General features: G+C 37.5%; 4 protein-coding genes across 4 annotated transcripts; 2 read left to right on the top strand and 2 right to left on the bottom strand.

The window, feature by feature from the left end:
* Positions 1–8,924: 8,924 nt before the first annotated feature.
* LOC106418477 lies at positions 8,925–10,632 on the top strand. Its single transcript, XM_013859200.3, has 4 exons — positions 8,925–9,089; positions 9,304–9,432; positions 9,532–9,792; positions 9,865–10,632. Exons 2-4 carry the CDS (start codon positions 9,310–9,312, stop codon positions 10,507–10,509), a joined length of 1,029 nt encoding a protein of 342 aa, XP_013714654.1. The 5' UTR covers positions 8,925–9,089; positions 9,304–9,309; the 3' UTR covers positions 10,510–10,632.
* On the bottom strand, positions 10,624–13,717 carry LOC111209923 (replication protein A 70 kDa DNA-binding subunit C-like). The gene is made up of 2 exons (XM_048768347.1): positions 13,075–13,717; positions 10,624–13,002 (listed from the first exon to the last, which is right to left on the bottom strand). The coding sequence occupies exons 1-2, from the start codon at positions 13,365–13,367 to the stop codon at positions 10,785–10,787; spliced, it is 2,511 nt and encodes an 836-aa protein (XP_048624304.1). The 5' UTR covers positions 13,368–13,717; the 3' UTR covers positions 10,624–10,784.
* A 28,888-nt stretch (positions 13,718–42,605) lies between these two features.
* On the top strand, positions 42,606–43,788 carry LOC106416922 (terpenoid synthase 28-like). The gene is made up of 2 exons (XM_048769843.1): positions 42,606–43,230; positions 43,314–43,788. Exons 1-2 carry the CDS (start codon positions 42,772–42,774, stop codon positions 43,584–43,586), a joined length of 732 nt encoding a protein of 243 aa, XP_048625800.1. The 5' UTR covers positions 42,606–42,771; the 3' UTR covers positions 43,587–43,788.
* A 17,333-nt stretch (positions 43,789–61,121) lies between these two features.
* Positions 61,122–68,001, bottom strand: LOC106418294 (urea-proton symporter DUR3). Its single transcript, XM_013858963.3, has 10 exons — positions 67,476–68,001; positions 66,451–66,558; positions 66,251–66,346; positions 66,041–66,123; positions 65,490–65,710; positions 64,965–65,227; positions 64,388–64,626; positions 63,698–64,128; positions 62,063–62,293; positions 61,122–61,556 (listed from the first exon to the last, which is right to left on the bottom strand). The coding sequence occupies exons 1-10, from the start codon at positions 67,644–67,646 to the stop codon at positions 61,285–61,287; spliced, it is 2,115 nt and encodes a 704-aa protein (XP_013714417.1). The 5' UTR covers positions 67,647–68,001; the 3' UTR covers positions 61,122–61,284.
* Between the last annotated feature and the right edge of the window lie 4,088 nt (positions 68,002–72,089).

The raw sequence follows: 72,089 nt of genomic DNA, 5'->3' as shown, positions 1-72,089 counted from the left end.
CGATACCCTGTGGCTGCAGAAGATTCAAGACTACTTTATCGACGGACGCCTGCCCACCGAGAAATGGGCAGCCCGCAAAGTCCAAACACAGGCCGCACGCTACGTAACAGTAGACGGCAAAATTTACAAATGGAGATTCTACGGACCACTCATAACGTGCCTGGAAGGGGAAAAAACGAAAAAAGTGATGGAAGAAGTACATTCGGGGTCCTGTGGCATTCATTCCGGCGGAAGATACTGGCAGTGAAAATCAAACGCCATGGATACTACTGGCCAACGATGATCGGAGTTTGCGAGAAGTTCGCACGAAAATGCGAAAAATGCCAGAGGCATGCTCCAACCATCCGACAACCAGCCGAAGTCCTCTCCTCCATCACATCGCCCTATCCTTTTGTGCGCTGGGCCATGAACATCGTCGGTCCCCTTCATAATTCAAAGCAAAAGCGTTTCCTTTTAGTCCTCACCGATTTATTTTCAAAATGGGTAGAGGCCGATTAGTACCCAAGTATAAAAGATGTCCAAGTCGAAAGTTTCGTATGGAAAAACATCATCTGCAGGCATGGAGTTCCTTACGAAATCGTAACCGATAACGGATCTCAATTTATCACCACCCGATTCGAGGCGTTCTGCGAAAAATGGAAGATACGGCTTAACAAATCGACGCCCAGATATCCGCAGTGTAACGGACAAGCTGAAACGATTAATAAAACCATTCTCGACGGACTGAAGAAACGCTTAGAGGCCAAAAAAGGCAGGTGGGCCGACGAACTCGAGGGAGTCCTCTGGTCCCACTGTACCACCCCGAGGCGAGCAACAGGAGAAACCCCTTTCGCTCTGGTGTACGTAACGGAATGCATGATTCCCGCAAAAGTAGAGTTCCCCGGTGTTCGGAGAAGATTGCTTCCCAAACGAGAGGAGCTCAACAACGCAATGCTCCTCGACGACCTCGAACTCATTGACGAGCGCCGGGATCGAGCACTCATCCGGATCCAAAATTACAAACACGCAGCCGCGAAGTACTACAATTCCAACGTACGGAACCGTAGATTTAATCAGGGAGATCTAGTCCTTCGAAAAGTCTTCCAAAACACCGCTAAACGAAACGCGGGAAAACTCGGAGCAAACTGGGAAGGACCCTATAAAATCGAAAAAATCGTCTGACCAGGCTCCTACGAAATTGCCAACATGCAAGGCATTAAAATTCCAAGGACCTAGAACGCGATGCATCTCAAAAAATATTATCACTGACCAACTCGCAATCACCGAACTACGAGACGGCTTGATCTCCATAAGGAGTACGTAGGCAGTTTGTCAAAAGGCAAATTCAGCTGTCCCCCCCCCTCATCAAAAAAAAGGGGGAGGGGAGTGGATACCTATACTCGTACACTCTCAAACTCGAAAATTTCTGACCACGCCTTCGATGTTTCCGACATATTTCGACCAAGCAAAATCACCTTTTATCCGCAAAACATTTTCGAATTTTGAAAATAAATCAGCCGTTAGGAAGATGCAGCCATTGGCATCGCGAGACATCGCGAAAGATGCTTCAAGGATTACTTCTTCCGAACGACGAAAACGGACACTCCGTAAATAATGATGAACATTTTAACACATATCTCGCGCAAAAACTCTAAACAACGGCATTCGCCGCCAAGTTCGATGCTGATCACATCGAACTCTCGAACGTCCTAAACAGACATAGCCATCTTACAAAGATGACTCTCGTACATCCGACACAAGGATAATAGCACTATAAAAGAAACCCGAAATTTTGGTCCAGCACTTCCGGTTGGCTTAAAAATTGTCTCCGGAGAGATGCTCGATTCGTATCTAACAAGTCATATAAGCCGAGAACCTTTCGCGGACTTTAAATCGGTACGAATCAGGTTAAAATCGCGACAGATAAAACGATAGCCGGCTAGTCACCGCACAAAATCTTAAACTGAAAGTAAACCTAGGTCTTGCCCTAAACCCAGCGCACTTGTCTCTAACATCTCAAGGCATGATATCCAAAAGATACGATATCCCAAAACCATGCCTCTATGTTTATGTTCGACATCTTTAGATATCCCGCGAAGTCGATGCCTCTCGAAAAAACTCCCGAAACAGATCTCGAACAAAACATTTCACATCAAAAAAGGATATGAGACGACAACTCATCACCATTCTTCCACACCATACGTAAGCTTATGAAAAACGCAACTCGACCATCTTGTCATAAAAGCCACGGAGCGGCGGGGATTCAAAGCCACACACGGCCAGTCCCGAAACACGAAATAAGGCCATTTAAGGCCGAAAGATCAAAACATAAAAAAAAAAAATCTCTCCCGTAAGAGATCTAACCAAAGTCATCCTCAGAGCTCACGCTCCCTCTTCACCCGTCACTTCATCTAAACCTGGAGCCGCGTCACCCCCGAGTACCGGATCCTTCCCCTCAGGGCCTTCTGAACACATCGGAAGGAGGCAAACCGATTTCAGATTAGCTAGGATGAAATCAAAATCTCCATCCACGACTGCCAAATCTCCCTTGCAGCCGGACAGTCGGGCCTCTTCGGCCTCTAAGGTCGGAGGGGTCTCACTTCGGAACAACTGAACCATGGCCATCCCGCCCTCGATCGTCGCCAAAGCTAAATCCCTGTTCCGAATGCACTCAAGAGAGCCCAGAAAGGAAGAGATCTTCGCCAAGCTAGCTTGGAACTCAGAACTAAGAGCGTCCTTGGCCTCCTGGATCCCGCGGCTCACTAATCCTGCATCATTCTCAATCTGACACTGAAGATGACGGACCTTCGAAGATTTGGCCTTCCTGGCCTTCTTCTCCTTGAGCAACGAACTCGCCGTCATCCCGAGGTCCCTCTCGAGCTCCCCTATCGCGATCTCAAGTTTCGACACTTTCACGGAGTGAGAACCCTTGACGGCCGTCAGCATGGCCTCGGTTTCGGACCATCTACCCTGAAATTCCAACAACTCCCCAGCAAGACGACTGGTCTCAGAACCACACTCGCTGATCATCTCATCGATCAACGACACGAACTGCGAAACGAAAAGAAAGTTAGAGATTCTTTGTCTTTTGGAAAAAATACGACGATCAAGAAAGTGAGTGAGCGACAAACCTTTCCGCGAAACCCCGACGCTATGCTCGAGCCTCCTTGCTACGAAGATTTCCTGTCATCGCCCTTGGTAAACTTCCTCTTCCGGCCCTTAGGCTGAGTAACCGGAACAACACTAGGAGCGTGCAGCGCTAGAACGATCTCCTTCCTGGCAGGAGGAGCCGGCATAGAGTCAGCGGCCCTCCCCTTATCTTCGACGAGAATCGGAGTCGTTGACGATCCAGCAGGTAAAGCCGCAGCATCCGGAACATCCGAGCCTGCGAGAGTTCCCGTATCTCGCGGAGTTACGCCCTCAGTCCCATGATCCGGAGCAACGGCCAGTGCAGGAGAGGACGGTAACTCGGCGCCAGCTCGTGCCTTTTCCTTCTCGGCTTGGTGACGAACTAATTTCTCTTGAAAGGAGAGATGATCGGCAACACAAGCCGACGCTTCGATCAAAGAAGTCGGAATCGGCGCCGGAGACGTAGCCTCGCCCATCTCCACATCAGAACTTTGCTTGTCACCATGGGAAGAAGACATGTTAAAAATAAGGGATTTGGAGGTAGAGAGTTTTGAAGGCTTGGAGAAGGAAAGGTGTGAAGCAAATGAATGACAAGAGCTCACTACTTATAGAAATGGGGACTCAGAATTTTATATTTTTTAAATAAAAGTTTTTTCGAGAATTCTCTTCCGCGGAATTAGAAGTAAACTTCGTTCAATACGCCTAGCTTCGCCCGCAAGAGTCTCGACTCTAACGAGCTGGGGGGCTAACTGTTGGGGTCGAAAACGGTTACGATGAAGTTAACGTCCAAATCCCCGAAGAAGAAAAACGTAGGAAACTTCTTCGACAAATACTTTTTCGAAATAGATTCTTCTTTACGAAAACCTTTACGGAAGAACTCGAGAAGGATCGCTACGTAGCGACCAAACACCCATTCCGATCGGTCGCTACGTAGCGACCGAGCTCTTCCGAAACGTCGATACGACATCAGTCCATGCATTCTCGTCTACCCTTCGATGCTATCTCCCGAATACCATAGCAAACCCATCTCACGTTCCCCGCCATTTCTAAGTTATCAATCAAACTTTACCGTAAAAACCGTAGAAAGTTCATTCTTTATCGAAAGAAGCCGTAATAAACGCTTCGAGTCGAAAGACGGCCCAAAGGGACCTAAGACACGACTTGAGGCCCAACTTACGATTTCTTAACCAACAGCCCGTAAACCGCATGTCGGTTTACGCTTGGTCCGCAAGGGAAGATAAATGTCAAGTTTCCACGGATAAATACGAAATTTTGAAGATAATTACGAAGATCGAAAAAAATGGAATATCTCCATTTTTATGCTATGGTGGCTTAAGGGCAGGAGAGGAAAGGCGTAAACCGACCTTGGAGCCAGTATATAAGGGGTCCTAGGCGAGAGGCATGAGGGGGACTTTTCTCAGAGCAAACTTAGCACTTAGAGCAATTAGGCATATTTCCGTTTTTGTTATTCGAGCTGCGACTCAACTAGGTTATTGCCGTCTTAGGGTTTTAGAACTAGGAATCTCACCGACAGCTCTCGTAGCCCAGGCTCTTACCTTGTTGTAACGCTCAAACGCGAATTCGGAATAAGATCTAATTTGCTCTCTTTTCGATTTCTTATTTCTTTTCGTCTTTACTTGCGTGTTCTGATTGCTTGGCATGTGGTTTAACAGATATCCGGGACCTCTGGGAAATTAGGGTTTTCCTAACTTTCCTAATTTAAACGGAAATCGACAGTGCCAATTTCGGTTCCCACAGTTTGGCGCTAGAAGGAGGGGGTGGTACGGATCAATCTAACCCGCAAAAACCACTCAACGATCAGGGACAATCATGTAGCAGAAGTTATGCCTATTTTACTGAAGCGTGGTCTGTCTACCTCGCAAGAGGAAGCTGTCGAGGAGATGAAGGACTGTTGATCGATAAGAAAGCATTAGTGTCGATCGACAGTGATGCCAGAACGTGGGCCAAGCATATTTCAAGACCGTTTGAATCCCAGAAGCCACACCAAGTTACCAAAATACTCATGGACGACCAGAAACCCTATTTATGTATTTCTAAGCCATTGTTGACGGCAACAAGCTTTCTATTATCCTATTCTATTGTTTTCTCTTAGGTTTGGAGAGAAGATCAATTCTCCTTCAGAGATTGATTGGAACTCCATTGGTTTTATCATTGATTTCTTATCTATTACATTATTGAGACTATGATTGTGTTATTGCATGCATGTCTGAGTAATTTATCTTGTTAGGTTTAGGGATTTCATGAGCTTAATGTCAAACTGATAATCAATTAGGATTGCTAGATTATCTATAGATCTCTACACCAGGGTGATTTGTAATACTAGGGTCTGGAATAGTTAGAATAGCACGACAGTGTGACTAATTGTTTGAACCTAGAATCATAGGATAGTTGAGAGGCACGAAAGTGCAATCAATTAACAGAACCCGAACTCTGCTGGATTAGATACCTAGGCGCATATGAGAGTTGGTCTAGAAATCTAGTTGAACTAAATTGATTAGGTCGTTAATGCTTGTCTAAGGAAGCATCGATCGACGCTCAGGCCATAGCATCGATCGACGCTCGCTCCAAGTCAACAAGTGACAGCTGAGACTGGACTTAGACATCTGATTAGCAATTGCATGCGAAAGCTGGACTGCTTACATATTAAAATCGAGTTCTAGAATTGAATATATAAACCATTAGCATCCTTGAATTGTAGTTTTGAATCTTTTGATTGATAAATCCCTAGGTCTAGCTATTTCTCCTAATTGTTTACAACCTCAATCAACCAATCGAACAACTACTTTGTTCACCTTTCTTTCATTGATTTAATGCTTTATAAACTATTTGCATAGCTTAATCTTGATTTCTATAGTCTATTGTGTGCCCTAGCTCTCTGTGGATTCGATCTCTAAGTACTACAATTGAACCTCTTATTTGAGAGAGTAAAATCACTCCTTAGGGTAATTTGAGTGATATTAAATGGATAATGGAATCATAAGGTTATATAGAAGAGGGAGGGGAAGAAGAACAACGATGGGATTATGAGAGGATTCAATGCTTTGGGGAAGTAATTGATTGTCGCAGTAAGAATGTGTGTAACAACTATGGACGGCAGTAACCGGCGATCAAGGGGAGGGAGGAGGAAGGTCGATATGGCAATCTTATAGCTGAGTTTTTTTGGGCTTAATTTTAATTATAGGATCGGTAATATAGAATAAAGAATGTATAATTATTAGTTGGATATGACCAATGAAAATGATGCTCTCTTAGTGATTGGAATTTCCATGCTGATGTGGACACTCTCTCCGTTCACCATGTTCACCTTTTAGTATTGTAATAATGGTCATGTACGTAAAACTTAGGTATAAATCCATCGAACACGTGACCTTCAGATCTTCAGTCTAACGCTCTCCCAACTGAGCTATCCCCGCAAGTTGTTAATTGAATCCTAATTGACTTATATGTATTAGTTAAGTTTATTTGTTTTCTCACGGTTCATAAACTATATCCGTTTTCTCGTGGCTTCATTTAGATGAAGATTATTCTTGCATGGTGATTGTTAATGATTCCTGGTGGAATTTATTCTGGATCCTTGCTCTCATCCCTAATAATGTAACTTCCAACGCTTTCTCGTTCATTATGGCATCAAATACCAATTCGCTTAACTTCCTTGATGATTATGTGTTTGTCCCATAAGTTTTTAGAGTTCTGTTCCATTGTCTTAGTTTCATTTTCTTAATTCTTGTTTTTGGGGCAGTTTTCACCACACCGGCTTATGGTTCTGAAAGGAATGTGCACATTCCTTGTCGGATTTGGTTTGTAAGAATTGCATTCCAACCCGTTTAATATAATCTACTGATGAAAAAAAACTATACCTAACCCAAAATCAGATTGGTCAAGAATCAAGATGGGAAACTTTATTGCTGGAGTGAGAGGTACTGATCAATTCTAATTTCTAACCTAAATGATTCACTAAGCAGACAATAGTTCAGACCCACATCTTATGGTGAGCTTGGTTCTCTTTTGTATGTTGCTACTTTTGTAGTTTTGTATCATTGATCTCATGGTCTTGTGATTTTAATTCTTGATCCCTTGCTCGCATGATTTTATGCTATACATATTGAAATTTATTACTTCGATTATAATATTTTTTGAACTAAGTAGTTAAGTATTCATAATATACTTGGAAGTCGAATTATTTTTTAAAAATTGAAAGTTCTATATAAGTAATATTTCGTTATATATCTGGGAGGCGACTAATCAAAATATTCAGAAAGGTGACACGATTTTGAATTTACATTATCATTGTGATATGATATTGACGTACAAAATCGATATGTACTACTCTAGACGATAACTTCTTTGATAGATTTTGTCTTTGATTGATTTGTCTTAATTGAATGCTATAGTAATTTCTCTCATATGGAATCCTGTGAATTTCTGATGATGGAGAAGTTCCAGTGATAGGCTCCGAAAAATCTGTCGGGGTTCAGATATGTTAGTTGGTTTGGAGTATTAAGTTCATGGGTCTAACATAAAGAGACTGGTACAAATAGCATAATCTCAAAGACCACTAAAGACAGCAGTGGTTATTTTTTTGTATATAAGTAATTCATTCCTTTTTGTAAATAGATTAATAATCCAGTTGGTTAATAAATCTTACTCCTTCTGTTTCTTATTAGATGATGTTTTAGTACGAAACACACAGAATAAGGAAAATAATATTTATATTCAAAACACTTGATTAGAGAGACAAAAGTAATGCTACTCATAGAGTAGAACACAAACAGTCACACGACATCTTTTAGTGTTTTAATTTAATTTGGAGCCAAATTTTACAAGCATGAAGTTAAATTTCAAAGAAAAATAATGGAGTCAAACTGAAATTTTTTCTAAGACAGCTTTTTATTTATACTAGTTTCAAAACAAAAGATGATTTTTATACTTTTTCATGGATACCAATTTTGATTTGAATTTGTTACCTCAAGATGACGAAAGAAGAGTTTTGTTTGATTTAAATGCATCTCCACCTAGAGAAGAAATCTTCAGCTCTTACTGTTTCATCAATTTGGTCGATGGGGTGAAGCTCTTCTTCTTCTTCATTAGGTGATTTGTTTAAATCCAGTTTCTGAATCGAGTGTGTTTGGTTGATCCTTCTCAGATCTGGTGAATAATATTTTTTGTCTTTCATTTTTTCTTCTTTTACTTTTTCCTTTTGATCCATTTTTTAGAAAAATGCATGGTTTTCTATTAGTGTAGTCGTTGTTTTTATAGTTGTTCAAAAAATTGTGAGAAGAATCAATGTTGGATTAAAGAAAGTAATTAAACTATTGTTGACTTCGTGAACTTGTGCATAAATATTGGAAAGAACAATTAATTAATTTAAGAATTAATCAGCTTTAGTATTTTATTAGTTTTTACCTTAAAAGTTTCAAAACTTTATCTAATTTGAAACAAAAATCTCTTCCTAAAACATCGTTTAATTAGAAACAAAGGGAGTAGATGTTATTTCGTTAGACAAGTTTTTTTTTTTTAATACAGGTAACATATTACATCATTATATAATCTCCAGTCCTATTAAATAGGATGATCAAACTATCTATAACATATGTGATGTGGATATTCACACTTCAAGTTTACAACGACTACTTAGCCACTCCACTAATTTCTACCGTTGGATCAGATTATCGTAACGACAAACATCATGAAGATCCATGGCCCATTACCAAACATGCAAAATAGTCACGCTTGATCACCGAAGACACCCACGTGCTTCATAGTTCATACAAAAGTCAACCACAAAATAGTTAAACCGGTGATCACCGGTTCTATAAGAAAAGGAACAGTTATACGGTTCAACGACCCAACCGGTAACAATAATACAAACTTTTCTATACACGTCCGTGTTCGTGTTCGCCACACGTTTATTCAAAGCTCTGCAACATTCTTCCCGGCGAGAACAATCGAAATATTCTCAGGTGAGTTTCTCGATTCGATTTCGTGCTTTATCATCGTTTCGTTCTCGATTCCTATCTGTTAGATATTAATAATTTCTAGGGTAGATAGTAAAATCGATCATAGTGGGTTTTAATACCGTGTGAATTGAATATTTGGGTATTTTAATTTGTGGAACTTCGCATCCTGGGTTTGGTTGTTTCTTATCGAAATCAATTTCAATTTCAATTTTCTCAGGCTACAATGGATAATGAATCATCTAAATGTCCCTTTGTTGCCGAAAGCATCATCCAGAAATGCCCTTTCCTCAGAAACATCAACAAGCCTACCATTTTCTCCCTCTCCTCCTTGAATTTTCAACTTCCTGTAACTATTTTCTTACCCTTTAAACATTAAAAAGTTATATAATCTATTTTTTTGATTGAATGGGGGGGATGTAAAGTTTTTATCTTGATTTTGATTCAGGTGGTGCAAGGAGATGGTAAAGGTCCTATTTTTGAAGATGGTCCTGGATTTGATTCAGCGTTCAAGCTTTTCCATGGGAAAGACGGTATCGTGCCGCTTTCTGGACATTCTAGTTTCAGAGATGATCTTGAAGAGGAGACACCGCAGTTCAATCCTCTTGCTGGGAAGGTTGCTACTATAAGCCTATCAGCTTTTGGTCCTGGAGGACCTTTTAGCTTTGGTCCCTTCTCAGACAAGTATAAGAAACCCAACAAACAAGAGGTAAGATTGTATACAAAGACTTTACAATGGAGATCAGTAACTGAATTCGGTTGCTTGCTTTCTTCTTGAGAGTCTGGGGACTCGTCGAAACACGAGGCGGTTGGTGACGAGTGGTTAAAAACCGGGAACTGTCCAATCGCGAAATCTTACAGAGCTGCAAGCAAAGTCATGCCTCTTGTAGCTAAAGCATTACAGCCACCATCCGGTATGAAATTTAGATGTCCAGCTCCTATAGTAGCTGCGAGAGCTGCGCTTTCCAAGACCCCTTTGGTTAAAAGCCTTCGCCCTCAGCCTTTACCCGAAAAGATGCTCGCCATCGCTCTCATGGGGATGGCTGCAAACGTGCCTCTCGGTGTTTGGAGAGAACACACCATCAAGTTTTCGCCTTCGTGGTTCGTGGCGGTCCATGCTGCTGTGCCTTTCATAGCTATGCTCAGGAAGTCTGTGCTGATGCCTAAAGCAGCTATGGCTTTGACCATTGGAGCTTCCATCTTGGGACAGGTGATTGGATCAAGAGCTGAACGTTACCGTCTCAGAGCGGTGGCTGCGAGTACAGTTGCTGAAACATCTACTGTTATTGCGGGTGATGGATACAACCAGGTTTCTGATGATTCAGGGTTTGGGAAAGGACATTGTGGTGCAGGGGAAGGAGTGAAGGAGGTTTATTACAATGTGAATGTTGGTGAATCTGCTAAATTAACTGGACTCTGCTATTGATATATGTTCTTATCAAAACTACTATGTGATGATTGGATGTTTTATGTGTTGGGAAGTTTTGTAATTGTGTAAATCAGAACAAAGGTGTCGTTTTAAAGAGCAATTGGAATCTGATTTTGAGCATATAACTTTAGCTTATTTAACGGTGAAGAGATTTATACAAAGCACCAAGAAAAAGAAAACTAAAGTGAACTTGAAACGGTCAAAGCAGCCTCTGACCTGAGTATCCAAATGTATAAAGATAATGATGGAGATGATATAGTTACTAAAGTCTTTCAGTAGCTACTGCCAACATGTTGCCTTGGCATGCCTCTTCCTGTGTTTCTCCCCTGTGTGCTCACATAGTGTTGTCCTTGTGGCTCACTCATAAAGCTTGGGCAGTTAGCAAAAACATGACCATTACTCCCACATGCGCCACACAAAATCATACCGCCTAGAGGTCTTGGGTCGCTACTGAATTGATTTGCTGCAGGTAACCCAAATTCTCTGCGTGGCACGTCCACTGAGGTTCCCATACCTGAGTTATATGCACTAGACCTGTAGTTGGAACTCTCTGGGTTCATAGTTTCCGTTCTGAGTTTATGTATTTCCTCTAGGAGGGACCTGGTATCTTGAGAGTAGTCCAGCTTCTCAGCTTTCACAACCGTTGCTTTCACACGCTGTTCGTCACCATAAGTTTCTTCTTTAATCTTCAGCTTGAAGATGTACTTGGTGAAAGCAGCCTTGCGGATGATGTCTTCAAACTTCTCCTCATCCTGTTCCTCATACTTCAGATAATACAAATCTTTCGCAGGCATTCCCATTATCTCCTCACCAGCTTCCTGAAATGCTGTGGCCCAGGTTACTCCCGTATGGTCCTGTAACTGTAGCTGCAATATATACCTATAGTCACATTCATCCACGCATTTGTCACATCTCTCGCACCGCCAAGTCCCGTCTCCGTTATTAGTAACCTTTTTGCTGCATGGACGATCTCCGTTCATGATGGGACAAGCTGTGTAGCAGAAATTGTCAACCTTCATGAATGAAATGGTGGCAGTGACTGTGATCCAGTCTGGCTTCTCTGAGGTCCCTAGATTCTCTTCCTTGATTTGAGTGATCACCTTGCGAACATCTTGTCTGCCAGCGCCGGTATAAACTCTAGATATCGAGATACATGGAGCGTTACGTCCTTCTCTCTCATACCACTCCCTCACTTCTCTTGCTTCAGGGAAATCTGGTTCTACGTAGAGTTGACTTGATCCAATGGTGCTCACTTGCTTCCCGTTAAACTCACTGATCCTACCCGCCTTCACAGCAAGAACCGGGAATGCACCAGAGTCACAAAGACTTTGCAGTATCTGTCCTTCTGCGTTGCAGAAGTTACCCCACATAGTTACTTCAACGCTTCTCCCTGAGATATCCATCAACTGAAGTGCCTTCTTCTGCACCTCAGTTCCGCTCTTCCGCATAATCAAGCCAGTCGGACAGATGGACAACACAATACCAATAAGATCAACGATACTATTGCTCTCCATGTTCTCAACATCACTTATGTAACGGAAACGGAATCTATTCCGCGGAATGGCCGCATCATCCTCATAGCATTGCTCTACAGTTGACCCATTCTCTAACCGTAATTCATAGTCATTAGGGAGATGATTATACTCTTTCTGAGCAGGCTTCAAAGTTCCCTTTGAGATCAGATAAACGTTACCAACAACAATCACGTCAAAGAACTTATCAACCATCTCGTTGAAACAAGTAACACGAATCTCCCAACCGTCAGCATCAAGGAGATCAAAACTGAATAGCTTCCCATCCCCATGGGTCTTATTATAATGCTTAAGCTCTCCTTTACTCGTGACCCTAGCCTTAATAGTCCACCGACCCTGGTAAGGGTTAAGAGCAGCAATGGGAATTATCATTGGAGTAGCCTGATTCCTAGCCACTGGACTCCTGTTAGCATACATAGATGGTGGTTGAGGCTGAACCGGTGGACGAGAATAATAAGTCTGCTCCTGCCTAGAGCTTCCGTAACCATTATTTGAGTTGCTCACGTATGGCCCAGCAGAAGGTGATGTACCAGAAACAAAGGGTTGTCTTTGAGCAAATTGAGCTTGTGATGAATTGGCTACACTCCTTGTAGCCTGTTGCTGGTTATAACTAGTACCAAAGGATGGTCTTTGAACAACTTGAGCTTGAGATGAATTGGCTACACTATTGACTTCAGTCCTTGTAGCCTGTTGCTGGTTAAAACCAGTACCAGAACCAAAGGATTGTCTTTGAACAGCTTGAGGTTGAGGTAAACTGGCTACACCATTGAACTCACTCCTTGTAGCCTGTTGCTGGTTAGAACCAGTAGCAGTACCAAAGGCTTGTCTTTGAGCAACTTGGGCTTGAGGTGAACTAGCTACACTATTGCTTTGTGCATTAGGAGTCAACATTTGAAGAGGATTCCCAATGATATTACATTTCTCCGCAATAATCTCTTGTTCGTTAACAATAACAATCCTGCCATCAGAATACAGCTTTTACATTGATTCGTTCTACAATCATCAGAATCAGAACGTTGAAGAATCATACCTTCGATTCCGCACGGGGCTGCAGTTGAATCCAGTGAGTCTAAGAATCGATCCGATTTGAATACTCCCTTGCTTGACGAGAGCGTTCGAGGCAGCGCTAAGCATACCTTCTTGCGACTGGATCCCGTCGGACAAGGCGACCTTGTACCTTTCCACGCTTAGCTCCTGGTTCCTCCGCGCTTGCTGGATCATCTTTATCTCCGTCACTTGCAGGATCGGCGTCATCTCTTTCTCCCCCGTCACTTCTCCGCTCAGCATCTTCGCAATCGCTCCCGCCGTCAGATTCGCCGCCATCGTTTCCGATCGCACTGTAGAGAAAGCGACTTTTAATCAAGGAAAACGAAAGAATGGTTTTGAATTGATATTATTGAATTAGGGATTTAATTAGATTTATGAGAGAGGGAGTTTTGAGAGGGAAAGTAGAACGTTTTCGTGAGTTTAGACTATTTACATTCTGGGTCCGAGTACCTTCTAGGAATTACGTTTAAGCTTCATTTCTGTAATTCCAACTCCAAATCTATCTTATCCAAGGGGTTGATTAGTAGAGAGTGTAGCTAGAACTGTCAAATAGTCCGTTCAGAGCCCAATTGAACATGATCAGTTGGACCATATCAGTTTTGGGTAGTAATGAGTGGTTCATATTGGACAATGGTCCAAACAAATGTCCAAAGACCAATAGAGACCATGTCCAAAAGAGCATGCCCATAGATACCCAATAATATTTATAATTATTTTTTGTTTATTAATTTAGATTTTATTTCTAAAATTTTGAAATTATGTTTACTTTCCAAAATTATAAAAGTATTTTTTTTCTTGTCAAAACTATAAAACTATGTTTTTCTGTCAAAATCGAGAAATTTCATTTTTCCGTCAAAACCGAGAAATTGCGTTTTCCCGCAAAAACCGAGAAATTACGTTTTCCACCAAAACCGAAAAATTGTGTTTTCCGCCAAAATCGAGAAACTGCGTTTTCCCGCCAAAATCGTAAAATTGCGTTTTCCCGCCAAAACCGTAAAATTGCGTTTTCCCGCCAAAACCAAAAAAATTGTGTCTTCCCGCTAAATCCGAGAAATTATGTTTTCCGCCAAAATTGAGAAATTGCGTTTTTCGGCCAAAACCAAAAAAATACGTTTCCCGCTGAAACCAAGAAATTATGTTTTCCGCCAAAACAGAGAAATTATGTTTCTCGCCAAAACCGAGAAATTGCATTTTCCCGCCAAATTTATGAAATATTTTTTTCCGTCAAAATTGTGAAATTACGCTTTCCGTCAAAATCGTTAATTTTTTATTTTAACGATAAAACCATTTTTTGAGTTAAATTGTAAAGTTGTGCTTTCTTTTGTTAAACTCATGAAAGTATGTTTTAGGAAACTCATGGACACTCATTATCCATTTGGTCTTCGTCCAATTAGACCATGTACCAATTGGTCTTTTGTCCAGTTGGACCATTTATTAATCGGGCACGTCTATAGCCCGCCCAAAATGAATTGGACTGGGTTAACCCATGGTCAGCCCGCTCAGTTGACACCTCTAGCTGTAGATTTGGATTTTTTGCTTTAAGATTTAGGAGATGATTGGTTGTGGTTGTAAATGCTCTGGACAGCCAAAATTTAGTCTAGAGCTATATATGTCAACCAATCGAGCTTTTCTTTCTTTAAAAAACCCACAGCAAAAAAATCTCTGCAAAATCAAAATTTGGCTGTAGAGAGTTTTATTTTCAGAGCAAAAAATTAGTACTTTAGAAAGTTAAAACAATGAAAGGTACAACAAATAAATCTACAGATTAAATTCTACAGCAAAAAATATAAAGCTACAGCCCTTACCAATCATCCCCATAAACTGTAGATTTTGTGGCTTTAGTTTTAAATTTTATTGATGTAGGTTTATTTCAAAGTTTTAAAAGCACTAAACCTAAAGCTGTAGAAAATTGATTTCTAGAGCCATTATATTTTTTTTTAAAGATTTTGGGCTCTAGTTTTAGTTTTTATTAATAAAGTTTTGATTGCTTTGATTTTATTGCTTTAGAGAAAATTATGGTTTTGTAGAGCACTCACAGTCAACACCAATCACCCTAAAAATAGAAGTACTTTAAGCTTTTGTTTAGCAACATAGATAGCAGTTAAAAAAAATAATGATGTTTGAAAACATGAAAAAAAGTAATAGGCTTATAATATTTATTAAATTGGAAGTCCATTACATTATATTAAAAAGTAATGAGTTTATGTTACTTGATATACATATTCAAATCAAAATAATAATTTAAAATTGACTTATATCAAAAATATACATACATTCAAAATTTTATTTTTACTAACATATTTTCCAATAACCATTATAAATATGTTTTCAATATATATAAGAAAAATACAATACAAAGCTCAATTTCAAATACCAACTTAAATTATGGTTTTTATATTTCACATTGAAATTTAAAAATATAACATATGTGATTATTTATATGATTATAGGTGTAAAATATTATGAAAGTATTTGTAGTGTAAAATTTTAAAATACAGTCATCTGCCCTATTATCTGTTTGTGTGGCTTACTATGTGGGCCAAGTACCTGAAGCTATCTTAATATGGAACTCGTAATATTTTTAAAATCTACACTAAAAGATTTAAATAAAAAATGTTTTTAGCCTTTTTTTTTTATTAACCAGGAGGTATCCCAGGTTCATGGAGAAGCTCAAACTAATCCCCAATGGGAAGTGCAACCCACTGATAGATTCTCTCTCCGGGCATTCAAATGGGCCCTAAAGCATAGGCTCATATCCGTGTTAGGTGACCAGGATAATTGTGACTTAGTTTCGCACAACAGGTAGATCGAACCTGAAACGTGTTGGCGTCTCAGTCCCGTCTCCTTACCACTCGACCACAATCACCCGATCGAACCTGAAACGTGTTTTTAGCCTTTTTAGTTCATGTATTTTAGTTTTTTACATAGTTCATGTATTTTAGATTTTTACATAATCTGAGTTTTGTTATAAACAATTCAGTAATATCCTATTACGTAATAGTTTTCAAATTGAGGAACTTTTGATAAAACTAAAAAGTATTTGTTAGTCATAAACTCGAAATAAAAACAAGTCATATTTAAGAAAACAGGAAACCATGTCCTTGATTAAGAAAATGTGACGTGAATCATGAATACTAATGAAAAGTACTATTCTTTCTTCGAGACGTAAAGATTAAGTGCACAATTTGAACCGGTTTAAAATACAAGGATCTGCTACATCAAGTTTGCGAATAGAATGATGGAGATGTGGTAGAGCTAAAAACTTAGAAACTGTATCCATATTCCAGCTAGAGCCAATCTGAAGATTACTTGGAGATTAGGCAGCTGAAGCATCAATGCACAACAGCGCCCACTTCTCCTGAGCTTTGGTCATCATCGTCGACTTCTCCTTCCTTTGGTCAAAGTCTCCCATTTCTCCATATATCGTGCTCTCATTTACATCTGGACTAAAATGTTCTTCGTGACTCCTATCTATATTACATGTTTGAAGTCATTTTTCTTTATAAATTAAGTACTCCATTTTAGCAACACCAAGTTCCTTTGTATAATATAGATTTTGTGATACCAAAATTAGTGTACATGATTATTTTAGATATTAAATAAAATGAAATAAAATTTCTACATAGTTAATTAAGTATGTGTGGCTAATAATTTGTAAATTAATTATATATGTAAGTACCAAATTTATTAATTTGTAAATTACTGATACAAATAAATTTCAAAATGTTATCTTACTAATATATATTATAAGGAAGATACAACCTACGTTGCACGGAAGTTTCATCGGACATCTGTTTCCCGCTTCGGAACCGGAATCGGAATCAGAACCTTGTGGAAGCTTGCGGAATCTCGCTTCCAAAACGCTTGTAAAATATTCTTTTTAAAAACAAGTTGAAAGCTTACGATTCCGTTTTGGAATCACGCTTCTGTTTTTAAAATAATATAATGTATATCAATAAAATATAAAACCATAGTTTTTAATCTATATTAAATAAAAAATTTAATAGTAATGAATATAGAGTTAGAAATATACAAATATTAAAACTAATATTATAAATTATCTTTATGCATTGAGATTTTTTATTAAATATATAACACATATTGAAATATATTGTGTCAATTAGTTACGAAGTATTAAAAATAATTAATATAATATTTTTTGTAAACTTAATTTATGTGTATTTTTATAGTTTTAATATATATAAAATCATTTCAAAATTATTATAAATGAATAAATGCTTTATTTCAAATTTAAATCATATAATTTTTAGTTCTAATTTTTTAAAAATCTTATATATATATATATATATATTTATATATGAATATACACGCTTCCAACATGTACCCGCTTCCTAATATTTTAAAAAATCTCGCTTCTGCGCTTCCTTACGCTTCCGCTTCTACGTATCCGCTTCCGTTTCCATGTAACATAGGATACAGCACAATGCCAATTTAAAGCAGAAATTTAAATTATCGCATTCACACAATACAATATGTTTTGAAATATAATTATATACAGTTAATTATATGGTAAATATTAAAATATATATCACGAATCATGAAAAACAAATATTTACTTTTAGAAAGAGCACAAATAAATATAACACGGACGCACATACCAAGGTGTAGTTTTCTAATGAAGATTGAGTACACAAAATGAATTAGGTATGGCAATAAAATATCTCCATGTCAAATACTTTTTATTTTGGAGAAACAAGAGCGATTTAACCGAGAGTGAGAAACCAACCGTCAAGGACGAAGATAGCTTTCCCGTTCCATGCCGCACATGAAGGGCTACCGTAACTTCGTGGGATAATTATTGGTAGAAATCAGCTTTCCGAAAACACGGCCCCATGCGATTTGTTCTACCACACACAAACAAAAGGAAAAACAAACATACTTGGAGAACTTGATACACCATCACCGTCGATAAGCCCCCAACATTTGTAAAAAACAATTCAAACTTTTATGAAATTGCCTACATCTTCTAAAATCGCAAGACCGGTCCTGAACAGACCAATCATCTGTTGATTGCCTTTAACACCAATCAAGTCAGCATTACACCAACTCCTAACAACCACCATATACCTTAAATTATCACAGCACAGGGCCGTCTCAAATTAATTTTAGATTCTGTTCAAAAAAAATATTAATCTTAAATTTTATCAAGTAATTTTAAAATTTAATAATTTTGTCTGTTTTTTTTTTTAATTATAAGCTCTAAATTTAGTATTATATGTAAAATTTTAAAGTTTCTTACCATAATTTATCTATATATTTTAAAAAAAAATTAAATTTTTTATTTTTATATTTCGGGGTCCTGTTCGACCGTTCCATTTGTGCGTGCCGTTAGACGGCCCTGTCACAGCATGTCATTTTTGTCAACACCGGAAGACATGAACCTACTTTGTTAGTTCCTTGTATAGATTACCATTGGGAAGCATGCTTCTCTTGAAGGCAGAGATGGCTGTCATGGTGTTACATTTGAGGATGGCTACTTTTTTCTGGTGGAAGCGTGCTACGTAGCAAACACAGAAGTTCAGCTTGGTGTTGAACAATCTCGTATAGATCATCGAATAGTTGATGTACCATTGCGGGAAAGTCCGGTTAGAATTGAGCTGAAACCCTTGCATATGATGGCTTCCTGGAGTTCTTTCTGGATAGCTATAGTAAGAATTCATTGTCCACATGATTGTCTGGATCACTGTTTATGTCGTACAGTCTCATATTTTGGAAGGAGAACTTTCTTGCCATCTCAATCAAGGGGATCTCATCTACGAAAGGAGTGTCCACGTAAGAATCTAGAACACTTCTCCTGATTGGAGGAGGGACACCTGGAAGTGTATATATAAGTGACCAGGCCACTTTGATTTTCTTATAGAATACTTCTTCCATGTAATTTGCTTCTGCCAAATTGTTTTGGTCGCGACTGCTTCATGCATCTCGATATCAGTATACATGTCAGAATCATCTTTGTATCTAGTCGGGTTAATGCTATATATTTGCGATACCGGTTCCTTCAGTTGGTTCTACATTCAATGGTAGAACCCGTTGAATCGTGTTGTCTCCTTCAGCTGGAGTATCAGCCAGTGTATCCAGGGGCTGCATAGGCCGAACGTGGGTTCAGAACCTGTGTCGTTTTTTTTTTTTTTTTTTTTTTTTTGGCATCGACCTGTGTCGTTTATTTCCCATAGTTTCCCATAGTTTTTTTCATCGGACACCTAAGTTCTTGGCTTTAAGCTGTGATAGCTTTGTATGCTCTGCTCCAACTGCTTTGAGTATCCTTTATTTTAAGGTCTAGACTCTGAGATGATTTCGGGATCATCCGCGGAGATATTATTGTTTTCTCGGGATTAATTTATCTTGGTGATTTTGTTGGGGAAAGTCACACGGCGCAGCGGAAATACTAATGGTCGTGTTCCCCTGGTCTTGTGCGAACCTGTGAGGAAAATACTTCGACGATGGCAAGATATCAAAGTTGCGATAACTAAATGAGACACACAATTTTTACGTGGAAAACCTCCTCGATGTGAGAAGAAAAAACCACGGGACCGTAGTCCACTCAAAAATCCACTATATAAATGGTATGAGTACAACCACGTCCTCCCTGTTCAACAGCCTGAACAAAACAGAGAGTCTAGCTACAAAGAGCTATCTCAAACACAAACAACAACAACAAGAGAGCAACACAAAGCTTCAAAACCGGCAGCAACCAAACAACCTCAGCTCACAAAGATTCCGGCTTCCAGAAACTAATCTAACCGTACAAATCCAAGATAAACAAGTCGACAATACCTCTGCCAAATTTCAGCTCAATAAGAGAAGATCTCACCGTTGGATTTACCAAACACTCAAGACTGCTCTGCTGAAGAACTATGGCGACCAGCTTCAAGAAAACTCAAACAACAGAAGATCCAACCGCTGAAATCCAAATCCCTTCGGTGAACCTCTAACCCACTGACTGAAGAAGCTTCCCACAAAATATCAGCCCGATCAGGATCCGTTTGACCCTCCAAATCCAGTCTTGAAATCACCTTACGAGTTTTCTCCTTCTCTCTCTTTTTCTCCTTTCTCTCTCTTTTGTTTCTTTTTGTCAAAACTCTATTATTGTGTCAAGTGCCAAAGGGGAACATTAATTATTTCTTAAGTTCACCCCAATTGGTCCTCTCCATCTAGGAGGGACCCAACAAACTCCCCCTCCGACTAGATGGAAGAGACAGCCATTCCGGCTATCCCTCGGCATACTTCAAGCTTCCCGCTCGGTAATGACTTCGTCATCATATCAGCTCCATTATCATCCGTATGAACTTTCTCAAGTTCCACTTCCTTAGAAGCAACCACATCACGTATCCAATGATACCTCCTCTGAATGTGTTTTGACTTCGAATGAAATGTAGAATTCTTCCCGAGACAAATAGCGCTTTGACTATCACAAAGCAACACATACTTTTCTTGCTTGAAACCGATCTCTTCACAGAAGTTCTTCATCCACAACAGTTCTTTACAAGCTTCAACTGCAGCAATGAACTCTGCCTCAGTGGTAGATAGTGCAACACACTTTTGCAACCTTGACTGCCATGCCACAGCTCCACCCGCAAATGTTACCAAGTAACCCGAAGTAGATTTGCTAGAATCAGCATCTCCCGACATGTCAGAATCAGTGTAACTGACAAGCAATGACTTCTTACCTCCAAATGTAATCTTCAAATTAGAAGTCCCTCTGAGATATCTCAAAATCCACTTCACAGCATTCCAATGTTCTCTTCCCGGATTGGAGAGAAACCTGCTGACAACTCCAACGGCGTAGGCTAAATCCGGTCTTGTACAGACCATGGCATACATCAAACTACCCACTGCAGAAGCATACGGAACCTTCGCCATATCTTCCTTCTCCGCATATGTCTTCGGACTTTGTTGACTGCTCAGTCTTAAGTGTGGAGCAAGAGGAGTACTCAACACTTTAGACTTGTCCATGTGAAACCGCTTAAGTACTTTTTCAATGTACTTCTCCTGAGATAAGTGAATCAGCTTCTCACCTCTATCCCGAATAATTCTCATACCAAGAATCTGTTTCGCTGGACCCATATCTTTCATGGCAAAGGACTCACTGAGCTGCTCTTTCAACTCCTTAATTCTGTCCATGTTCCTGCCCACAATCAACATATCATCGACATACAGCAACAAGATGATAAAATCATCCTCACCGAACACCTTCACAAATACACAATGGTCTGAATCAGTCTCTGCATAACCATGCTCCCCCATAACAGACTTGAACTTCATGTACCACTGCCTTGGTGCTTGCTTCAATCCATAAAGGCTTTTCTTCAAGCGGCAAACCAAATTTTCTTTGCCCTTTTGCACATAGCCTTCCGGTTGTTCCATGTAGATCTCTTCCTCCAAATTACCATGAAGGAAAGCAGTCTTCACGTCCATTTGCTCAACCTCTAGATCAAGGCTCGCTGCCAATCCAAGTACAACCCGAATGGATGACATCTTCACAACAGGAGAAAAGATTTCATCATAATCAATTCCCTTCTTTTGGCTGTAGCCTTTCACAACCAATCTAGCCTTGTGTCGAGGTGGCAAATTGTCATCCTCATGCTTAATTCTGTACACCCACTTATTAAGCAGAGCCTTCTTGCCCTTAGGCAATTCCACCAACTCAAAAGTATGGTTCTCCTCAAAAGAATCCATCTCCTCATCCATGGCTCCAAACCACTTATCCTTGTGTTCATCCTCCAAAGCTTCATCATAGCTTTCAGGCTCTCCCCCATCAGTAAGTAATACATACTCACTAGGATCATACCTTGTCGACGGTTTAAGACCTCTCTCGGATCTTCTAACAATAGTGGGTTGGTTCTCAGCAGCTGGTGTCTCACCATGATCGTCACCATGATCACCACTACCATCTTCATGTGCGGGAGCATCTGCACTGGGTGTATTATCCTGAACTTCAACCTCAACCTCACCGTGAACCGATGTAGAAGGAGTAGCCTCTGTATCGATCAAACCCTCAAAAATCTGAGTTGGCTTTTTGGACTTGTCAATGTCCTTAATCGTTTGATCTTCCATAAACACAACATCTCTGCTCCTTACGAGCTTCCTCTCAACGGGATCATAAAATCTGTACCCGAACTCATCATGACCATAACCGATGAACACACACTGCCGCGACTTCATCTCAAGCTTCGATCTATCAACCTTGGGAATATGAACAAATGCCTTACACCCAAAGACCCTCAAGTGACTGTAAGAAACATCCTTACCAGTCCAAACCCTCTCTGGAACATCACCATCCAATGGAGCACTTGGTGACAAATTCAGCACATGAACCACCGTGTTCAAAGCTTCTGCCCAGAAAGTCATCGATAAGCCTGACTGTGAGATCAAACATCTCATCCTCTCGACAATCGTCCGATTCATCCTTTCAGCCAACCCATTCAACTGTGGAGTATGAGGTGGCGTGAACTGATGCCTTATTCCATGCTCTTTGCAATAAGCATCAAATGGTCCAAGATACTCTCCACCATTATCACTGCGGATACACTTCAGCTTCTTCCCCGTTTGTCTCTCAACCAATGCCACAAAGTGCTTGAAATATCCCAGCACCTGATCCTTCGTCCTCATAGGAAATACCCACGACTTCCTTGAATGATCATCAATAAAAGTCACAAAATATGATGCGCCACCAAGAGATCTTGTCTTCATTGGACCACACACATCTGAGTGTACCAAATCCAGTACCTCGGGTTTCCTAGAAGGTGCGGAAGACTTGAAAGATACCCTGTGTTGTTTTCCCGCAAAGCAATGCGAACACTTCTGTAGGTGCAAACCAGAGATTCCTGGAATCACCTCATTCTTAGACAACACAACCATTCCCTTCTCACTCATGTGACCGAGTCTCTTATGCCATAACTCCATGGCATTATCATTCTCCACCGCATTAACAACATCTTTGGAGACCTTAGCCTGCATCCAATAGAAAGATGAAGACTTCTCACCTCGAGCCACAATCAAAGAACCGCGAGAGAGCTTCCATTTACCACCACCGTGCAAACTGAAATAGCCCTCATCATCAAGTCTTCCCGTCGATATCAGATTCATCCTAATATCAGGAACATGCTTAACATCCTTAAGCACCAGCCTAGTACCAAGACTAGTCTCCAAGCAAACATCACCAATGCCAGCAACCTGAGCCATCGCATCATTCCCCATCTTCACAGAACCATAATTACCCGTAGTATAGGTAGAAAACAAATCCCGCTGTGATGTAGCATGAGTAGTAGCTCCACTGTCAATCACCCAACTGGTGTCCTGGCATGCGACATTAATGGCATCACCCTCAAGAAGAATGAGAAACTGATCTTCGGTGAGAGTCACCCGATCCACCTTTTCTTCTTGATTTCCTTGCTGCTTGTTTTTCAACTTCCAGCAATCCTTCTTCATGTGCCCTTTCTTATGACAGAAGTAGCACTCCATATTAGCAAATCTATTAGACTTGCTCCTGCTCGTGTTCTTGTCTCTCTTGGGATCTCTACTTGTACTTCTCCCCCTTGACTCAGTAACAAAGACATCTGAACGTGAACTGCTAGCATTTGACTGCCTTCTTGTTTCCTCATTAAGAACACTGTTCTTCACTGAATCCATCGAAATAACACCTTCCGACGCGGAGTTACAAAGAGACATCCTGAAAACCTCCCAAGAGTCCGGTAAAGTACCGAGAAGCCACAGACCGTGAATCTCATCATCAAACTTGATGCCCATATCAGATAACTTGTTGAGCAATCCCTGAAACGCATTCAAGTGATCTGTCATCGGAGTCCCCACCTGATACCTCAGCTCAATCAACTTCTTGATCATGTACATCTTGTTGTTTCCGGTCTTCCTAGCATATAACTGCTCCAGCTTCTTCCACAAAGAACGAGCATCCGTCTCAGTCTCAATGTGATGCAACACATTATCATCTACCCACTGCCTTATCAACCCACACACTTGGCGATGTTGCAGCTTCCACTCTTCATCCGTCTTCTTCTCAGGTTTCTGCTCCTCGAAGACTGGAACATGGAATTCTTTAACAAAGAGCAAATCCTCCATCTTGCCCTTCCATAGATGATAGTTAACACCATTCAAGCTTATCATCCTGCTCATATTTTCCATCTTTCACACAAGCAAATAACAACCCAAAGTTATCAAAACCAAAGCTCTAAAACCAGAAGCTCTGATACCAAACTGTTGGGGAATGTCACACGGCGCAGCGGAAATACTAATGGTCATGTTCCCCTGACCTTGTGCGAACTTGTGAGGAAAATACTTCGACGATGGCAAGATATCAAAGTTACGATAACTAAATGAGACACACAATTTTTACGTGGAAAACCTCCTCGATGTGAGAAGGAAAAACCACGGGACCGTAGTCCACTCAAAAATCCACTATATAAATGGTATGAGTACAACCACGTCCTCCCTGTTAAACAGCCTGAACAGAACAGAGAGTCTAGCTACAAAGAGCTATCTCCAACACAAACAACAACAACAAGAGAGCAACACAAAGCTTCAAAACCGGCAGCAACCAAACGACCTCAGCTCACAAAGATTCCGGCTTCCAGAAACTAATCTAACCGTACAAATCCAAGATAAACAAGTAGACAATACCTCTGCCAAATTTCAGCTCAATAAGAGAAGATCTCACCGTTGGATTTACCAAACACTCAAGACTGCTCTGTTGAAGAACTATGACGACCAGCTTCAAGAAAACTCAGACAACAGAAGATCCAACCGTTGAAATTCAAATCCCTTCGGTGAACCTCTAACCCACTGACTGAAGAAGCTTCCCACAAAATATCAGCCCGATCAGGATCCGTTTGACCCTCCAAATCCAGTCTTGAAATCACCTTACGAGTTTTCTCCTTCTCTCTCTTTTTCTCCTTTCTCTCTCTTTTGTTTCTTTTTGTCAAAACTCTATTATTGTGTCAAGTGCCAAAGGGGAACATTAATTATTTCTTAAGTTCACCTCAATTGGTCCTCTCCATCTAGGAGAGACCCAACAGATTTAACTATGCAAGGCTTAAAGCTGGGCTTGTAAGTCAACGTCGGCCGAGGTGGCCAAGGTTGCTCATGTTTACTGAAGTTCATCGTTGCATAATTATGGTTATCCTCCTTCTTCTACAGCCAAACTTTTAGGATAAAATAAAGAAGGATTTTTGTGCTACGGTGTGAATATGAAGTAGTGCAATAAAGCAAGAAGAATATATAAACATTGATGTTTTATTGATCAAGAGAGCAAGAGTACAACATATTGGTCCAGAAGCCCTAGTTTTAGCTATTTGCTTCTAAAGTCGAGGTTAATATAGTTGATTCCTCTTTTCTAGGATTTAGGAATCTTGTTTTATAGGTCTTTGTAGTCGAAGTCTTAGTCAGATCTTTCCATATCCTCATATATGGAAATAATTCCCGTTATAATAAGTTTTCCATAGGTTTCTCCTTCCATTTAAATTTATTTAAACTAGAAAAAAACTTAATTTTATTAATAAATATTGCATAAATATTAATGTAAATTTAAAAACATTGTTAAGAAGACCAAATTTTTTTAAAAAAATTAAAAAATTTATAATAAAAAAGATATCTAAAATATTTAATAATTCTTTAATTTTTTTTGAAACGTTTTTATTAATAAAAATATTTTTAAAATATGAAAAGTTAATATATATATTGAAACTGTTTGTAAAAGGTTCTTAAAATTTATAAAAAATATAAAATAGTTTTGTAAACGTTTCCGAAAATAACATAATTATTTAAAAATCAAATAATTTTTTTGCATGCATAAAAAGTTTCTAGAAACATATAAATATTTTCCAACGATCAAAATAGCCTGAAACTAGAAAATCTTAAAACTAATATCCAAACCACATAACTAACATCTAAATCCTTAAAACTAACGTGAACATCCCTAAAACTAAAATTCAAATCCTTAAAATTAATATATCCAACAATCTATCATAAAATTAATATAAAAATCTATTCTGAATGAAAATATTCCATGATAGAAGGATAGAGAGAGGAGAAATTGAGAGTGTGTTCTTTAGGAGAGAAAGGCAATTTTGAGAGTTTTCGAGATAAGAAGAAGAAGAAGAAATGTATTTTTAAACCTTCCAAATATTTTTTACTTTAGGCGGTCACCCAAAATTTGGCGGTTCCTTTTCCCGTTTTTCTCTTTTTTTTTTTCTCAAAGGATGGTATATTTCGCTAAAAAAAACAAAAACCATATGGAAAAGAAAAAGAAACCCCAATTATAAAAAAAATCCCGACGAATTCTTAACGGAGTATGCTTTCACTCAGAAATATGTTGCTATATTTTTTTAAAAGATATTGAAGTTTATGTTTCCAATAATTCTTGGTAACTGAAATGAACTAGCCCTGGGAATATGAGTTTTTACCCGCGGGGTCCGGCCCGTTTGACCCGCCGCTGGGCGGATGCGGATCGAACAATTTAGAAAAATCGATTCGCGGGTGCGGGTGCGGGTTATGAGCATTTTATATGGGGCGGGTGCGGGTTGGTGGATTTTGAAACGCGGGTACCCGTCAACCTGTAATTTTTTTTATTTACATTTAAAAAAATATATTTTTTTTGTAAAAATGTATATTTTGTAAAGAAAATATGTGAATTTTAAAAAATAATAATCAAAATATTTTAAAATATTTAAAATTTTAATTATAAATATATTATTTATATTATATTTTTTAAAAATTAAATTAAATAAATATTTTTTAAAATAAAAATATAACCCGCGGGCCGCAAAATTAAGCGGGACGGGTGCGGGTACAAATTTATTTGTTCGCGGGTTGTGCAGATCGGATTTTTTGACAAAAAAAAACTTTGTAATCCGCGGATTGGCGGGTCAGCGGAGCGGGTTTGACCCGCAACCCAGCCCTAAAATGAACCAATCCTTCAGAAATCAATGGGAAATTCCCGGCGGACTGGCAAAATTTATTAACCCCAAAAGTTCCTGAAGGATCTGAGGTTTTGGGTTACAAAAGCTGAAAATATATACATTGACAGTATACACATGATTTAACAAGGTTTATGGCCCCACACACTTTCAAAAAAAATTATAAAACCAAATTTCAATTAATATCGATGCACTAAAAATCGTTATAAGTATATACCTCTTCTGTTTCATAAAGAATGTTATTCTAGCTTTTTTATTTTGTTTCAAAATAAGTGTCATTTTACATTTTCGATATAAAATTTTACATTAAATCTCATTCTTACCTTTTTAAATAAAGAGATTTAGTCAAATATACTCATATCTCATCTACACCATTTATCTTTCTTTATCTCACACCACCGATTCTCTTTCTTCTTTTCATCTTCGTACAATCCTCTTTTTTTTAAATCCTCTTTTTTCATCTAGCTTCATATGATTATCAATAAACATCAATTTAATTCATAACGCCATCTTCTCAAATCCACGGCTCGTATTTTCCATAGAATCAACATTTTTATTCTCCACCAATGTCCTCCTCATCTCGTCTGTACGACCTTCGCATCATTTGCGTCGACGATTAATATGAAAATATTACAGTGAAATCGTGGTCTCAAATTTCGTCATGCGTCTTGGAACAATATCCAATCTCTAGAACATTGAATGTCCCGTGATCTCATCTTTGCCTCCATCACAGTAAAATACAATAATGGTATAGAGAAGATAACTCAAGTGTTATCAGTTAATTACCATGTTATTTAGGTACAAATAAGATAAACGTTAATTGTTAAAGAAGATAACACATATTTGTTACTTGTTAACAAAACATGAAATATGTTAAAACAACAATATATATTGATACATTTTATACACAACAAAAGATTGAGGATAGATTTCGGGTCAGCACTATGGCGTAATCTATTTTGTAGCAGCTAACATGATACATGATTTGTTAGTCGGTATATAAATCGTTAACTAATACATTAATTGTTACGTATTACCTAGTTTGATTCTAAAGAATAAATATTCAACTACCAAACAATACATCAAACAAGAGTATCAACTAACAAACAATTTATCAGTTAAGATACATTATATCAATTAAGAATAACTATTTTGGGGTTTTTGCCAAAACTAACTCACAACTTGATTTTAACCCCAAACTTATACCCAAACTTGAATCAAATGAAAAACTAACCTAAAAGCCTAGTGAAATTACAGCTCAGCCCCTTGTGACCAAACAAAAAACAGAAGCCATTTTTACGAATATAGCCCTAGTAAATCGTCTGAGTCGTCTGAGATGTTGGAAGTCGTCTGGACGACTGAAGTGTAAGTCGTTTGGTACCGGTTTATTTTAAAAATAATTTATAAATCTTGTAAATAAATATTTTGATGCGTGAAAAATAAAAATCAAGTAATTATAAACAGTTTTAAGTGATATAAATTAAGATATGATAAAATTGATTTGTTTTGAAGATAGATGAGTGGAAGTAGTGAATCATGAAATACTTTGGTTTAGGAGTTTGGCAAACATATGTTGTAGTATTGTATGTATTGTTAGGGTTAGATTTTGGAAAACTAAAATGTTTTTTTCAAAAATTAGTTTTCACCTATATGTGTTTATTTATGTGTATAGTAAACACTTTTCAAGTTTGATTTGATTTTATGAAGTCTTTAATTAGATAATTAAGTTTAGGGGTTATGTTTAGGGTGTGGACGACTTATATTTCAGTCGTCTGTTGAATAATTTACTCGGACGACGTATATTTTAGTCGTCTGTTGAATAATTTACTCGGACGACTTACATTTCAGTCGTCTGGTGAAAAAATTAAAACAGATGACTTACATGTAAGTCGTCCAAATATTCCCGCCTAAAATTTTTTAAAAAAATTATTTTCCCGCTTAAATAATTTAAACCAGACGACTTACTTGTAAGTCGTCTGGAAAGTCTTCTATTTTAGTTTTCCGCTAAAAATATTTAATTTCCCGCTAAAAATATTAAACTCTTCTGGACGACTTACATGTAAGTCGTCTGTTTTAATTTCTTCACCAGACGACTGAAATGTAAGTCGTCCAGAAAGTCGTCTGAGTAAAAAATATTTAATCTAATTGGATTTTTTGTCTCCCTATATAAAGAAAAATTTACACATTCTCTCTCCTCCTCTCAAATGGCTGCAACAAAAATGTAATGTTCATCATTCTAAAACTCTCCAACCTCTCTCTAATCTCTTTGACTTGAAAACACCAAACTTTATATGAATTTTTCAGTTTTGTCTCATGTATTTCTTACTAATCTATCTCTTTTACAGGTTTTTAATCAAATGGTACTCATCTTCCATTAATTTAAAGGTAAATCTATTAATTTTAGATATGTATTTTTGTGTGTTCTATACATGTAGATTTATCTAATCTTCCACTCATTTTCTCTATTTTTAAGTCATTTGAACGTTTTTGGATATGCAGGTTTTTCAGATCTGGATTTGATATGCAGGTTTTTTAGATCTGGAAGACTTCTTGGACGACTTACCTGTTAGTCGTCTGGAAGTCGTCTGGAAGTCGTCTAGACTTCTTGGAAGTCTTCTGACAAAGTCGTCTGGACTTCCAGGAAGTCGGCTGGACTTCCAGGAAGTCGTCTGGACTTCCAGGAAGTCGTCTGGACTTCCAAGAAGTCGTCTGAACTTCATGGAAGTCTTCTGACGAAGTCTCCCTTTCATAATAGATCTGAGCGTTTTGGTAAGTTCTTATGTCTGATTTTTCTTCATTTGGGAACTTCTTGTTGTATAAAGTTCTTACTTTTTTCCCGAACTAAAACTCTCCAAACCCACTCTAATCTCTTTGACTTGAAAACACCAAACTTTATATGAATTTTCCAGTTTTGTCTCATGTCTTTCTTACTAATCTATCTTTTTTGCAGGTTTTTAATTAGATGGTACTCATCTTCCACTAATTTAAAGGTAGATCTATTATTTTTAGATATGTATTTTTGTGTGTTCTGTAAAGGTAGATTTATCTAATCTTTCACTCATTTTTTCTGTTTTTAAGCCATTTGAACGTTTTTGGATATGCAGGTTTTTCAGATCTGGATTTAATATGCAGGTTTTTCAGATCTGGAAGACTTCTGAGACGACTTACCTGTTAGTCGTCTGGAAGTCGTCTGGAAGTCGTCTGGACTTCTTGGAAGTCTTCTGACAAAGTCGTCTGGACTTCCTGTAAAGTCATCTGGACTTCCTGTAAAGTCGTCTGGACTTCCTGTAAAGTCGTCTGGACTTCCTGTAAAGTCGTCTGGACTTCCTGTAAAGTCGTCTGGACTTCCTGTAAAGTCGTCTGGAAGTCGTCTGAACTTCCTAAAAATCTTCTGACAAAGTCGTCTGAACTTCTTGGAAGTCGTCTGGACTTCTTAGAAGTCGTCTGGACTTCTTAAAAGTCGTGTGGTCTTGTCTACTCAAGTGGAATCCAAGCTTGTCTTTGTAGAGGAATGATCTATAATAGTTTTGTTTGTGGTCTGTTTTGTGAATTGCATGTCTACTCTTTTAGTTGTGAATTTTTTGTAAAATCAGTAATAATGTTTTCCAAGATGTATTAAATGTGCTAACAATGTGTTTACACATTTACAAATCAATGAAATAATAGACTTCAGTAGCCTTTTTCTTATCTTTGGATCTCTCATATGCAATAATAAACTCCAATGGCCTTTTTCTCATCTTAATAAACAAGAATGTTGGTAGCTTTATATTGATACAACATTTTAAGAAGTATTTTAACCCTTCTTCCAACTCATAACAATAGTCATCATTATTGTCTATAACAATAATACTTAAGAGATGGAAACAAACAATAGTAACTAGTCAAAGCATATCATATTTTATTATAAGTTTGCGTTGAAAAACTTAGTCAAATTTAGTAAAACTAAGGGAGAAAACATATTTTGTAAATATGAGTTTTACATATCTTGAAGTTACTTATCACTCTTAAAAATACAAGTTATTCAAAAACTAACGTAGAAGACTTAAAAACTAGCGGAGAAGACGCGGACAACTTCAATCTAAGTTGTCCAGACGACTAAACTATACGTCGTCTGGTCAACACAGAGGTTATTTTTGCAATTGACTTTGAAATCTGTTATTTCGGACGACTGAAAAATAAGTCGTCTACTATTGTTTGGCTAAAAAAAAACTCCAAAAAAGCTAGACGACTTACATTTCAGTCGTCATAGGTTAGTTTTGCATTTGACTGGATAATTTCAGAAGTTTGACTTTTCTGGACGACTTACATTTCAGTCGTCTAGTGAAAATTAAAATAATAATATTTTTTTAAAAGTAGACGACTTACAGTTAAGTCGTCATAGGTTAGTTTTGCAATTGAAAAAAAAACTTCAAGATTTAATTATATACAGACGACTTATAATTCAGTCGTCCACGAGACGACTGAAATGTAAGTCGTCCAGGATTTACGAGGTTTGACCAGAATCTCAGAAAAAAATCCTGGACGACTTACAAGTAAGTCGTCTCGTGGACGACTGAAGTATAAGTCGTCTGTGTATAATTAAATTTTGAAGTTTTTTTTTTCAATTGCAAAACTAACCTATGACGACTTAACTGTAAGTCGTCTGCTTTTAAAAAAATATTATTATTTTAATTTTCGCCAGACGACTGAAATGTAAGTCGTCTGGGGAAGTCAAACTTCTGAAATTATCCAGTCAAATGCAAAACTAACCTATGACGACTGAAATGTAAGTCGTCTAGGTTCTTTGGAAATTTTTTTGAAACCAAACAAAAACAAACGACTTAACTTTCAGTCGTCTCAGGTTACAGATTTCAAAGTCAATTGCAAAAATAACCTCTGCGTTGACTAGACGACTTCCAGGTAAGTTGTCTACAGCCAGACGACTTCCCAAGTAAGTCGTCTGACGAACAGATCTGGAAAAAAACTCGATGTCATACCTTAAATTGGTGAGATAAGTTCCTTAGCATACATAAGGCTTCTCCAAGCACACAGAATCACAAACGAAAGTAACCCACCCAGAATCGTTAGCTTCTATGACTCTATGAACCATAAAAAATTTAGAATCAAAATCTTGGGGTTTTTTAGCTCATTGTGGAGAGAAAGTGAGAGATATGTTGTGTTTAGTTCACAAGAATGAAAAAAGAAGAAGGGTAAATCGATTTTGGGAGCATTAAGAGCTTCAAATTGGTTGTTCATGGTGGTTGTGGTATTGATGACAATGGCAATCTTGTAATTACTTGAAGATGATGAGGGTGAGAGAGTAAAAATGTCATTTTCGAAAAAAAAAGAAAAAAAAATTGATGGCATTTTCGTAAATTATATGAACTTGGTAAATTATATGAACTTGTGGGGTGAATAGGGCAAAACCAATTTAAAAAAAAAAGAGTTTAGTTTTGTGTTTGACTTTAAGTTATAGGTCAATTCTGCAAAAAGCCCAACTATTTTATACCAATTTTCCTAACCATTTATTAGTTACAAGTAATTTGTTTGAAACTGATAACAAAGCATGTATCCACACGACAATATAAAATTGAGATTCTCCTAAAACATAATTAATATCATGTAACTAAGAAAATGTGAGTTAACATTGTTGGGTTACGACACAAACAAGTTAATAGTTATCCAGAACGAAAACTAACTTTAAGAGCTCGCTCAATCGCCTCTCCTTGGTTACGACACGGACAAGTTCGCCGATTTTGTTTCTCACACAAAGAACTTCAAGAGGATTATGTCTTAACTCATCTTAAAGACAAGGACCTACGTAAATGGAGACATCTTCAGGCTCGACTTCAACATTGAAGTAGTTTCGGTGGTTACGGACGCGGCGGATTCTAGACGAGTGAATAGATAATAGAGAAGATTGATTCTTTAATTTCTTCCATGGTATTGTGATTAAAAAACGAAGGCATCAGTAATAGTGGAAGAGCTATATATTGTCGGTTGAGGAGTTCATTGTTTTTTTTTTAGGAGCTCATTGTTGTTATGGTGTGGAAAATGATGAGGATTTTTTTGAGGAGATAGTGATAACTCACAGTGAATAATCTAAAATTTCAGATCTATAATTGATGATTAAAATGAATAAGAAAAGAAGTCTCTCCCTCTCTCTCTCTCTCTCTCTCTCTCTGTTATACGAAGTCATGTTTTTTTTGTTAAATACGTGAATTCATGGGTGTATAATTTCCTTTTTGGAAGCAAATGGATACACTTGGGAGAGAGATAGAGGCACTAAAGCCACAAGTGAGGAACATGTTCATATCTTTCAAAGGCATTAAGAAGAAAATTCTTTTTACCTATTTGCTTGTGACACTTGGCCTCGCATATCATTTCGAGCAGTAGCGGCCCTGGGTACAAGCGGTGGAAGCACCTGCTTCCGACCCTATTTAGAATAGATAATATTTCGGCCTTTATTTTCGTAAATTCTTCATTAGAGCAGTTGGTTTACAGCTTTAAATTGTTAGCCTGAGCTGAGCAATTCGACTACAGCTGGCCACCATTTATTTTTCATCTAGAAACAAGCCCAAATTTTTTCATTTTTGCTTCCAGCCCATAATTTTTCCGGGCCGGGCCTGATTTCGAGGATGAGATCGTGGAGACCCTAAAAGATGGTTTCCAAAAGATAGGAGAGATGATGGCGGGTGAAGATGATTTGTACACTGTTTCAGTCATTTTCTATGTTTTCAGGACATATGGTTACAACATTTCTTCTGGTAAGGATTTTCTTGCTATGTTTACAATCATATATCCTTTTTAGCACATGCAATTGTGTAGCTAGTAGTACGAAGTTGGGTATCTAGAAAATATTTCTATTTGGTGTACAACTAAAATATATCAATTAACTGAAACAACACAAAGTGGAGAAAAAGATAGTACAAGAATGACCACGAGTTGAGTTAGATTTAGTGGGACAAATCTCAACAAAGTGGGTTTTTGGAGTACGTGATGCCCTCATGTTATTTTCAAAACAGATTGTCTTTAGGTCCCTAGTTTGATTTCCATTTGGGAGGAGCCTAATGAAGCTTTGATTGTTAGAGATAGGACGGATCCATATATTAGGATTTTAAGGATTTATGGACCCTTTCTACATCTATCCTAATTCAGATATTTGATTTTCGAACATCTATAAAAACAATTTAAAACAAAGATCAGATATATTAATATAAATCTTAGATATTATTTTGTAATATGTTTGTGTTAATTAAACATATATGAGTAATTTTAATATAAATACTGTCCCAATACTGTATGTAAAAACTTTTTCAATGTTCATAAATTTTCATTTTAAATTTATTTTTAAAATATATTTATATACAATAAAAAAAATTGTTTTCAATGTTTATGTATTGATTAAATTTTATGGAATTGGATTTCATATTGTTTTTTTTTTTGTCGACGGATTTCATACTGTTTTTATTAGATTATTTCGTGTGTGTGATATATACCATAGAAAATAAATGTATTTTAGTTGTAATCTCATAAAGTAATAGCATAAAGTAATAGCAAAATGTTTTTACAAAAAAAAAAAAAATGTTTTGAAATGTTAAGGGAAAGTAGAGATAGACCTCACTGTAAATGAAAACAAACAAAACAATTTATTCATATTTATATAAATTTTTATATTAGTTATTAATTATAATTTTAATAAGATCATATATTTACATATATTTTTTTAAAAACTTATTATCCTATAAATTTATCATATTATTATATATTTAGAAACATTCAACTCAGAACAAATAATATTTTATTTTATTATGTACCTATTAATTTATTGAATATGAATTCATAGAGTTTCTACTGCATATCATTTCTAAGATGGATCGCCACTGGAAGATTCTATAAATTTTATAGAGTTTCTATTGCATATCATTTCTAACTTGGATCACCACTGGCAGTACATTTGAACATAACTTCAATTTTATAGAAATAACTAAAAGTCAAATTTGGAATTTATTATATATTAAGCCTTGCAATTTTTTTTTCTGAAACTAGGTCTTGGAATTTTTCATATAAAAGAATTAAGGTACGAATCAGAAATATATTTAATACAAAATTTCGATAGGATCTACAAATAACTTGAGACTATTCCTACTTGTGTGTTACGATCATGACCGGCGTTCGTACGTACAACTATTAATTTGTTATTATTTGACCGAAAGACATTCATCTTGGTCAGCGACAGATGTTTTTTTGGAGATTCTTAGACTATCATTAACCGGAACTCTTAAGTAGGTTCTTAGATTAATTTGTAATTAAAAAAAAAAAAAAACAGCAATTACTTGAGAGGTGGATCTTAGAAGGAAGAATCATCTCTTAGAAGACACGTGTTATAATTTGAGAGAGTTTTGAGTTTATCTCTTCTCTCTTTCGATTCATCACTTCACCTTTCTGTATGTTGATCTCCTCCATCGATTCAACACTTCGTACGTAAGTGTTCCTTGCTGGACTGTTTTATGTATTGCTTGATTGATTCATTCATTTATATCCCTGGTTGTTCTTTATCTTACTGGCCAATATAGGAGATGCGGCAAGAGCGGCAGGATTCCAGCCGAGAGAAGGAGGCTTCCGGGTTTGGGTTTGCGGTTGAGGTAGACCCGATGGGGAACGAATCTGGGTACGAGAGTGAGCCTGGGTACAGAGGAGATGTTGAGCTTTGTTATGGTGATGAGTACGATGATGAAGAAGAAGACGTGAAACTATTGTTTTGGGGAGGTAAAAGCTCGAAACTTTATAACACTAGTGTTTGATTTTGTATATGAAAGATGAACACTTTGGCTCTGCTGTCTATGTTCTTGTGGCCTCTGGCACACTGATTGGTCTTGCAACTTTCGATCATTTCTTCAGACGCTCCTGCTTTTGCTGTTGTCTTGAACTTCCTGCTCCCTTTAGTTGTTCCTCTGTTGCTCTTTAGAGCTGATCTGCGCCGTGTGGTTCAGTCCACTGGAAAGCTTCTCTTGGCTTTCTTGATTGGATCAAGTAAGAACCAAACCTGTTTATGTACAAGTACAAGGGATATTTACTTTTTAAGTATCTATGCTTGATCATTTCCTGTTTCATAATAGTGGAGTTATGTTATTGTATGTTCCGGTTGTGTAATGTAGTTTGTTTAAGTTTGTGTTTCTTGTGATGGACTTATTGTTCTGATGTTTTAAGTTTGATGTACTTGTGTGGCAGTGTCGTTAGTAAACCATTTTCAGGAGTTGCAATTTGTTCTTGTTCTGGTTATTGATGGTTATAAATGCTTCTTGTCATTATAAAAGTCCGTATAGAGTTAAAGAGTTGGTGGCATTATCTGAACGCGTGAACAACAAAGATAAGTTACTTGACTTTCTTATTATAGTCTCTCTCTCTCTTAGAGTTTTGTTTACAACATGAGTTACTTATATAGAGTTGTAAACTAGGGTTTTAGCTTTGGGCTCCTTCATCCTGTAGCAAAGCGTATCGGTTTTGGATCTTGACAGCCTGTACTTGACCAGCTGGCTTGCCCTCTCCCATTTGCTTTTCCTTTCTGTTGCTCACTTTGGTCTTGTCCTTACTAACGTTTTGTCTTGTGCAGGAAGAAGACCGTTGGAACTGAAGAGCAAAGCTCTGCGTTTTGTTCAAACCAGTTTTGGGCTTCGCAGGAGTTGGGCTTGACCCACTTGTGATAATAGGCCCCCTCAAACTTGGTGCATCGATTGTATCGACACCGAGTTTGCCTCGAAGAGAAGAAAACACAGCTTGAGGAAGAGATTTGGTGAAGATGTCAGCGATCTGATGCTGATTTGGGATGTGCTTTACCTCGAGAGCTCCTAACGCAACCCTTTCCCTGACGTAGTGATAATCCAGCGCAAAGTGTTTGGTCCTCGAGTGAAATGAGGGATTTGCTGAAAGAAGAACCGCTGAGAGATTGTCGCAAAGCAGCAATGGTGTAGTCAGAAGAGGCAATCCGAGCTCCCGGAAGATAGAACAGAGCCAGGTAATCTCAGATGCCGTCTCAGATAGAGTTCTATATTCAGCTTCAGTAGAACTCTTATATACTGTAGGCTGTTTCTTTGATGACCAAGAAATTAGATTCTTCCCCAGAAACGTGCTATAACCCCCAGTAGATCTTCTTGTAGAGCTACATCCTGCCCAGTCACTATCGCTGTAGGCAGTGAGGGTGAAGTCTGTTTCTTTGTGTAGAGAGATCCCCATTGTGATTGTGCCTTTAACGTATCTGATGATCCGTTTCAACAAGTGAAAATCAGTGACCGTTGGCGAGTGCATCTTCTGACAGACATAATTCACAGCAAATTGAATGTTTGGACGCGTCAGAATCAGATACTGGAGCTTGCCAGCAAGACTTCTAAAGTAGGTAGGATGAGAGAACAGTTCAGACTTGTCTTCAACTCGATTCAGTTGCTGTGGCAAGGGCGTAGGCATTGGTTCACAGACTTTCATCCCTGCTACTGCAAGTAAGTCTTCTGCATACTTTTGCTGACATAAGAACAGCCCTTTATCATGTGTCTGAACTTGAATTCCCAAAAAGTAGTGTAGCTTTCCCATATCAGTCATTCTGAACTCGCTGTTGAGTTGTTTAAGTAGATGATCAAGACTCTCTGAGCTGTTTCCTGTGATCACCATGTCATCTACATATAGTAGAAGAATAATAATTTCTGTTTCCGTTTTGTAAACAAACAGGGATGGGTCAGACTTGGAGCAGCAAAAACCAAAGTCAATCAGGAAGGTGCTGAACTTGTCTAACCACGCCCTCGGAGCTTGCTTCAAGCCGTAGATTGCTTTGTTCAATCTCTAGACATGATGAGGATGCTCTTGATCAACAAAACCAGCAGGTTGCTTCATGAATACCTTTTCTTGTAAATCACCGTGTAAGAATGCATTTTTGACATCCATTTGTCTTATTTCCCAATTCAATACCGTAGCCATGAATAGAATTGTCCTTACTGATGCCATTCTAACCACAGGGCTGTAGGTTTCAAGATAGTCAACCCCTTCTTCTTGCTCATTTCCTTTTGCAACCAGACGAGATCGAAGCTTCTTGAAACTTCCATCTGCATTCAACTTCACTCTATGCACCCATCTGTTTCCTAGGACGTGCATATCTTCAGACCGTGGAACCAGTGTAAAGGTATTAGTTTCTTTACATGATTCAAACTCATCTCCCATAGCATTTCTCCAGCCTTCATGTTTTAACGCATCTGCTATAATTCTTGGCTCTGGTATTGACACCTTTTGTGTGAGTAGAACATAGCGAGGGTTAGGTTTGACAGTTCCCACTTGCGACCTTGTGACCATTTGGTGTCTTTGTGGTGCAGGTGAAGATGGCTGTGGTATAGGAGAAGGACTTGGTTCCGGAGAAGGAGTTGGTGTAGAAGCAGATGAAGATGCCGAAGACACCCTGTTACTCGAAGCCGATGAAGACTGAGGAATAGACTGCAGAGGTGGAAAGTCAGCTTCAGAGAACATAGGAACAGATCCTTGATGAACCACTGATTATGATACTGGAGATTCTGTTTCCTTCTCTGGCTCTGTGGGTGATTGCGGAACAAAGCTCATTTTCCAAGCCTTGAGAAGAGGAGTTAAGACTGACGGATGACTATGCTTGTAAGCATCTTCAAAAGGGAAATCAGTTTCATCAAACAGAACGTGGCGTGTGATGTAGACACGACCAGTTGGAGGGTAAATGCATCTATATCCCTTGTATCTGTCATTGTAGCCTAGGAATACGCACTTGAGAGATCTAGGATCAAACTTGTTGGTAGCATAGGCTCTGAGAGACGGGTAGCAAGCACAACCAAACGTTCTTAGAAAACTGTAGTTGACTGCTTTCCCAAACAGTTTTTGATATAGAATCTGATTGTTTGGCAGACTGCTTGTAGGGAGAAGATTGCTCAGGAAGGTTGCTGTGAAGAACGCTTCCACCCAATACTTCAGAGGCATCTTGCTATCAAACATCATTGACAACCCGAGCTCAGTGATGTGCCGATGCTTCCTTTCAGCAAGTCCATTCTGCTGCGGCGTATGAGGACACGAGATTTGTTGTCTGATCCCATCTTTTTGCAAGTGAGAGAGAAATGCAGAGCTGATAAATTCACCGCCTCCGTCACATTGAAAGGTACCAATTCTGCATCTCAATTGATTCTCTACTAAAGCTTGGAACTTTCAAAAGATTGTAAAGAAATCTGACTTGTATTTCATAGGATAGATCCAACAAAACCGTGACCAATGGTCAATAAAGATTACATAAAACCTGAAACCCTGAACATATGTTATTGGTGCAGGCCCCCAGAGATCACAGTGAATCTTCTCCAAAGGCCGAGAAGCAACATAACTAGAAGACTGAAAAGGTAAGCTACTGCTCTTGCCAAGTTGACAGGACTGACACATCTTCTTGGTACTTGAGCTTATTTTGATGAGGTTGTTTGCAGAGAGATGTTGAAGAACTTGCTGATGAGGATGCCTAAGTCTCTTATGCCAAACAGCGTCTGTAGCAGATTGCTGCCTAGAGGAGTATAGAGCTTTTATTTGCGGCTTGTTCTGAACTCTGTAAAGACCATTATCCCTTCTTCCCTTGGTAAGAACCTTCTTTGTAACCTTGTCCTTTATAGAAACTCCAACATTGTCAAACTCAACAGTGCAAGGATAATCATCTGTGACTTTTGATACAGATAAGAGAGATTTGGCAATCTGAGGATACACAATGACATCGTTGAGAGGAAGAATACCTGAGGAAGAGGCTATGGATGTGGAACCAGTATAAGTGATAGGTAGGTAACTCCCATCTCCTACCATAACAGTGTCTGTTCCTTGATAAGGTTGTGACTGATGTAAATTCCTCGTGGAACTTGTGACGTGGGCAGATGCAGCAGAGTCAGGATACCACTCAGAACCAGAGTCATCAGAGACCTCTGTGATGTGCATTGCTGCCAGAGCCTGAGGAAGTTCATCAAGTTGGTAGCTACTATCAAAACGGTGATAACATTTGAGGGCATGGTGACCTGGCTTGCCACAGATTTGACATGTAGGACGCGTATCTCCATCATACGAAGACGAGATCTGCTGGTGAAAGCCTCGTCCTCGTGTGCTGTAAGAACCACGACCGCGGCCTCTTATGCCACCACGACCTCGAGAGGAGTAGTAATTCCCTTTTTGCTGCGTGCGAACTGACGCAAACGCTAGATGCGGAGTCACTTCTTGACCAGTATTGTAACCTTGAAGTCTGTCATCGAAAGCAACTAGACGGGGAAAGATGGATTCGAACGTCGGAGGTGGAACAGTATCAATGGAGCCTTCAATAGCTGTCTTGATAGGCTCATAGTCACGCCCAAGACCACGAAGAGCCGAGAAAATCTTCATTGCCTCCGTCATGGGAGCCCAATAGAGGCAAGCTGGTCACTGAGGGCTTTAACCTCCTGAAGGAAATCGAACATCTTTTTGTCTCCTTTGGCTAAAGTCTGCATCTTGTGCTGAAGCTCAAACAAACGGGAGTTAGATGGTCTGTTGAAGTGTGTCTCAAGCGTGGACCAGATCTCTTGAGCTGTAGAACAGTTCATCACCATGGATTGGAGAGAATCAGTGATAGATCCAAGGAGCCATGACTGGACGACTTGATCTGTTTGAAACCAAAGATCATGGTCAGGATTTGGAACAGGCGTAGAGGTACCATGAATGGTGGGAGCCAAGATGGTAGTAACTGGCTGAGGGATGGTACCAGTAACGAAGCCAAACAAACGCTGCCCACTGAGAAAAGACTGAAACTGACGTTTCCAGAAGAAAAAGTTTTGCTCATTGAGCTTTACGGTAACACAGTGAATGATGTTTAAGCAAGGAGGGTCATGAGGCTCAAGATCCATGGTGGCACCGTGTGCTCTGATACCATGAACGCGTGAACAACAAAGATAAGTTACTTGACTTTCTTAGTATAATCTCTCTCTCTCTTAGAGTTTTGTTTACAACATGAGTTACTTATATAGAGTTGTAAACTAGGGTTTTAGCTTTGTGCTCCTTCATCCTGTAGCAAAGCGTATCGGTTTTGGATCTTGACAGCCTGTACTTGACCAGCTGGCTTGCCCTCTCCCATTCGCTTTTCCTTTCTGTTGCTCACTTTGGTCTTGTCCTTACTAACGTTTTGTCTTGTGCAGGAAGAAGACCGTTGGAACTGAAGAGCAAGGCTCTGCGTTTTGTTCAAACCAGTGTTGGGCTTCGCAGGAGTTGGGCTTGACCCACTTGTGATAATATTATCAACTTGTGATGTTATGGCAATGCCTTCTTGTCATTACTTTCAGGTTTTGAAAGAGTGAAGACACGGAAAGACACGGACTGAAGTGAGGACTGAAGTGAAGTTTTGGGAGTGGAAGAATCAAGTGAAATTTGTTTGCTTGTGTAAAGTTTTAAGAACCCTTAATTAGGTTCTACCATTGGAGCATTCAAAATCATTGTCTCTCAACAAAAGTTCTTAATTTAAGTTTATTACTTAAATATTCATTAAGAACCCAATTAGGGGTTCCCCCATTGAACATGCTCTTAGGGGACCATGGAGAATTTAAGGAATGTCTTACACGAGATGCTAAGGGTATACTAAGCTTGTATGAAGCTGCTCATATGGGGACGACTACAGATTATATATTGGATGAAGCCTTAACCTTCACATTAAATAACTTGGAGTCGTTAAGTTGTACATGCAAACCTAATCTCTCAAGGCTTATACGAAACTCTTTGGATCTACCACAGCATAAAAATATGGAGATATTAGTGGCAGAGGAATTTATCCGGTTCTACGAAAAAGAAGAAGATAGCGACCTGACGCTACTTCAGTTTTTCAAGCTTAACTTTAAATTCCTCCAGCTACGTTAACTTCAAGAACCAAAATCCTTTCAAAGTAACTAATCATTTCTCCCGAAAGTTTGTTATAATTTAATATATCTACCTTTTGCAGCTTGGTGTAATATTAATGTTTGTATGCAAGATGGTACAAGGAACAAGACTTTCACTCTAAGTTGGCACCTTACTACAGAGACATACTCGTGGAATTGGACCTTCATACGCTAACATACCTGGAGCCGAAACTTTCACGAGTGAGTATTTTTCTGACTAAATTTTACACGATGCAAATTATCCTAGATGATACGTGCGACAGATATGCTTCATTTCGGGAGGTCGAAATCCTCGTCGATATCTTTGGAAGGTACGTTATCCCTGTCGTATTATTAAAGTAGCTTCCACTCCTCATAATAGTTTTATTTTAGCTTTTCAGAAATTGATACGCCATGTTGTGTTTTCTCCAGTGTCGTTTAACATTTCTTCTAATGTTTTCCAGATGTATAAAAGTCTAATTTAAAAATAGGTTCAATCTCTGAAAATCGGGGAAATATATCACGTTTTTTTTTTTGGCAACATATATCACGTTGTTTAGATAAACTATTTTGTTAATTTTAATAAATTTAGGCTCTTTTGAGTTCTTATTAAAAATTGATTATTTTCATAATAACCTTAAATTTTATTTGCTGTTTTAGTATTAATTAGTAAATATGTAATTTATTAATAGAGACCTTAATGTCTTATTACATAAAAGTAGATTGAAACATTGATAATTTAACAAATTTCTTACAACAAATACTATACAGGGTATTGATATTGTACATTAAAAATCACAGAGAAAAATGATGATGACTAATACATATTGATAACGTAGGTGGGATCTCGAGGATCATGCCATGGATGGACTACCAGATTATTTGAAATCAGTGGTTAAGTTTGTATTTGGTACATTCCAAGAATTTGAAAGAGAAATTGGGTCAGAATTGGGAGGGCTTTACAGTTTGGAAGTTACAATTGAATACGTAAGCAATCGTAATGATTTTTTTTTTGGAAACGACGTAATTATAGTAATAACTATACATCTTCAAACTTTTGAGTCATTCCAGTTCAAGATATATATGAGAAGCAACCTTCAACTCGCCAAATGGGCAAGCGTGGATCACTTGCCTAGCTTTGAGGAATACCTAGACGTTGCTGGAATCGAGATTGCTGTAGTTTTTACTTTGGCATGTGTTTTGATGGCCATGGAGAATATCTGCAAGGAAGAAGCTTATGAGTGGTTGAAATCTAGAGAAAAACTCGTTAGAGCAATGACCACAAAAGCACGAGTACCTAATGATATGTTTGGCTATGAGGTAAGTAAAAGATTTGATTTTTTCGATGATTCATTTGGTCTTTTAGTTTGATAATACATTTAACATTTACGTAACATGATTAGGATGACATGAGCAGAGGATATCTGACGGGCTCGGTCAACTGTTATAAGAAGCAATATGGAGTTAGTGAAGAAGAAGCATTCAGAAAGCTTCGTCAGTTGACTGCAGAAATTGATAAGATGATGGATGAGGAGCTTTTGAAGCCAATAAATGTGCCCCGCCAGGTTCTGAAGGTAGTCATGATCGACACTTTACGTGCAATAAATGTTGCCTACGATAAACGCGATGGATTTAACCGTCGCGATGGACATCTCAAGAATATAACGTCTATGTAAGTTGATATTTGGGGACGTTGGTGTATCCAACATACTTGTGGTTTATTAAGTAATTGGGTGCGTACTTGTTGTTGTGAAACAAGAGAATAGAATATGTATGTTTTTGTATTATTCATAAACATAAGGAGCAATTTATATATAGGGAATTACACCGTCATAAAATAATAAAAAGACTAGAGAAAAGAAAATACAAATATGGAAAGAGTACAAATCATAAACTAATAAAGAAAAGAGAAGTAGGGTTGGCCGACTCTCTCTCTAGGCGCCGGCTCTCTCTCTCTCTCTCTCATGTATGGGCCGGTTATGGACATCCACAATATGATTTATAACACTCCCCTTGGATGTCATAACCATACAGAGTTTGTAATACGCTTTAGATGTTGTCTCATTAAAACCTTACCAGGAAAACCCAATGGGACAAAACCATAGTGAAGGAAAAAGTGTACAACACGTATTACTCCCCCTGTTCTGAATATCACAGAAGGTCTTTCAGTCTACGCATCCCTATCTGATGCGTGAGCTTCCTGAACGTCGAAGTAGGAAGTGACTTGGTAAATAGATCAGCTGAGTTGTCACTGGAACACACTTGGACCACTTGGACCTCGCCGGTTTTCTGTAGTTCATGCGTGAAGAATAACTTAGGCAAGATGTGCTTCGTCCTGTCTCCTTTGATGTAGACGTCCTTAAGCTGAGCAATGAATGTTGCATTGTCCTCATACATCACGGTTGGTGCGTCCTTGCCTTCGGACATCCCACAATCAACTCGTACATGTTGGGTCATGGACCTCAACCAAACACACTCGCGGCTGGCCTCATGTATAGCCAATATCTCCGAATGGTTTGAAGATGTGGCCACGATCGCCTGCTTCATGGAACGCCATGATATGGCTGTTCCAACATGTGTGAAAACATAGCCTGTCTGTGATCGAGCATTGTGTGGATCCGAAAGATAACCTGCATCAGCAAAGCCAACTAAACCTTCTTTGTTTTGGTTAGTATAAAATAGACCCAAGTCTTTCGTTCCTTGTAGGTAACGAAGAACATGTTTAATCTCGTTCAAGTGCCTTTGGGTCGGACAAGAGCTAAACCTAGATAGTAGGTTCACGGCAAAACATATATTTGGTCGTGTGTGACTAGCCAGATACATCAAAGCTCATATGGCACTGAGATATGGCACTTCGGGACCTAGGACATCTTCATCGTCCATCATAGGACGGAACAGATCAGTGTCCAAGCCTAGAGACCTCACAACCATGGGGCTAGACAATGGGCGAGACTCGGCCATATTCAATCTCTTGAGTACTTTTTCTGTATATGCCATTTGATGCACAAGGATTCCATCTCTTATTTACTCAAGCTGTAATCCCAAACAAAACTTTGTTTTTCGAACATCTTTCATCTCGAATTCTTTCTTAAGATATTCAACTGTTTGGGAGATCTCTCCAGAGGTTCCTAGGATATTCAAATCATCAACATACACTGCTATAATCACAAAGCCCTGGCCGAATTTCTTTATAAAGATACAAGAGCTGATCGGATCATTTTTGTATCCTTCTCTCTCTAGGTACTCACTTAACCTATTGTACCACATTCTGCCTGATTGTTTCAATCCATAAAGTGACTTATTAAACTTTATACAGTGTTGTTCTCGAGTACTCGATTTGTTTTTCAACTCTCTACCCTCTGGTACTTTCATATAAATCTCGTTATCCAGGGCCCCATATAAGTATGCAGTTACAACATCCATTAACCTCAAGTCTAATTTCCCCCTTATAGCTAGACTAATCAGGAATCTAAAATTAGTAGCATCCACCACAGGGGAGTATGTCTCCTCATAATCTATTCCTGGTCTCTGTGAGAATCCTTGTGCAACAAGCCGTGTTTTATATCTAACGACCTCGCCGTGTTCATTTTTTTTTCTCACAAAGACCCATTTATAGTCGACTGGTTTAATATCATATGGTGTTCGGACTATTGGTCCAAAGACATCTCTCTTCTTTAAAGATTTTAACTCCACGTTTATAGCTTCTTTCCATTTGATCCGATCTGATCGTTGAGTGCACTCATAAATAGACGTAGGTTCATGATCATCATTCAAATCCATAAGTTCAAGTGCTACCTTGTATGCAAATATATCATCAATGTCGACATTCTTTCTGTTCCATTGTATCCCAGACAAGACATAATTTATTGAGATCTCATTATTATCAGGACCTTCAGTACCTTGAATCTTGGTGTCCCAAGAATCAGTATTACATACATCAGGGCCGGCCGCATCTAAGCATTCATGATCGGTCGCGATCGCTATTAGGGTTTTGGGATCGGCTGCACCTAAGTCCCGGGATTTAGGAACGGCCGCGATCGTGTCTAGAGTTTTAACAACCTCAGTTTCATTATCTGCACCTTTCTTAGTTTTCCGAGGGTTCTTATCTTTGGAACCTATTGGTCTACCATGTTTCAAACGTTGTCTAGACTCTGTAGCAACTTGATTGTGTCCCTCTTGAACATCAATTCTTATTGGTGCATTAGCAGCTGGTATATATGACTTAATCACTCTTTTCGGGTCAGCAAAGGAATTTGGCAATTGATTAGCTAGCTTTTGTAAATGTATAATATTTTGGACTTCTAAATCACACTCTTTGAGTCCGAGGATCTTGCCAAGATAAGGATGTTTGATTCCATGTAATTTCTTTTACCAGTTTACTGCTATCTCCCCCTAATGTTGGATGTTCGGATTCATCAAAGTGACAATCCGCATACCTGGCCTTAAATAAATCACCCGTAGTTGGCTCAAGGTATTTTATAATCGTGGGAGAATCATATCCAACATATATTCTCATCCTCCTTTAAGGTCCCATCTTTGTTCTCTGTGGTGGTGCAATTAACACATAAACGACACAGCCAAATGTCTTAAGATGAGATATGTCTGGCTCATGACCCGTAAGCAATTGTAAAGGGGAATATCTATGTTCACTAGACAGTCTTATACGAATCAATTCGGACGCGTGCAAGACCGCGTGTCCCCAAGCTGAGACTGGAAGCTTAGACCTCATAAGTAATGGTCTAGCTATTAGTTGAACTCGTTTTATGAATGATTCGGCTAAGCCGTTTTGTGTATGTACATGTGCCACAGAGTGTTCAACAGTTACCCACATGGACATACAATAATCATTAAACGCTTGGGACGTGAACTCACCAGCATTATCAAGACGTATAGTCATGATGCTTTAGAGACTTTTATATCAAAAACTTTCATTCATTAATAAAATAAGTTCAAAGCAATCAAAACATGGAAAACACAAAGCAAAGAACACAAAACATAGATGTCGAATTCAACTTCATTCTTTTAAACAATCTGAAGTTTCATAATCCATAAGATCGTCTCGTTCATGATTGAAATCATCTTCACCATCTTGATAAGTCATATGAGCTTCAGGATTCTTCCCTTTCAAACTCTCTTGGTAGAGGTCAACTAGATGTTTGGGAGTCCTACATGTCTTAGCCCAATGATTATCCATACCACATCTATGGCACACGGATTTGGTCGAGTTTTGTGGTTTAAATGATGTACCACGGCCTCGGCCATGACCACGTCCTCCATAAGAGTTTCCTTGGCCACGGCCATATGAGTTGCCTCGGCCTCGACCAAACGAGTTTCGGCCTCGACCACCACGTCCATGCCATTTTTCACGACCACGGCCGTGTTGGCTATCACTCTGGACATGGTTCAACTCTTTCTTATCCTCTACGGCCGCATGTGCCTCAGGTAATGGGTTTGTTCCAAGAGGTCTCAATTCACTGTTTCTCATCAACAGTTCATTGTTCTGCTCAGCGAGCAAGAGACAAGAGATCAGATTAGCATAAGTTGTGAAGCCCTTCTCACGGTACTGTTGTTGTAACAACACATTGCTTGTGTGGAAGGTGAAAAATGTTTTCTCAAGCATATCCTTATCCGCTATATCCTTACCACACAGTTTCAATTTAGAAACTATTTTAAACAGGGCCGAGTTATACTCGTCCACCGACTTGAAGTCCTAGATTCTGAGATTTCTCCAATCATACGTAGCCTTTGGTAATAACACCGTTCTCTGGTGATCATATCTCGTTTTCAACTCTGTCCAAAGGTCTAGAGGATTCTTAATAGTCAAATACTGATCTTTGAGACTCTCAATTAGATGATGGTGTATACTTAATATAGCTCCATATCAATCTTTCTCACTTGCATTATTGCCCTCGATGATACATTCACCGAGTTCCTTGGATTTTAGGATGATCTTAGCATCAAGTGTCCACTGCAAGTAATTATCTCCAAAGAGATTTAGAGCAGCAAAATACAAGTTCTTGATTTTTGACATCTGAAACCATATGTTTCATAATTTAGATTTAAAAGTGTTCAAGCGAATGCAATCAATATGCTCAAGCAATCCAGATTCTAGGTATGATGCAAATAGGTCATTCGTATATGATGCATACATGTTCAATCTTAGCATTCGGATTCTATATGCAATCAGCTCGTACTATTATGCATGCATGATGCAAACAAGCCGCACGGCTACAATCTTAGCAAACGGTTTCAATGCAATCAATACAATGGTCATTCGTTTTAAATCTTAGCAAACGGTTTTCTAAGAGTTTAATGTGTAATTGCAATCAAACTGTCGAGCAATGCATCAATTAGGGTTCATTAGAGAATGTATGAAAACTATCAATACTAGCCGGATCATTATCAGGACGAGAATTCATAAATCATTTAACCTAGCTAGCGATTTCTATTTCAATTCAAGCATTCGGTTTTAATCAATCAAACAAGATAGTATTCGATTTTAATTTCAAGACATTAGGGTTTCGATCAAACAATCAATATGACTTCAATTTGAAAATCATTCAATCGGTTTTATCAATTCAAACAACCAAATTCAAGAATGAGATTATCAATCCTAGCAATCGATTTATATGTGATCAAATTCAATACGGTTTTAATTAATCAAGGCTAGCATACTATATCCAAACATACAATCATTCAAACAATCAATTTTGATTTCAAAGATTAATTAGGGTTTGGATAAAATCGATTATGCATTAGCTTTAGGGTTTTAATCGATTTCATGCAAATGCATTATGCATGTATGCGGCTAAAGATATTAGGAAAACGATTTTGATCATTAGATCAATTGGAGTTTAGGGAATCGAACTTATGATTATGAGCTTCGATTTACTCATTGGAGTTTTGATCTATTACCCTAGGGTTTCGATTAGGGTTTAAGGATTACCTTAACCTCAAGTAGGGTTGAATGGACCACCAATGAGATGAGGATCGCAAGCTGAACGTTGAGATTGATACACGAACGAGCTGAAGTCGTCTAGCGCTGGAACGTATCGTGAGCTGTCCTTGCTGGTATCGGGAACGCAAGCTGAAGCTGAGATCGTCTGATCACGAACGTAAACAGGCTGTTATCGCGAGCGGTATCGAGTCGTCTATCGCGAGCTGGCTGAGATCGTGTCTCGGGATCGAGCTGAGACAGTCTGAGGTCGTGAGCTGGGATCGTGTCACGAACGGGAACAGGATGAGTATTAGGTTTAGGTTTCGTGATCGGGAGTTCTCAACGGTTAGGGTTTATCGTCGAGGGGATTATGGATTCGCCGGCTAGGGTTTGTTTAGCTTAGGGTTTAGAGTAATCGTGCTGATAACGTGTTGTGAAACAAGAGAATAGAATCTGTATTATTCATAAACATAAGGAACCCTTTATATATATGGAATTATATCGTCATAGAATAATAGAAAGACTAGAGAAAATGAAATACAAATATTAAAAGAGTACAAATCATAAAGTAATAAGGAAAAGGAAAGTAGGGTTGGCCGACTCTCTCTCTAGGCGCCGGCTTTCTCTCTCTCATGTATGGGCCAGTTATGGACCGGACCGGTTATAGATATCCACAGTATAATTTATAACAGTACTTTATTTTTCCTACAATACTATGTCCCGATGGGTTGGCTTTCAAGAAAAGTATTTTAAAACCAACATACTGTGGTTTTTTGTTGCTTTCCCTGTTTTTGGCTCTGTTTTGGTTTTATATTTCTTTCCGATGCAGCGCATCTTGTTTTCATCTTTGACTTTGTTTCCATCATAGCCGAAACAGCTTTGCTACTCTTATTTATAAATGTGAAAATTATCTCTACAAAAAGTAAAACACACTATAACACAAAGGAATCTTTTCCAAGAAAGACAGCTACATTAATTCTTTAAATGCATTTTGTTATAAGATAAGCATTGAAATGATCATTCACTTCTTTACCAAACTCAAGCACTATGATCATCTACTCTTTTACCAACTCAAGCACTATGATCATCTACTCATCAAGCACTATGATCACCCACTCATTTACCAAATTAAGCACCATCTTTGTTATTTTATGTATTGTTGTTCACTATAAATACCATCACTCATCTCACTCTTTTGTACACAAAAAACAAGAACAAGAGTTTATAATCAAAGAATCATTACATCTTCTTCTTCCTCCTTATAATAAACTCTCTCCTTTATATTAGTGTTATTTGCTTCATACGGGTATTAAATTCTACTCTTATTTAAATTTCTCGATACTATAAATTATAAGTTATTTCATAATACGTTATCAGCACGATCGTTCTGCAATTCGGTAAAATTTATTGTATCATATATACTCTGCTATAATGGTCGGTATACCGCCTGTACTATTATTTATATTATATTATAATGGCCGGAATACCGCCTATATTATTTATTAATATTTTAATTAATTTATTGGTCGGCCGAGCCGCCTTATATTCTATTTATTGTTAACTGGACGGCCGAGCCGCCTTTATTTTCTGTTTGTTGTTAATTGGACGGCCGAGCCGCCTTTATTTTCTGTTTATTGCTAATTGGTCGGCCGAGCCGCCGTATAATTTATTTATTATTCTGCACTGACCGGCTGAGCCGTCGCATAATTTATTATCATAACAAAAAATATTTATTCACCATAATTTTTATTTTTATCAAAATTTTATGAAATTTAATAGATTTGATTGATCATTTAATACGATATTTTCAGACTGATTTTTAGTGCACTCGATTTAACCCCAACGGTCACAAAGAAAAATTTTCAAAATTTTTCTCTTTTTCAAACGGCTATGAACAGTATTTTCATCTATAAATACAACTCATTCTTCACTTCATTCACTCATCCAAAACATTTCATCTCCTCTCAAAATTTCAAATCACCATATTTCGGTTTTTCAATCGCAATGAAGGTGAGTCGCTTAGCTTTAATTTTATGTGCGATTTATATTTTTTCGGCTATGTATTTTATTTTTGTTGGAGGAACCACTGATGAATATTTTGGCATTAACATCGCCTTATGTTTGTTTACATTATATTTACTTGTTATTGCTTGTATGATTAATGTAAACGGTTTTTAAATTATGAAGTTCATAATAAATGGTTCATTTTAAAATTGCGAAATTCTAAAAAAAAAAAAAAAAAAATATATATATATATATATATATATATATATCAACGCTTGTCTATACGTGAGAATAATAGTTATTTGATGAATTAAATTTTGCTTATTATACTTTAATATGCTTCATGGTTTAATGGTATTAAGGAAACATACTTTATGATTCATGGTCTAACATCATAAAAGAAATTATTTGTAATCAGTTAGTTTTGTAGTCGATTAGTCTTTGGTCTAATATCATAAAAGAATTTGGATTATATGTTGATATTTACTAATGTAATGGCCATGTTTATATGAGCAAAATTTAAAGTTTTCAGGATTGTGTATTCTCTCGGAAAGATATGTACAAGTTATCAGCCAATTCAGAAACGTGAACAGCTGAAACTTTCATCGCCGATATACTTCTGTTTATAAGATAAGTATTTTTATGCTTTATATACAAGTTTAACAAACTTGATTAGATAAATCAATTTGCATGAAGTTGGCAGTGATATAAATTTGTTCATTAAATTGATTGATAGGTTAAACTTTGTTAAAAAGCATGAGAGTAATAATATAGTCTATATAATAATTACTATGAAAGTTTTATTTATTTTCTGATATAATAAGACACCTTTGTTAATACATATTTATATATATTTGAAATATTTTGATTTTATTACCATTTATATTGGGGATTTTAAGTTTAAAGCTTGACTCTAAAAGATCCATAAGTTTTGGAGAATAATATATATATAAAAAAAAGGTATTATCACCTGAAGTGATTACCTAAAGCTCATTTTGTATTTTGCATTTAAAGATTACAAGACCTGAAGTCTGTAAATAAAGCCAACTATGTTGGATGTTAAGTTTAAAAGTAAATTTTTTTCAATAAATTTTTTATGATGCATATATATTGAAAAATATCTATTGATAAATCACGTCTAGTTGATTATGATTCATTCTCCTGAAGAGAATATGACATTTATACCCTTTTAGACGTGAACATTGGTCAAGAAAATGAACATAAAGTGGTTTTAGACGTAAGCATAAATGAGGTCAAGGTCCAAAGAGTTTCTTTATAGAACTCATACTCTCACTTAAAGTTGAGAAAATAAACATGGTAATAAAGAAAAGAAATTATGAATTCATCTGAAGATGAAAGAAAATTTATTGTGTGTACAATACAAGGTAGTAAAAACTTATAGAATGCTTAAAAAGAGGATCTATATGATGCTCCAGAAGTGTACATAGTATTACTGCACATAAAAATTCAATTTAAAGTTCTTAAGAATGCAATTTAAAGTTCTTAAGGTATTGTATTTTTATAAGTATCAAAAGTTAAAAGGATCTACGAAAAATACATAACCCATGTAGGATATGGTGTTGATTAAGAAAATGAGATACATTCGAGATTGATAAACCTGTAGTATTATCATCTCGAGGGGAAGAGTTAAAGAATCTCACTTTTTATGATAAGTCAAACATCCAGAAGATTATGTTTACACTAAAACTAAGATTGATGAATTTTTCTCAAAGTAAATCCATGAGATTTTGAGACACTTATGTTGAGACAATAAGCAAACGAAATGATATATACATTTCAATCAGAAATAATTCTCAAAGCAGTATAAGTATTTTAGAGAAAATATCTACAGCCTCTTATATATTGTACTACACAAAGATTAGTATAATGAAGATAAATGTATAGTAAACTAGAAGTTTACATTTGGCATGAATCAGTTAGACCATTTTGGTTCATTAATAATGCGAATATATACTTAAAGGTCATATGCATAGTCATATAAGAACCCGAAGATTCTTCCGAATGATTTGACATATGTTGCTTACCCATAAGATAAAAGGGTAATATGGTTTTCACCAGCCAAAATAAGATATTGGCATAAATAACGAAGATGTTAGTGGACTGATCACCCACTATGCATTTTTATAATATTGGTGAATTCACTTCTTAAAGTCTTTAACGACTATAGCACATTCACTGAGATAAGTGCTAAACATTTTGAGCCACACTGGTTCGCATCAAGCCAATAAATATTCACTAGTTCTCCCCATCATTGGTATAGGATCAGAAACCAATCATTTTCATCTAAGAATGTTGGATGTTGCTCCGCCACAGAGCTTCAAATGAAGATGTGTTTTCAAATGAGGTTGGAAATATATGTTGGATATAAATCTCTATTGACACTTAAGAATCCAGAGCCATCCCCGAAAATATAAGTAAGGCTATACATGAATTCTAAAAGTGAGTTAGTACTTCCAACATAAGGGGGAGAAAATAAACAGCTGGAAAAGAAAATAAGTTGAAATGAATTATCATTGATCCTCGGGCTAAACACAATGTGAAATAGAAGTCCAAAAGATAATTCATTTCAAAACTTACTAAAGCAGTTGCCAGACACGACCCATATAAATATAGTGATCAAGTCACATATACCAGCTGTAAATGCTCCAATAAGAATAAATGTTCTACAAGAACAATATCAAACTGCTAGTCACGCCTGCAACGTGGTAGACAGATTGGTTCCAAAGATAAATCCTCGTAAATGAAAAGGAGCATATATTGATAATGGTCAAAACGAGGCAATATAGTTTTGTATGATCTCCAGAAGAGAAATTAAACATGACTGAAGAAAATTCAGGTACCTGAGACAAATGAAGAGATCTCAATAAGTTATGTCATGTATGAAACAAAATGGAACCGATAAGAAAATTGACGTCAATGATATTATACATGCAAAGTAGCAGTTGATATAATAAATGAGAAAGAGGATCATGAAAGAAAGTCTATTGAAAAGTGTACACAAAGAAATGATTGGCCAAATCAGAAAGATGCAATAGACAAAGATATAAACTTCTTGTGAAATAGAGAAGTATTTGGACCAGTAGTCCATACACTAAAAGGTGTGAAACAAGTGAAATGTAAATGAACCGTTGCACACAAAGAAGGATCAATATGAAATTGATTGTGAAGAGACATAATTTCGTATGGTAGATGCAACTAGTTTCAAGTTCCTTATAGTCTGGTAATAAAGGAAGAACTTGAATAAAACAATCCACTTGAAAAATGTTAATCCCTGAAAGTATAATCCATGAAGGATTGATGATATCAAAATCATGTTCCCGGGAACTCTGCATATTCGATCGAATTGAAACAAACTATTTTATGGGATATATGAAATATTATAAGGTTAACAAATGTATCCATTTGTATTTATCAAGAGATTATAAATCAATAGAATCATGATTTGAATATAATCAAAACTCCTGAAGAGTTATAGAAAAATTATATTTTGGAAGAAAACTCTTGACAATACTATATTGTTTTTATGTATTCTAAACTGGAGATCTAAAACTGAGATGTTATCATAAAGATCCTTAAAGTATTTTATTTAAGACGCTCGTATATGTTTGGTCCTGAAATACCATACGTAAGAGTGTTATTTAAGAAAATTATTAATCTTTTTCATTACTGAAAGATGTAATTTCATATGAAAAGAAAGAAAATCATAATAGTAACTTCTATAGTTACAAATGAATAATTCGTATGTACGAGACGAATTTCTATACGATTATATGTAAGAAATTTGGTTTGAAATCCAAATAGACCAATAAACTATTGTCTAAGTCAAAAGAGAATTATGGACAAGAAGTCTAAAGGCCCTAGATATCATAATAGAAATGAATAGAGTTTATTCTCTTAAGCTTAATTCTCTGAAGAGAGTTGATTGAAATGCATATCCTGAAGATATTGTTTCCAGGGAAAGAAATATGATAGTAAGTGTGGTTGTACTCTTTTTCCTTATCATGGTTTTTTTTTTTATCCCATTGGATTTTTCCATGACAAGGTTTTAATGAGGCAACAAAGAACATACAAAAGATAGACACCCAAAGAGAATGTTACAATTTGAGAGATGAAAATCTATCATTGTTCTAAAGGTTCTATGACTACTCATTCGAGGGGGAGCTTACGTAGTTGTACTCTTTTTACTTTTACTACGGTTTTTCCCATTGGGTTTTCCATGACTAGGTTTTTAACGAGGCACCACGTAATACAAGATGGATGATCAAGGGGGAGTGTTATAAGATAAGCATTGAAATGATCATCCACTTCTTTACCAAACTCAAGCACTATGATCATCCACTCTTTTACCAACTCAAGCACTATGATCATCTACTCATCAAGCACTATGATCACCCACTCATTTACCAAATTAAGCACCATCTTTGTTATTTTATGTATTGTGGTTCACTATAAATACCATCACTCATCTCACTCTTTTGTACACCAAAAACAAGAACAAGAGTTTATAATCAAAGAATCATTACATCTTCTTCTTCCTCCTTATAATAAACTCTCTCCTTTATATTAGTGTTATTTGCTTCATACAGGTATTAAATTCTACTCTTATTTAAATTTCTCGATACTATAAATTATAAGTTATTTCATAACACATTTATAATTTTTATTTAAAAGCAATCGTTCATCAAGCTCAAGACAAACTCAAACTAGTCTCTTGTTTTTAAGAACTTGTACAAAGCCTCTTGAATCACTCCCGCTCCTAACTCCTTAGTGTTTTGTTTTGTCTTTTCACCAAAACTCTCTCATCTAAAAGCTCTCTAAGTGTGTTGACGACACATTCGTTGCCCACACGCCTCTTTATACTTAGAAGCAACCCTAAAACTAAAGACCTACAAATCTTAAAAATTTCCTTTTGTGTTCTTCACCAATTAAGGCAATCTTTCTTTTTCTTAAAGGGAGTTACATTTTCTTAACGACTTCCCTTAAGCTACTCCAAAGTAAATCTTCCACATCATTCCCTTCCTCTTTGTAGTAGTTTATGTCGTACTTCATGAACTATTTCATATTTTCTCTGATCATACATCTTCAATCACCCATTTTTAATTCGTGCATCTCACAAGTATCTAAGATAAAGACATCCAATCCAAACACACATACATTCGCACAAACACGAGTATTCACCAAAAACATGGCTAACATCAAAGTATTTAGATTATCCTAAAAGGGTTCAAGTATTTACTTACGGGTGTGACTGGTAACTATCAAGCAACATTAGGAATGAATAGGAAAAAAATGAATAAGAATAAAATTTTGAGAATGATGAAGAATAAGAGCTTTTCCAATCCCACTGCAAAAAACTGCAAAATAGAGTGGAAAATACAGTCATGAACAAACAAAAAAGACATTAATCTATATATGCAGTAATGCTTTTTTTGTTTGTTCATGACTGCATTTTCCACTCCATTTTGCAGTTTTTTTTGCAGTGGGGTTGGAGATGCTCTAAGGGTTCCTTATCAAAATTAACAAGGAACAAATTTTCATTATAATTCTCTACAAAAAAAGGGAATGAGAAGGAATGAAGAGGAAAAAATATTCCTCATGAATGGTAACATTTTTGAGGAACGTTAAGGAATGTAGTATTCCTCTTCATTCTCTTGGTTACCATTCAAACCACGTCTTACTCAGAAGACAACACATAAATGCTCGCCCATAAACCGAGATTGTCTGAAAATAGGATCATAAAGATTTCAACAAAAGATGCAAGTGCAAAAGTAAAATATAGAAACAAAGATGGTGGAAGAAGAGGTGGTGGAGTTTGAGTTGACTGAGTAGAAGTTCTTCCACCAGAAATTTATTTTCTTTCATTTTGGCTTTGTTCTTGATGCGTCCATAGTTCTCACCTACTCGCTTGTCCTTCTTGTACCGCGTTGGACGAAAGTTTTTCTCTCCTGCCCTAGGTCAAGGCTGACATTGCCTCTGAAGTATTTCGGTGATCAAAACGAGGAAAGATGAGCTATCAAGAGTTGTTCTTCTGGAGAATTCCCAAACTCATAATCTGCTTGTAGTTCAAACTCCCAACATCAAACAGAATTCCATGTGCTATTTGGTAGACCAGCCTTTCTCTATCCACTGACTTTGTATGTAGTGAGAATCCTGGTGTAGGTAGAAATGATGATGAGAGCTCTAAAGCGTGGAGAAAGATCAGGCATGACCTCTGAGTAATACTGCAACTGCATCATTGTCTTATTCAAGATTTATCCCCGCTTATCATACTCATCTAAGTCCACAAATCATTCATAAATTACATTTCGAGCTAGGTATTAATCATACCCTTGTTTGATTGCACCAGATTTGAAGGCAGATTTTCTGTCAGCCAACTTTTTGGAGCAAACCCGGCTGGATACAAAGGTTTCTACCTGAAGATACGGGGACTGAACTGCGTCATATGGCTGGAAAAGTGAGACTGCATGTGCTTAGAGGTGGATTCCTTCGTGCTCGCTTAGGAGGAGCTAATCCCAGATTGCTCAGAACCTTCTTCTTCTAGAGACACCTCGTTTGATGAGGAAACAATTGAGACCACGTCGTCAACTTTATCATCTTCTGTTATGAACTAACGTATTATTAGCTCACAACACACGCAATACAAATGTATCTCACAGATTCTCTCTCTCAGAATCCTCTCTCAATACAATGTATCAATTGGTTCAGAGCTTACAATCGAATGCCTAACTCTCTCTCCCTCTTTCCTTATTTATACTTCGTTGACTACTAACTGCAAAGCCTCCTCATGAATCAGAGTCTTTCAATCTTTATCAACTTCCTCTCCTCCTTCCGACGCTCCTCCCTTCTGCGTGCCTTTCACTCTCCTTGTATAAATCCTCCAAGGCATAGCAATACCCCCCCCCCCCCCCCCCCTCCAGAATTCAGTTTGCCCTCAAACTGGTAATGTGGAAACTGATGCTTCAACTCGCGTACCAGCATCCATGTATTCTCATGAGCCGGCAAACCCTTCCAAGTAATCAAGACCTCCCAACGACCCTCTTCATCATAACGAGTATCAATAATGTCATCCGGTTCAATCACAAACTCATCATCATATGACAATCTCGTAGGTAAGTCAGTAACTTCATGATTGTTACCGATCACCGGTTTCAGTTGGGAGACGTGAAACACGGGATGAATACGAGATGACTCAGGCAACTGCAGCTTATAAGCAACCTTCCCCACGCGATCTAACACCTTGAATGGTCCATAGTACTTCGCGGCCAATTTTTGACAGAACCGTCTCGCCACTGTCGACTGTCTGTACGGACACAACTTTAAGAAAACCAACTGACCCACCTCAAACTGCAGATCTCTCCTACTCTTATCCGCGTTGTTCTTCATAACATCCTGCGCACGTACAAGATGATCCTTAATCTGACTCAACAATGCATCACGCTCTTTTAACGACTCCTCCAAAGACCCATTTGTCGTTGATCCCATCTCATACTGCAACAGAGCAGGTGGTTCTCGACCATACACCAACTCAAAAGGAGTCACCTTTGTTGCCGTGTGGTAAGAAGTATTATACGAAAGCTCTGCCCAACTCAAAAATCTGTAACAGCGTTTAGGGTGAGCAGATGTCAAACAACGCAAATATGTTTCCAAGCCCCTGTTCAAGACCTCAGTCTGACCATCACTCTGTGGGTGATAAGCCGTACTGAAACGTAATGAAGTGCCCGCTAATTTGAATAACTCCTTCCAAAATTGACTCTGGAATATCTTATCTCGGTCCGACACAATTGATTTAGGAAACCCGTGAAGCTTCACGATTCCGTCAATGAATAAACCCGCCACATCTATCGCATTGAACGGATGTCTCAAGGCCAAGAAATGACCATACTTCGACAATCCATCAACCACCACCAAGATAACATTCTTCCCATGCGACAACGGTAAGCCCTCCACAAAATCGAGCGAAATGTCTTCCCAAATCTTAGCTGGAATTGGCAAGGGTTGCAAAAGTCCAGCAGGAGAAAGTGTGGAGTACTTACTTGTCTGACACGCCAAACATTTTGCCACATACTTCTGTACATCTCCGCGCATTCCACTCCAATAAAACTGTAACTGAATCCTCTTAAGAGTCTTTAGAACCCCTCCATGACCCCCAACCAACCCATCATGACATTCTTTAAAGATCACTGGAATGAATTTTGAATCTGTCGGAATAACCAGTCGACCCTTGTAGAGAAAATGATTCTGTACCACCGCATAACCCTTCTTCACTTCCACCCCGTTTTTTATCTTCTCAATCAACTCCTTTATACGCCCACACTCATCAATTTCCTTCAACAAATCATGAATCATCAACGGTTTTGGCACTGTTAATGCCAACAGAGTACACAAGGTAGAATCCTGCTGAACATGTTGGATTCTAGAAAGGCCATCCGCGGCCTTGTTTTCTACACCAGGCTTATATACTATGTCAAACTCATAACCCAGTAGCTTATGCATCCATTTTTGATATTCCAAGTTAACCTCCCGCTGTTCCAATAAAAACTTTAAGCTCTTTTGGTCAGTCCTTACAACGAACCTGTTCCCCAAGAGATAATGTTTCCACCTTTGAACAGCCATCACAATCGCCATTAATTCCCGCTCATAGATAGGCTTCAACTGCTCTTTCTCCTTCAAACCATAGCTAAAGAACGCAATTGGCCTCCCATTTTGCATTAATACTGCTCCCAACCCATATCCTGAAGCATCAGTCTCAATAACAAAAGGTTCCTTGAAATTGGGTAACTGCAGAACTGGCGCCTCTGTCATAGCTCTTTTCAGATGTTCAAAAGCCTCCTGAGCTATCACAGACCACTCAAAATTATCTTTCTGAAGTAAAATAGTCAAAGGCTTAGCAATCCCACCATAACCCCTTACAAACTTCCTGTAATATCCCGTCAAGCCAAGAAAACCCCTCAAATCTTTCACTGAATTCGGAATTGGCCACTTCTCCATCGCTTCTGTCTTACTCTTATCAGTAGCTACACCTTTTGCAGAAATCACATGCCCCAAATACTCCACTTGTAACTGTCCAAAAGAACACTTCTTTCTGTTCGCAAACAAGCAATGATCTTTCAAAATGCTCAAAACTTCCTTCACATGTTCCGCGTGTTGCTGCAAGTCCCGACTGTATATCAAGATGTCATCGAAGAACACTAATACAAACTTGCGCAGAAGAGGTCTGAAAATCTCGTTCATCAGAGCTTGGAATGTTGCCGGCGCATTTGTCAAGCCAAAAGGCATGACAAGAAACTCATAGTGCCCATCATGCGTGCGGAAAGCTGTCTTCTCCATCTGAAGGTCGCGTGTTCGATCCACGCTCACCGCACCAATTTGTTATGAACTAACGTATTATTAGCTCACAACACACGCAATACAAATGTATCTCACAGATTCTCTCTCTCAGAATCCTCTCTCAATACAATGTATCAATTGGTTCAGAGCTTACAATCGAATGCCTAACTCTCTCTCCCTCTTTCCTTATTTATACTTCGTTAACTACTAACTGCAAAGCCTCCTCATGAATCGGAGTCTTTCAATTTTATCAACTTCCTCTCCTCCTTCCGACGCTCCTCCCTTCTGCGTGCCTTTCACTCTCCTTGTATAAACCCTCCAAGGCATAGCATCTTCTTCTTTGTTTTCTTCAGATCCTGGGATCTGAGTCGGTTACCCAATATGATCCTCTTAAAATATTAGTATCCAAAATGATCATCTTGAAGTTCAAATTTGGTTTAAGGGTAGGGAAAACCGTTGGGCTATAATATATTCGCAACTACATGAATTAAAGAACCTCTAGTTTGTAAACTGCATAGATTTCCAGGCAGCTTTTGAAGTGATTCTACATAGCCTTGGAGCTCTGTTTAGTTAGGAATTAAAGTCAATTAGCTTGATAGTTTATTTTGTCTTGGTTTTTGAGGTATGATTTTTATGACCTGGTTGGTTCCTTAGTCGATTGAGTTGTGCATCTGGTTGGCCTCTGATACAGCTACCGTTTTGGACATGTTGTCTAGAAAACTACATGAATATTGACCAGGGTCATATGTCCTTACCAAAGCTCTCGCCTTTCCGGTATCTAGGGAGAAGTCGTACAATTCAGCATTCTACAGTTTAAAGTTTACAAATGTTATTTTTTCATCAACAATGATCATTTATGTGCAGCTTCCAAGTGTCGAAATGGAGAAAAATCAAACCAATAAAAGAAGGACGACAAGTGAAATAAGAACAAATTAGCATGTGCATAGTACATTAGATAAGGAACACATTGTACAATAGGAGATAGTTCTGATATGATTTCACACAAACTAGAAAAACGAGAAAGCAAAGCATATAAACAAAAGCAGAAGAAAATCAATCTTTCATATAACCATATTGATATTTCTTCAACTTTCTTCATCGGTTTTCTTTGTCTTCTCGATTTCAAGCAGATAAATCCTCTCAGCTTCTGGTACAGCCTTGGTTAAAGCTTGAAGCCTATGGTTCAAGTCATCAAGCTTGTTCATTAACCTATCGTTAGTGAACATTCCCATACAAACGCTCTTGATCGTTTCCCAGCTTTCGATCAAAGGCAAACCAATTATCACAATCGATCCTATAGTTCCCCAAGCTACAGCCACAATTGCCCAAAACCAGAAATATCCTCTGCTAAACACACCTGCAATATTTCGAATGGTTAATTGATGTTAATGATTTATCAGCATTTTTTAACAGCTTGTTATTGTAAAGTTTGGTATGTTTTTTGAGACGTCTTAAGGCTAAAAGAGACGATGTTTATGAACATAGATGGAATGACTTCATCTCTAAGTCTCTAACCTTTGCAAGAACGATAATATTTAGTTATTCTTTATGTATAAGGTTATGAATCTGTACATCCACGTAGCATGACAGCCAAACCATGTAATTTTTTAAAATGTAGACCTCTCTCAACGTGAATCAAATTTTTGACATCCAAAGTTCATACATTTTCTGTACTAAGGGACTTAACCATTAAACCAACTAATTATTGATATCTTTCAATCACATTCAACATCTGAAATCCGCTAGTGGACCATGTATGAATTATGATTCTTTGGTGTCAAACTTTCAACCAAACGCTAAGTTTAGATAAGCATATATAATTTTGATATATATATGTATATGTGTGTGTGAGGGATGACTTACGTGCTGGGAGAGAGAGAACTGGCCAGATGACAACAATGAGGAGAGTGAAGACAAGACCCCATTTAACAATCCAAGCTTTGGCTCTTCTCAGCTTCTCTTCTTTTAGCTCCTCTACAGGAACATTAATACCGTCCCCTGGAGCCTCAGCTTCCACCACTTTGATTTCCCTCGTCGTCGACCAATCGTAATTCTGTGGCTGTACTAGACTACACACCGCATGGATCAACCCTCCTATATATTTACACGTAAGACAGGACCAAAACCAAAATGTTATCAAAATCTAATAAAAACCAAACAGGATTAATCATGTAAAAGAACGTTTAGAGTAATCCTAGGATAATACATGTGTTTTGCGCATTGTGAGTTTATTTGTATATATTATCGATTATTTTTTTATATTTGATCATTTTATTTATACATATACAATATTTTCTGTTGTTATTATATAATTTCTTTCCGATGGACCGGATCAATTTTTATTAAAAATTATGGAACTAAACTATAATTAATATATCATGGGTTGGTCGGATTGGACATTAAACAAATTATGACACAAAAACCTTTTTTTTTCACTGCACATTCTTGAAAAAAGTGAACGGCACTTTTTAACAGTTGAATTATTTTGACATTTATCTTCCATATGGTTTTGAAAGGTTTCAGATCAACCATCAAATTGATACACGTCATTTTAATGGTTTTAGTCGTATGCTTAAGGAAAACTTACATTTTTGTAATTTAAAGTCATTTAAAAAAAATTCAAAATATAACATATAAGAAAAAGAGTATCTAACACATAAGAAAATATAACATATAAGGTTTCCTCATTTTTATAATTTAAAATCGTTTTAAATTTTTTAAAATATAACATATAAGACTTCCTCATTTTTGTAATTTAAAGTCATTTAAAAAAAATCAAAATATAACATATAAGAAAAAATTAAGTTTTTTATTATATGGTTAATGTGATTGTTTAATTTTTTTTAATAATATAAAATTAAACAAAAATGAAGAAAGATGCAAAAAAATTGTTATCAAATCTTTATTATTCATAGTCATTAATTGTCATATATATGTTAATCATATTAGTAATTCCGTAGCTTTTATTTAAGAAAAAAATACACGCTTTTTATATTTTGGGTTAATATAATGTTTGCTACTAATTGGATTTGGACCACCATTTTTTTTAATTGATTCTTAAGTTGTCACGTAAGCTAAATTGACATCGTAATTAAGTGACACCTAAGCATGATCTCTTTTTAATTAGTACAAATTTAAGATTACAATTTTTTAAATGATTCTCAATTAATATATAGGGATTAGAAACTGATCAGTACATTAAAAAAAAAAAGCTGAAACTATCAGAGATAAATTTAGTCTAATATATTCAGAGGGAAAAGAAAACAACTATTTTAAAATTCATATTTGAAAGATAGGAAATTTAGGTTTTTCATTATGTTTAACTAATATAACATGAAATTAACTTACTTTCATTTATTTCAGAAAGAAACTTTCTTTAATTTGGTTATTTATCTACCAACTACTAACATCCAACCCAAAAACCTAATAAAAACTCAAGTGAAAGAAAGAAATGGAACGAAGCCGCAATTTCCGCAAAGAAAGTATTAGAATCCTGACCTGTTAGAATAGCAACGAGGTTACCAGCAAGCATGGGAGCATTTCTCCCTGTGGTATCAAGATCAACACGTCCGTACTGAATCTTTGCGGTGGATAACCAAGTAACGATCCCAAGAACACAGCCAGAGATCGACCCAAGAATAGCACCAAATGAATTAGCTTTGCTCCACAAAAGCATGAAAGCGATGGGAATAACCGCAGAGCCAATGAGAACTCCCATCGCGAGATACATCCATCCGAGGGAAACACCGGCTTTGTTCAAGATCACTGCAAGAATCCCCATGAAACATCCAAATCCAAGAACCGCGGATCTTGAGACTTTCAAGATTTGTTTTCCGGTTGCTCTAGGATTTATGTATGTTCGGTAGATGTCGTAGGTGAAGAGAGATGACACCGCGATTAGCTCGGAAGAACCAGCTGATGTTACAGCCCTAAGGATAAACAGTGACCATAACTATCATAATTCTGATGAGCATTTAGTTGGTAAAACCAAACAAACCAAAACGGAATCAAATTGAGTAGTGAGTTATAAAACATACTTTATTTGTAATAAAATAAGATAACCAAAAACATATCAATCTAAATCATACGGAAATTTCGTAAAAATAATCCAAAGATTCTGTTTGCTCTACTTTTTAGGTATGCCAAAATTTTGTTGATAACTTTATATGATCAAGAAAGTGTACTTACATGAAAAGCATAGTGAGAAGAAGCAAGGATCCTGATTTACCCATGAGAGCAATGGCAGTAGCAGGCGGGACTAGACCTCGATTAGCCTCATCTGCGCTTATAGGCAAGTCTAGGGCAAGTGCGCCGAGGCCTAAGGAGGTGGCTAGAGAGAAAGGCACAGCGAACCACACGAGTCCACCAAGCAAATACCCCTTGTGGGTTGATGAAGGTCGAGCAGCTATTGCACTCACCCAGTAACCCTAACAAAAACAAATAACACAATGATGAAATGGTTATGCGATTCCGAATTACTCAAAATGTAACCGTTCACATTTCCAAAATGCGTGTCATAGTGACGAGTACTGATAATTCTTTTGTTTAATACTGTATGTAACATTTCATATTTCAAAATTTAACATATCATATTTCAAATATATACACTTTTGGGAAATAAATCTTACTAGAACAAACTATAAATGCTTATGTGCTTGTAACCTATCTGTTTGTATTGGTGTTGTCATGGTGTCAGAGCTCATATTCAATCTGTGGAATATAAGAATTATAGACCAAATATAGACTTAGTTGAAAATAGTCTCACATTGTCGACGAAGACAGTGCCGAAGTTTCCGACAATGTTGATGATACCGAAGACAGCACCACCAGAGCTCAACATGGTGAGATAAGAGCCTTTGTAGTTGCCGTCGACCGGACCGCAAGCTTGGTCGTGGTGTGAGAGTGGCTCAGTGCATGTCCTTGACTTAGCGGCCATATCTTTTAGCCGGTCATAGACCACAGATGGACTCCCAAGCTCACTACTCGAAGTGTAGACCAGAAACACAAAGACGACTAAAACCACGTGAACTGAAACCAAACAAACAAACCAAACAAAGATGATAAACAACAATTAATTGCAAGGACATCTAACCATATTAAAATTCATTTTGGTTTATCAATTTATCTGTTTGAATATAATCGGTTCAGCTTATGAATATGGAACAATTCTAAAAGTATGTGTATATTAACCAGTTGGTAATTTTGAGTTATTTTTATTTCAGACGATAGTTGTTTGCGGAAATATAGTTTATATAAATATGTAGATATTATTTTTGAGTTTTGTAATTACCTATGACAGAGTGAACATAGCTTGCGAGGAAAGTAGCTTTAAGTCCTCCTGCCAAAGTATAAACAATGACGCCGAGAGGAATCAGAAAGCTTGCAGCGTATATATTCACTCCGGTGAGAGCATTCACCACGGCCGAGCCACCGAGCAATAGCATAGCCGTCACTACCACGTTTGTCGCCAGACAAAACACCAAGAACACTATATGTGTTGCGGTTCCCCACCTTGATATACCAAAAACATATAAAAAGAAATTAGTCTCAACTCTCAGAAATAGAACATTAAATCACAAATAAACCATGCCTAGTCCTTGGACCGACCAGTACCAGACCATCAAATATAACCACATTTATCCTTAGTTAATTATTACTATTTGGGATCACATATCAGTTTCAGTTCATTTGATTATATCACTTATTTCATTTGTTTACTTAATTTGGATTTTCATAGAACCGTTCGGTTTCTAGTAAATTTTGGCTTAGTTCTGCAAGATAATTCAGCTTGGTTCAAGTGTCTTTTTAAATAAAGTAGATAATAATTAAGATTGTATGTACCGAGCCTTCACTATTTCGCAGACCGTGTGAGCATTAGGAGCTTTTCTTTTTATTTCAATCGCCATCACACCAAACAAGAGTACCTATTTTGTTAATCATCGATCATCCACATGGCATTATGTATATATAAACTAAACCATATTATAAAATACATATAAATGTATAGTATACATATAAATGTATTGTATAGTTAATATTTTGGGATTTAACCTGTATGGTGGCCCCACTAGCGTACCAAAACGGTCCGCTAACACCATACTGCCATGCGACGTTTGAACTTTGTAGTATTGTCGCAGCCCATGTCCACTACGAATCCATCGACCAGGAAATATAAATCAGTAATTGTATTTCATTATAACAATTAAATACATACCATATATGTATTGTCTGAATTTAAATCATGTTTTTACCTGTGACACAATGACACTCGCAATGAGTCCTGTCTTGACGTTTCTTCCAGCTGTATTGAACCATTCAGAGGTATGTTGAGCCCCCACATATCGTTTCTCTAACCAAACCTACATTCATTATCCCAGAAATTTTTTTTATCATAATCCAATTTTTATCGAATCAGTGAACTGTCGTACTCAATCGAACTCCCAAACCGCGTACACTATTCAATATATTTATATCCAGGATCTGTTTTGTTTCGGATAAGTATCAAATTAGTTATTTGTTATGTTCCTTGTTCAAGAAAAAGAAGTTATTTGTTACGTTCCATCAAGTTTTGTTATCCAGATCTTTTGAATATGACCATGGAACGAAACAAACCATTTTTAGCCTGCGCAAACTAGTATATTCGAATTTAGAGTATTGTTTCTATTTTAAAAATTATCAAATAAAAACTGAATATATAACACTCGTATTTGGATAGATATAGTTAAGACCATTATGCATATATTATCCATTAGAAACTTGTGCACTTTTGCCATGGTTTGGTTACGACCCTAAAAATACATTAGTTTTGACTTTCAAATTTTCCAAAATTAATATATACAGATTTTGTTCAAATATATATATATATATATACAGATTATATCATTTTAATATAGAAATTTACTAAAATTTATCTTAAAATGTGTATTTTTTTTTGTCAACATCTTAAAATGTGTATACTTCATTAAATTTCAAAGTCTGTTCTGGCCACGGTTTTCATATATATTATCGACCAAAATACAATTAGTTGGAGGCCAAAATAGTGGAAAATCCTTATTAACGTTTAGCTTGGGCATATATCACCTTTGGAAAGTACTATCATTTGTTTTACTCTCTGAAGCAAATAATTCATAAGATAAGGTATACATTAACAAAAAAAGGTATACATTTTTGTGTGGTCACGAGTAAATCAAAGAAGAGATATTTTTTTTTTTTTTCATAATAATATTTTGTGTTTTTTTGTAAAGTAATATTTTGGTTTTGGGAAACGAAGACTAACCAACACAGATGTGAAGACGGCGAAGAAAGCACCAAACCCGAGAATAACGGCGTACCCAACGCCTTGGTCGAGCACCGTAGTATCTCCGAAGAAGCTGCTCCGCCTCTCGCATCCGCTTCGGCCACCGTTGTAATATTTCGCCGAGAAGTCGAAAGGAGGACACGTGGCCATATCTTCTTTCTTCTTCCTCGCACTTTATGTTGTTGTAAATGGAAAAGTGGATATGTTTCTCCGGAAATATGTAGGGAGTGGTAGTTGAAAGATTCTGCGAGCACTTGTTTATAGAAAGAATCTTCAGACTAGGAAGAATCTCGATTTGTTCAAAGAAAATGAATCTTTTAAACTAACAAAAAAAAAACTGAATCTTTATTTAACAATTTGCAAGAGATGAAAGCTAGTTGAGGAAAAATTTTAAGAAAGATGAAAGATACATCTATCCACACAAATCGTCAGAAATTAAGATATTTTATATCAGCAACATTATTGATGATGAAATAGGAGGAAGTCAATTGTTACGTACTACAATAAGTCAATGGATTTTTATTTTATTTTTGCTATTTAATGGTTTCCACTAGGACAGTGATGTCATCAGTGATGTAAGTACTCGAAATAAATTTAGAAGTGAAGGAAATGTTCAAATATAATTCATGGGTTTTTTTTTTGGTTTAGCAAAAGCAGAAGCAAAACACGTACAGTAAATAAATATTATTTATTCAAGTTACTAACTGATCAATGTTAATTTTAGGGTGTATGATAATTATCTGTTCAGTTATTTTTCCTAATAAAAGTGGTAGGCCAAAAAGGAGTGAGATTGCGGAAAAACTAAGGTTTTCTATTTTGCTTTAAAAAAATTTAAGATCCAATCTTTTTTTTTGTAACTTAAATTCAATCTTTTTTTTTTTTGGTAAAATGTTAAATTGATTATACTAAGTTTTTGTTTTTTACAGAAAGACGAAAAAGACTAGTAGCAGAGAAACGAAAATAAAACCTAAACAGAGCATCTAATAAGAAAAATGCAGAAACTATTACAAAGAAGAAATGTCGTCGAGATGAACTGGAAGTAGCGTAACATCGATGGTCCAACAGGGAGGTATGAGCGGACTAAACCTCAGGTTGCCGCGAGCTCCCGGAGAGAATGGCACCTTCAAACCTTGTTGCACCAGGCAAAGACCTACAGCTTCCGAAAGACTTTATCATCATCATCGCAGAGAAACACATCACGGAGCCGCAAGCCTGTTCAAAATAACCTCACTGGCAGCACGAGGAGGAGTCCACTGACAGGTGGTGCCGTCGTTCGGGACGAGGAAGTGAAGATTGCTGCCTCCAGCTCCTCAATCACGGGACCGTATACACCCATTTAACTCAAAACACATATAGAGCACTGAGACATATCGGGCACACCTCCACCAGACAAGAACAACCTTCAAACTAGCATGAAGACCGAGTGATAAACTAACTCCTATCCAGCCTCATCAGACCAGACTGCTTTCACTGAGTTACACCTCCAACAAGATGACACCTTATTGAGGGAAATAGAGATACTTACGCGCTGCCACAATCAAGAGCCCAACTTCAGAAGACAAAGACCACCAAGGAGACGCGGATGCAGTCCCGTGACTCGTCACGTGCTGCCACAGGAACTTCCCTAACTCGGGCGACAACACCGAGAGAAGAAACTCCCCACACGCACTCACGGCTGAGAACCAGCAATGAGATCTTCCTGAAGCTATGCGGAACTGGACGGATCCAAGAAACTGAGGCTTAACCCAGCCAAAGAACATAAACCTCACCATAGAAAAGGCGTGACAATGAAGAACCGCCGGGAAAGAGACTCATCTAGACTCCACGCGCCGTTACTCTCATGGTCGGAACCCTAGATCCGGGAAAACGTTGTAGAAGCTCCATCGACCTGAAGCGAGAAAAGGGATAACGCTGGCCCTAGCGCGCACCTCTCCACTGCTTTGGTACCATCAGATCTACAGCAGGAGCTACAACAAAGATACAAACGGCGACGACAACCCACATAGCCGGCTCCGGGGAGAAACCCTCGCCCTAATCGTCGTCGCAACACCAGATCCGCCACCGTGATGTCCAAATCGCCGAATCTACCGCGAATAGAAGAGGGATCTGAAAGGGGTGGAACAGATCCAGGGCTTTGGCAAGACCGAAAAGAGGAAGGGACAAACCGACGGAGCAAGAAAAAGAAAACAATAGAGGAAGCCTCCGACGGTGGCCTGAGGACCACCACCGCCGGAGCAAAGAGAAGCAAATCTAAATTTGGATTTAGGTTAGAGAGAAGGGAGAGGAAAGTCGTTTTAAATCCAATCTTCTTCGGAAGACTTATGGCACGGAACAACAGAAGGGTAGGTTTTGTCGTTTTCTATTTTTTATAACCCCCATCTTCATTATTAATTTTAAAAAAGGTAACAACCATGACTGTAATTATACAGATTAAAAAGCTATTGCAAAAGTGAAAAGAACATACAATGATCAAATGATTAATGTTTCGCTTATTGACTTTTGTTATAAATCATATTGTGGATGTCCATAACCGGCCCGGTTCATAACCGGCCCGGTTCATAACCGGCCCGGTTCATAACCGGCCCAATGCTAGAGAGAGAGAGAGTCGACCGTGAAGAGAGAGAGAGAGAGAGAGTCGACCGTGAAGAGAGAGAGAGAGAGAGAGAATCGGCATCTTGCCTTTTCCTTATTAGATTATGATTTGTACTCTTTCCATATTTGTATTTCCTTTCTTTAGTCTTTCCATTATTCTATGAAGGTGTAATTCCCTATATATAAAGGGCTCCTTATGTTTATGAATAATACAAAAACATAGATTCTATTCTCTAGTTTCACAACACGTTATCAGCACGATAGAATCTAAATCCCTAAGCTAAAAAAACCGCATAAAACCCTAACCCTAATCGGCAAACATCCTTACCGGCGAACCATCCTTATCCCGATCGCGAAACCTTACATCCCGATCCTTGTTTGCAATCTGCTCCCGATCAGCTTCAGCTTAAGGCGTTCCTGATCCTAGCTCAGACGATCTCGGCTTGTTCAACCTCAGCTCACAAACAAGACGATCTTAGACAGCTCGCGGACAGCTCGCGACCCGATCAGCACGTTGGACAGCTCGCGTTCCCGATCTCAACAATCAGACAGCTCGCGACAACATCAGCTCGCGTTCCGATCAGTTCCAGCTCGTGGTTCATCTCTTTGGTGGTCCATTCAACCCTACTTGAGGTTAAGGTAATTTGAAACCTTAAAGAGAACCCATAATCGAATTTGATTGTTTGATAAGAATCGAAACCATAAAAACTACAAACTCTAATAGTATGATCTAATGTTGAAATCAAAACCATAGGGTAATAGATCAAAACCCCAATGAGTAAATCGAAGCTCATAATCATAAGTTCGATACCCCAAACCCTAATCAAGATTGATTGTTTGATCAATTAAAATTGAAACCTTAATGGTTTTGAATCTCAAAACCCCAATGATCTAAGATCAAAATCGAAACCCTAATATCCATGATCCTAGCCGCATACATGCTTATTGCATGAATGCATGATATCGATTTTATTTAAAACCCTAATACTAAAACACATTCGATTTTATAAACCCTAATTCGAAATCAAATTGATTGATTGAATGAATTAAAATCAAAACCTTAATCTAATGCTTTGAATCGAAATTGATTGTTTGAATGATTGTATGTTTGGATATAGTATGCTAGCCTTGATTAATTAAAACCGTATTGAATTTGATCACATAGAAATCGAATGCTAGGATTGATAATCTCATTCTTGAATTTGGTTGTTTGAATTGATAAAACCGATTGAATGATTTTCAAATTGAAGTCGTATTGATTGTTTGATCGAAACCCTAATGTCTTGAAATTAAAATTGAATACTATCTTGTTTGATTGATTAAAACCGAATGCTTGAATTGAAATAGAAATCGCTTGCTAGGTTAAATGATTTATGCATTCTCGTCTTGATAATGATCCGGCTAGTATTGATAGTTTTCATACATTCTCGAATGAACCCTAATTGTTGTATTGCTCGACTGTTTAATTGCAATTACATATTGAACTCTTAGAAAACCGTTTGCTAAGATTGAAAATGAATGACCATTGTATTGATTGCATTGAAGCCGTTTGCTAAGATTGTAGCCGTTCGGCTTGTTTGCATCATGCATGCATAAAATTACGAACTGATTGCATATAGAATCTGAATGCTAAGATTGAACATGTATGCATCATATACGAATGACCTATTTGCATCATACCTAGAATTTGGATTGCTTGAGCATATTGATTGCATTCGCTTGAACACTTTTAAATCTAAATTATGAAACATATGATTTCAGATGTCGAAAATCAACAACTTGGATTTTGATGCCCTAAATCTCTCTGGAGATAATTACTTGCAATGGGCACTTGATGCTAAGATCATCCTAAAATCCAAGGGACTCGGTGAATGTATCACCGAGGGCAATAATGCAAGTGAGAAAGATAGATATGGAGCTATAGTAATTATACGCCATCATCTTATTGAGAGTCTCAAAGATCAGTATTTGACTATTGAGAATCTTCTAGACCTTTGGACA

Source organism: Brassica napus, chromosome C9, assembly GCF_020379485.1.
Source record: "Brassica napus cultivar Da-Ae chromosome C9, Da-Ae, whole genome shotgun sequence".
Classification (NCBI taxonomy): Eukaryota; Viridiplantae; Streptophyta; class Magnoliopsida; order Brassicales; family Brassicaceae; genus Brassica; species Brassica napus.
This window is presented reverse-complemented; position numbering and strand designations above follow the sequence as displayed.

What these genes read in the sequence shown, in the direction of transcription:
- LOC106418477 (XM_013859200.3), top strand. Translation starts at nt 9,310, where the DNA reads ATGGATAATGAATCATCTAAATGTCCCTTTGTTGCCGAAAGCATCATC. An exon ending in CCTTGAATTTTCAACTTCCT is followed by an intron (nt 9,433 to 9,531) that starts GTAACTATTTTC and finishes ATTTTGATTCAG; the next exon opens with GTGGTGCAAGGAGATGGTAA. An exon ending in AGAAACCCAACAAACAAGAG is followed by an intron (nt 9,793 to 9,864) that starts GTAAGATTGTAT and finishes TCTTCTTGAGAG; the next exon opens with TCTGGGGACTCGTCGAAACA.
- LOC106418294 (XM_013858963.3), bottom strand. Translation starts at nt 67,646, where the DNA reads ATGGCCACGTGTCCTCCTTTCGACTTCTCGGCGAAATATTACAACGGT. An exon ending in CGAGTGTCATTGTGTCACAG is followed by an intron (nt 66,347 to 66,450) that starts GTAAAAACATGA and finishes ATGGATTCGTAG; the next exon opens with TGGACATGGGCTGCGACAAT. An exon ending in CTATGTTCACTCTGTCATAG is followed by an intron (nt 65,228 to 65,489) that starts GTAATTACAAAA and finishes GTTTGGTTTCAG; the next exon opens with TTCACGTGGTTTTAGTCGTC.
- LOC111209923 (XM_048768347.1), bottom strand. Translation starts at nt 13,367, where the DNA reads ATGGCGGCGAATCTGACGGCGGGAGCGATTGCGAAGATGCTGAGCGGA. An exon ending in AGCCCCGTGCGGAATCGAAG is followed by an intron (nt 13,003 to 13,074) that starts GTATGATTCTTC and finishes TTCTGATGGCAG; the next exon opens with GATTGTTATTGTTAACGAAC.
- LOC106416922 (XM_048769843.1), top strand. Translation starts at nt 42,772, where the DNA reads ATGGATGGACTACCAGATTATTTGAAATCAGTGGTTAAGTTTGTATTT. An exon ending in ATGATATGTTTGGCTATGAG is followed by an intron (nt 43,231 to 43,313) that starts GTAAGTAAAAGA and finishes TAACATGATTAG; the next exon opens with GATGACATGAGCAGAGGATA.